The sequence below is a fragment of the Neomonachus schauinslandi genome, chromosome 9 (genome assembly GCF_002201575.2).
Source record: "Neomonachus schauinslandi chromosome 9, ASM220157v2, whole genome shotgun sequence".
NCBI classification, from domain to species: domain Eukaryota; kingdom Metazoa; phylum Chordata; class Mammalia; order Carnivora; family Phocidae; genus Neomonachus; species Neomonachus schauinslandi.
In genome coordinates, this window is record NC_058411.1 from 72,938,334 (window position 1) to 73,005,826 (window position 67,493).

Sequence of the window (67,493 nt, forward strand, 5' to 3'; positions counted from 1 at the left end):
TGCTCTTCCTCCCATTCCTTTCCCCTAAGTGAGAGAGGACCACCAGGCAGTTCTCAAGTGGGTGGGAGACCGGCCCTGCTGGGCCTCCAAGCCCATGCTGGCTCAAGGTGCTGCCCTCCCTCCTGCCCACAGAGCAGGTGAAGCTGATGCCTGAGAGGCAAGATGGGGTTTCCAAACCTCCATACTTTCCCCAGGATAGTAACGCACACTCAGTGGGGAAGAACAGAGTCTTTTATTGCAGCAAAACAAGACACCTTGGTCCGGTACAGGGAACCCAGGCAGATCTTCCTGCCTTTCTTCCTTAGATAATCTTCCCGGCCTGGGTCCCTCTGAACTGTCCAAACACAGCCCTCCCAAGGCCCTGACTTGGTTGGCATTTGCCATTTTATATTGCTTTTCTTTAACAAGGTCTCCAAAATTATACACACCTTAGGCCCCACAAAACCTGGATCCACCTTCGCTGAGATCCTCAGTGCTTGACCCTGGAAGGGCCACACAGTATCAAACTCAGAAAGCAAATAAGCGACAGTGAAGGGCTAAAGAGAATGACTCCTCTGTCCTCATCATTTGGAGCATCCATAAAACCCCCCATGGAATTAAGAGTATGTGAAGTTGGGTGTGTGGGAGGGAAGCGGCATTTGCAAAGAGGGGAAGGATTAGTCGAGAACTCAAGGGTGGCAATTCAGCAGCGATGTGCGGGGTGTGCGGAGGGTGGGGGGGGGAGGGGGGGGGGGGGGGGGGCACCTGGCTTTAGATAGTATTATCCAAGTGCGCAGGGACCGCTGATACCAGCTGGAACCAGGCCATCCTTTTCTGCCATGGAGGGACACAGGCCATGGTGTGAGGAGTGGTCACCTGCTTCTCGTTGTACAGCAGTCTGGACACTCCCTGAGATAAGCTCGCATGTAAAGGACACAGGCCCTTGGCCCAGGTGGCCCAGTTCTCATGGCTGTCCTTACAGGCTACGCTGCGGGTCTGACAGGTGGCATCTCTCATAGGGGAGTAATGACACAGAGGAGGAGTACGACACCACGGGGGGAGCCCTGCTCACCCCTCCAAGAATTTCGTACCCTAAGGCAGTTATTGCAGGGCTTCTATGGCCTCAGACATTTAAGACCACCACTGACATTTTATGGTTCAGTCCCAGCAGAGAATGTGCCTTTTTATGCCCCCCAGTAAATACTTATATTGTTTGTCCCTCATAAGAGTTTTATGAGGCAAGTATGATTACTTTTTTTTTTTAAAGATTTTATTTATTTGAGACAGAGAGAATGAGAGACAGAGAGCATGAGAGGGAGGAGGGTCAGAGGGAGAAGCAGACTCCCCGCCGAGCAGGGAGCCCGATGCGGGACTCGATCCCGGGACTCCAGGATCATGACCTGAGCCGAAGGCAGTCGCTTAACCAACTGAGCCACCCAGGCGCCCTACTTTTTTTAATATATGAGCAAACTGAGGCTCAGACAAGTTAAGGAAATTGCCCATCACCACACAGCTAAAGAGAGTCAGATTCAGGATTTTAATCAACGCTTCTTGGTTTCCAATGCCCCTGTTCTTTTCACACTCCCAGGTTTCTTGTTTGAAACACTGAGAATTCAGGCCACAAGGGTACGAATCTTGGAAGAAAAATGGGCTAAGGGTCCACACTCCACTCTCCCAGGCTAGCTCAGGCGTTCCTGAGTCAGTATTAAGGTTGTGGAGTGAGGCTGATTCCTTTCTGTTCTGTGTCCTAGTTGCTCACTGAAGCTAGAAAAACAGTCGCTCCCAGTAAGAGAGTCACTGCTCCAGCTGGTCAAGCAGCATGGTAGTTTTGGGTTTTTTCGGCGGCAGACATTTTCCCTGTTGGAGAAAGTCTTGGAATGATAGAGTGTCAGAGCTGGAAGAGTTCTTAGACATATCTCAGTCAATTCCTTATTGTACAGATGAAGGAGCCGGAGTTCGTGAAAGAGGCCACCTATGAATGGCAGAGCTGGGGCCAGGAGCTTTCTGACTTCCAACCCAGCCCTTTGGTGTGGTGCCAGGCTGAAAAGGGAGGGAGAAAATGGTTCCCATAGGGGGAGGGCACAGTGAGTGTGTCTCTGTTTGTAGTCTTGGGTGGTGCATGAACATTGCCTTCAATAATTCTCTTCTGATCCTTGTGATAACATTTAGGAGGAAGTTATTAGAGCAAGGAGGTAAATTCTTTCTCCCCCTTTCCAATAGAGGCCACAGATCTCAGGCTGAGTCTTTGCCTGAAAACAATATCTGGATAGAATTTTTAAAAATTGGATGACACTGGGGCACCTGGCTGGCTCAGTCGGTGGACCATGCGACTCTTGAGCTCAGGGTCGTGAGTTTGAGCCCCACGTTGAGCGTAGGGATTACTTAAGAAAATATAATAATTGGGGCGCCTGGGTGGCTCAGTCGTTAAGCGTCTGCCTTCGGCTCAGGTCATGGTCCCAGGGTCCTGGGATCGAGCCCCACGTCGGGCTCTTTGCTCCGCGGGAGGCCTGCTTCTCCCTCTCCCACTCCCCCTGCTTGTGTTCCCTCTCTCACTGTCTCTCTCTGTCAAATAAATAAAAATCTTTTAAAAAAAAAGAAAATATAATAATTAAAAAATAAAAGGGGCACCTGGGTGGCTCAGCTGGTTAAGCGTCTGCCTTTGGCTTGGGTCATGATGTCAGGGTCATGAGATCAAGCCCCACGTTGGGTGTAGAAATTACTTAAAAATAAATACATAAATAAAACTTAAAACAATTTTAAAAAACCAAAGAATTTATATATATAGATATACATATATCTTTTAAAGATTTATTTATATATCTCTATAACTATTTATTTTATATATCTATATAAATATTTATTTATATATCTATATAAAGATTTATATATATAGATCTATATATCTTTATAAATTTATATATAGATATAGATATAAATATCTTTTAAAGATTTATTTATTTATTTGAGAGGTGGGGCGGAGAGAGTCCCAGGCAGACTCCACACCCAGTGCAGAGCCCCACGCAGGGCTCAGTCTCACCACCCTGAGATTACAACCTGAGCCGAAACCAAGAGTCGGACGCCCAACCGACAGTACCACCCAGGTGCCCCTACGTATATATTTAGTAAGTTATAATACCGGCAGTAAGGGGATATTGCAACAGTTGTCAAGGGACGAAGCAAGTGACTGCAGTTGGGGCACTTGCTCTGGGCTACAGCTTCTCGGGTCCGTGTGGCTGTGTTGGACCCCACCCAGCATCTCAACCTCTGGGATTTGCGTGACTTCACTGCCTTGAGATAAAATGCTCCTCAAAGAAGCACAAATCCCTGAGTCTCCTAGGATCTGCGTTGCCAGAGGGGAAACTGCTGAGATGTTTGTCCCTCTGCCACCAGGGTGGAGCCTGGTTCACCAACACAGCTCACCTTTTCCACAGCAGGGATCTCTTCATGCTCTCCTCCCCACAAAGCTCACAAAACATTGATTTTTGAGCCCGGGAGAACATTATCCAGCCAACAGTTGACTTGGGCCCCAGGGAGCAAAAAAAAAAAAAAATATATATATATATATATATATATATTTATCCAGGAAGTCATTTCTCTTTTGCAGGCCCTCAGCTGAACCTCTCCCATGGGGTTGGGAGGATCACCAAGGGATTATTCATTAACAGTTGCAGACCCGGGCGCCTGGGTGGCTCAGTTGGTTAAGCGACTGCCTTCGGCTCGGGTCATGGTCCTGGAGTCCCGGGATCGAGTCCCGCATCGGGCTCCCTGCTCGGCAGGGAGTCTGCTTCTCCCTCTGACCCTCCCCCCTCTCATGTGCTCTCTCTCTCAAATAAATAAATAAAAAATCTTAAAAACAACAACAACAACAACAACAAAAAACAGTTGCAGACCCAAGCCTCCAGGCTTTGGAGTGACGGTGGGGATGGCAGCGGGAGCCAAGGGCTGGCGTGAACATTCGTGCTGACCAAGATGACTGACCACAGACTTTGCAAGCCCTGAATCCAATTAAGTTGCAAACATGCTTTCCCTCAGGTAAGTGCTGAGCCTGCAGCTGGCCAACCCCACTCAGGCAGGCCTGGGAAAGGGGTTCTTTCGATTATGTGTTTGATCCTAGTCATTCGTCATAACTCTTCCCAACTGCCACAGTCTCAGGGCCCTGTTATCCATTAAGCACTAGAAGCTCAATGTCTAGGGTTTGGGAAGTTTTCAAGGGCCTATGCTACCGGAGACTGGGAAGAAAACAATATAGGCTCCGATAAAGGAAAAGTCAACTTCAAAATCAACTGTAAAATATGTACTTACCTGTTACCACAGTAACAAAGTTGACTTCATTTATTTTGAAATTTGGCACTCATAAAAATTTACTACATTGCAAAGCAATCTTAGGTGAGATTTTCTCATTTTATAGGAATTCTCAAGTACTACGGTTGCAGAAGGAGCGGTACCAATTGCAAAGTACTTGTAGTCAATTTCAGAAGTAAATCTTTAAATATCATTTCAGATACATTTCTGCAAGAATGATACTGAATGAGGAATATGTATATTAAATATATTCAATGTGATGAAGTGTTAAGGTGTCTAGCATGGTATGGTGGTACTAAATACGGCCCTACTTATGGGTCCAGTCAGCACAGGCTGTGCCAAAGGATACCACTAACCATCATTCCGTGAAGGTCTGCTTGGCACGGTGATAGGTACTTTGTTAAGAATTCTAGCTATCGGGGTGCCTGGGTGGCTCAGTCGTTAAGCGTCTGCCTTCGGCTCAGGTCGTGATCCCAGGGTCCTGGGATCGAGCCCCCTGTCGGGCTCCCTGCTCAGCGGGAAGGCTGCTTCTCCCTCTCCCACTCCCCCTGCTTGTGTTCCCTCTCTCGCTGTGTCTCTCTCTCTCAAATAAATAAATAAAAGCTTAAAAAAAAAAAAAGAATTCTAGCTATCATATAAAGAAGTATTTACTGGGGCACCTGGGTGGGTTTGTTTTTGTTTTTGTTTTTTATCTGTGTAAATACTTTTTTCTGTTTCTACATAGGATATTGAAATTTACACATTATTTTTAAGACAGCTAATTTAAGACAACTAATATACAGCTAACTGAAATAAAATATACAAGAAGCTTATGAGATATGAGATACAGATGAGAAAACCTGAGAAGTTTTTAATTTAATTTGCCCTACTGGGAACATCAGAACTCCTGGACTTGATATTGGCCTTGTGTATCAAATATTTTTTTCTGTAAGTACTAGCTGGCACCCTCCCAAAGAAGTTGGTTAAGCATCCGACTCTTGATTTCAGCTCAGGTCATGATCTTGGGGTCCCGGGATGAGCCCTGTGTCAGGCTCTGCGCTCAGTGGGAAGTCTGCTTGAGATTCTCTCTCTCTCTCTCCCTCTGCCCCCCCACTCATGAGTGTATGCACACTCTCTGTCTCTCTTAAATAAATAAATCTTTTAAAGAGTGTTTACTGTGTGCCAAGGCATTGTGCTTTATATATAACATTATCTACAAAGCAATTATGTGGTCCATGTTATTACCCCCATTTTACAGAAAAGGAAACTGAGGCTTGGCGAGGTTAAGGTTACAGATTTAGTAAGTGAGATTGAAAATGAGGTAGGTCTGGCTCCAGAGTTATGTTGTTCCTTTCTGCCACACTGCTTTCCCGTTTATTGAAGTTACCTTATTGGCTAAGAGTCACCTGGTCACCAAATTCTATTTTAACAGATTGGTCTCCCTTTTGTCTCCTGGGCGTGTTTTGCTCTTTTCAACTGTACTTCTGTTTTGTTTTGTTTTTCTTCCCTGAAAGCCCTCCCTCAAATGTTAGTCATTATTCAGAGCTCAGCTTGATCACATGTGTGAACACTGCCGGTCAAGTCCACCCTAGGCTAATCCCTCCTGAACCTAACGTCCTTCAGCATTGCTTCCTGGTACCACTCATTTGAGTCCTTAATTGTGTGCTACCTTGTTTTGTTATTTGATTCTCACATGTGTGTCCAGTCTTCCCAGCTGGTTGGAAAACTCGGACAGGAATCGGGTCTTCCCCCTTCGCTAGCCCAGAGGGGACACTCAGTGCCTGTGTTGCCTCTCAGAATCCTCGTCATTTCTAACACAAGGATGAATAAAGTTGCATAACTTCTAAAATGCTCCCTGGCACGAAGACTCTGTGAAACAAGAAGAAACATCCAAGTGCTCGCAGCCAGACTAGGACGTAAGAGGCTCCACGGTTAGACCCTGAAGGTAGCTCAGAAGAGGAAAAGCAGAGTCCGCAATGATCCCCTAAAGACCAGTGTTTTCCGGATACCCGAGGAAGGGTAGGTAGAAAAGTCTGTCTGGGTCACCGGTGGGAAGGACGGCAGCAGCATGAGGAGAGAGGGCAGTCCTTGACTTACAAGTGCCACCCTCAGTATGGGTCATCAGGCTTCCCCCTGCGAATGGACTCCTGGTGGGTAAGAGGCAGACTCTTCAGGAAGAAGGGGGTTCTGGAGGAGCGGGCTGGTGCAGGAGGGGCCGGGGCCACTACCAGTGCTCAGGAGTGGCTAAGGGGGACACGGGGCTGTGCATTTTCTGATCCTTTGCTTGGGTCCTGAGTGAGATCCTCCAGAAGCAGTTCCCGGTCCCTCAGCAGAGGGCAGTGGTAGCATCTGTTCATGGAACTTGTGTATGAGGTCCAGCGGTGACTAGAGAACTGGAAGCGACGTGCTCTGATAAGTTCCTCGTGACGGGGTGTGAGAGGAGCTGCTGCTGCCCGCAGGCGCCAAGGTGGAGACCAGCCGGGGTGCAGAAGGCTTGGAATAGAATCCACCTAGAGGCAAGCCCGATGACGGTAGAACATTAGCTGCTGGAAGCAAGTGGCTGCTGACAGGGCTCCACGTAGCTTTTCAGCTAACTTTCTGCCAAACCGCTTGACACATCCGCGGTGGACCCCCTGGAGCCAGGACAGGTGACAGGAAGGAGCACTTACTCCTGACAGGGATCCCCGCCATCCTGGCCTTTGACCCGCTCCCGCTGTGCAACCTTGCTGCAATGCTGATTCAAAAATGAGACCGACATTGTGACTGTTTAGCTCCCCAGTGATGTCCTGAGTACATATAATGATATCCCTGAGAGAGACAGAGAGCGGAGAAAGGAACAGAATAGTGCAAACCAAGTGAACGTCTAAGAAACTGGGTAGAGGCGGGCTCAGGCTGGAAAAGCCCAAAAGCGAACAAGAAGGGTGAAGAGACTTCAGGGCAGCAGCATCCTGCTCTTGAGCGGCTCTGGAGGAAAACAAGCCTACCGTGCCCCGCTCTTCTGAATATCCTTCTTCATCTCTTTGCTGGGATCCAGGATCTTGGCGATGAAGTTAACCACCAAGGCTGGGGGAGCTGGGTTGGTCTCACATAACAGGGCGCCTGGGTGGCTCAGTTGGTTAAGAAGCTTCCAACAGGGAATCTCTCCAAGAGAGATTGTCGTCCAAGAGGGGGTGCTTGGCTCTGAAGACCCATGGCCATGACATATCTTGGATCCTGGTTTCTGAACTCTGAGCCTTAGAGTTCTATTACAAGGAATTCATTGCCATACTCCTTCTAAAAAGCCTCACTCTGTTCCCAGTGGCTGACCCTGTCTCCTGCCAGGTCCATTTCCTCTTTACTGTGTAGCTCTTCGGGGCCTTCTCAGGGAGCCCAGTCCCACCATGATCTTGCCTCAGCAGGTGGACTGTCTCCCTTGTTCCTGGCTATAGGATCTGTTCTCAGGAAACACAGCATGTAATCTTCAGCCTAACCGGAGCTGAGGCAGGGGGCTCCCCTCACATGCGTTTTATGGTCTTTGACTTACTACAGGCCTGTGTGCAGCATTTGGACCTCCCAGCGGTGACAAAAACAACAGTGATAAAAATGATCATAGCTAATATTTACTGAGGGGTTTCTATGTTCCAGTCACTGTTCTAAATGCTTTATATCTGTTTTCTCTCTCTCTCTTTTTTAAGCACGCGAAGGACCTTCTTACTGCCCTTGCCCCCCCCATAACTATCTTATCTTTCTCACCCAGTTCTTGAAGAGAAATACTGGTCAGAGACTCAGACCCACAGAGAGCAACTTAAGGAAAACCCCACTAAGACCAGTGTACTCCTACCTTTGACTGAATACAAATATGTGAGTGGTGTACAAAGACACAAGATAGATGTCTTCTTTCCCAATTTTCCTGAAATTATTTTGGGGGAAGAGGAAGTAATTTAAAATATTATTTTTACATAAAATAAAATGATATGATGGAGTATATTGAAAAATTCAAATACATTACAGGGTATTTATTTTACAATTTAAAATATTTTTGCTTTGAAATAATTTCAAATTTATATGTAAGTTTCAGAAAGAGTACACAGAGCTCCCCTGTATGCTTTGACCAGATTCCCCAATTATTAACATTTCTGAACTATTTGAGACTAGGTTACAGACATGATGCTCCATTACCCCTTAATACTAAAGTGAGTATCTCCTAATTACAAGTTCCCTTGCCTACATCAGCACGGCACAGCCATCCAAACCAGGAAATTAGCTTTGATCTGTTATTACCCGCAAATGAAATTTTAAGATAACATACAAACCACCTTTGCACATGGCTATTCTAAAAATATTAGTTAAGTGAAAGAAGGAGGCTTCAGAGAGGGCTCATGCTTGCTGGGCATGACTTCAGGTGTTTTAATGAATTCCCCTCTGCCATTACTAACTTTGAGTAGTCTGAGACACATCGCTCTGTGTCTAGTTGACCACGAAAACCCAGCCCTGGATGCATCAACTTTGAAGGTAAAGAATAGTGACCCTTACCAAAGATAAAATGTTTCGGGATGTCTCAGGCCCACATGGAGGTCTGCCAAATGTTTTCAGCCTGGCCCCAAATAGCAGATGGAAAGTGAACACCTTTGTTCTTGCTGCATGCCCTTATTCATGTCTCCAACAGCCAGTGGTACGGCCTAAGGATATGCTTGACTAGTTCATAACCAAGTCCTTGGGTGCTGTTTTGTCCCCATCTTCACCGACACAATATGAACATTCAGGTGAAGGGGATGTGCTCCATGGGTGAGAGGCAGAAATGTAAACATGTCGGGATTACGGACACTAAACCCTATTTTGAATGAACATGATTTTGTCTCAAGTCCGGGAATCTGCCCATTTGCAGATTGATTTGCCAGTCCATGGATAGTGAATTTAACCTTGGAAAATGTCTGAGATCCATCTGAGACAATTAATCAGAATGCCAGTTTGGAAATATCACTGGACTGGTTCAAGAAGCCTGAGTACTTACTTAAACTAGCCATGTGATCTTGGACAAGGTGTTTAAGTACTCTGGGTTTTATTTTATTCATTTGCAAAATGGGGAAGGCTGGATTAGATGATCTCTGAGGTCAGTGGACACAATCTCTTGTAACATTTTAATTTTATGAATATCTGCCGAAAGAGCCTAAAGCTTTACAGACGTGTAGATCTGTTTTGTGCTAAATGCCACGGCCCGAGCAGGAGTTTGTACTAATTTACACCAGGTCGGTTTATGCTTTAAATGTGTAAGCTCAAGTAAATTTCTATGTGAAGACCATTGAAAGTGACAGCTATGGTGCTTTCCCACTGCAAGCAGTCTGTTGGAAAGCAGGGAAGGACCAGGAGCCACGGGCACAGGGGGCACTTTTGAGTGATGGAAGACCAAGTAGGAAAGGGAGCTGAATCCGGGAGTGGGAAGAACATGAGAGTCCATGCTGGAGGCCAGGGCATAGTAAGCTCACCTGAGGACTGATTTCAGTGTCAGGAGGGGCAGTTGGAAATGTCACTAGAGCTCTCTCTCCATTAATTGCTGTGATACCTGAACCCTTTGGAGAGGAGCTGGCGTGGAGGACACCCTCAGAAGTTAGTGGCCCTAAATCCTCTGCCTTCTTTTTATATCTTTTGATTCATGGAAGGTAGAGTTGGGAAAACAAAAAAACAACCTTTAAGTAGTCTTAACAGAAATACTCAATTTAGCACCCCCCTTTTATTCGCTCCAACTGAAGCATTGTCCCCTACCACACCCCACTCCAAATTACTTTACCTAGAGAGATAATGCATATTGTCTTTTTTGTCTGACCTTGAGCCTTACTTTATCCGCTCTTGGCTAGGGACTACTTTTGGCAAAGGGAGGCTAAGGAGGAGTTTGGCCTCTGTTTAAATCCTTTGTTTTTCTGTCACGGAAGTCAGGCCTGTTCCATCCATCACAGGTTTGGTCCCCCAACATTTGACACCACAGCAATAAATATAAATGATAACACCTCTTGAACTTTTCCTACAGGCCAGCCGCTGTACTAAGTGCTTTAAATATATGGTCACATTTAATCTATCTAATACTCCTATGAAGTAGCTTACCTTTATATAGATAAGGATTTTCCATCATAATGTGTATTTCCTTTATGCGTAAACATCTTTCTTTACCTCCCCTCTTGGGAACTATGGGCTTCCTACAAGGCCCCATTAGTGATGTTTTCTCATGCTTCTGTGGCTTCATGGATGCTCCCAGGCTGACTGATTTGGAGTCCTGCACAGGTAAACATCCTGGCAAGAGTTGTACCTGCTCTTCTTTCTACCTTCCATGGTGGGATAAGGGTAGGTGGAGACCTTTAAAAAAGAGAATCTAAAGTCTTCAAAGTACTTTTGGAAGCTCAGTCATGCAGGAGCATAAGAATGGGCCAAGGATCTCTCAAAGGAAAGGCTCCCTGGATGTTATTGCTATCGGTATGTTTTCTGCTCCCATAGCACTGGGGTTATCCCCTAGAGCCATGGATACTATGAAGAAGGCCACTGACACTATGAATCAATGTGTGGAGAAGGGTCCTCATCTCAAGGGCATTTCCTCTTCTCACATTCTCCCCTTGAGATCAGGACACTTCTCCTCACATTGACTCAGTTGGCCTTCTTCATAGTGTCTATGGGTCATTTACTTCAGAGTATGGAGACTTTGGGAAACCAGGGTCATGTAAAAGATTCTCCTACCTAATATACCTCAGTTCTCACTTGTAGGAAAGTGAGTGAGCTCAAGCACCAGTTCTTGGGTTACTTTCTTTACTGGACTCCATTTCTTTTCTTTCTTTTCTTTTTTTTAGGGAGAATGTGCATGGGTGAACGGGTTGGGGGGCAGAGGGAAAGAGAGAATCTTAAGCAGTCTCCACGCTCAGCGTGGACCATGGAGCCCAACATGGGGCTCCATCTCACGACCCTGCGATCATGACCTGAGCAGAAATCGAGAGTCAGATGCTTAACTGACTAAGCCACCCAGGAGCCCCATACTGGACTCCATCTCTGCTCCTTAGGTCCAGGTTGAAACAATTTTCTTTCTTTTTTTTTTTTTAAAGATTTTATTTATTTATCTGAGAGAGACAATGAGATAGAGCATGAGAGGGGGGAGGGTCAGAGGGAGAAGCAGACTCCCTGCTGAGCAGGGAGCCCAATGTGGGACTCGATCCCGGGACTCCAGGATCATGACCTGAGCCGAAGGCAGTCGCTTAACCAACTGAGCCACCCAGGCACCCCTGAAACAATTTTCTTTAAAGACACCTACAGAAGGCTGGGTAATGTTCCCCTGCACACCTCCCTCCCCTTTCCAAACTCCCACCCCCAGAAACAGAAGTGTTTAATAACTAATCAGCCTCCTTTTCCCATCCTTCAAGTTTTAGGTAGGAATGCATCAAGCTTCAGTCAGCCTTGGTAATTGGCCCAAACCTGTTATTCACTTTGGACCTCACATTTGACCTTTGGAAAGCTGAATAACCAAATGCTTATTTCAACATTATTCTTGGCATCTGTCAACTTGGCTGTGATCAAAGTCATGTGAAGGAATGGGTGACTGTCAAGCAGTTGAAGCATCAGTAATAAGAACAATGCAAGTCATTTGGATTCATTGTTAATATCTGAATCACTTTCAAATATTAGTGAGCATTCTAGATGTAACTTGGGAGTGAAATTTTCCTTATGAACTTTTTTAAATGTCGAAATTCTATCAGTCAGTAGAAGTATAAATGCACATTTATTATTTTAAGAGAAATGCTATAGGGCGTCTGGGTGGCTCAGTCGGTTAAGCGTCTGCCTTTGGCTCAGGTCATGATCCGATCAAGCCCCGCGTTGGCCTCCCTGCTCACTGCGGAGTCTGCTTCTCCCTCTACCCCTCACCCTGCTCATGTTCTCTCTCTCTCTCACTCTGTCTCTATCTCAAATAAATAAATAAAATCTTAAAAAAAAAAGGAAAAGAAAAGCTGTAATAATGGTTGTCAAAACTTATACACAAAGCAATGAAGAATTTTCACATAAAATAGGAAAATTAGCTGACAGTTAATATTTAATAAGAGATAGTATATTAGTTGGATAACTTTAAAAAGCTTATATACTTTTTGAGCCAAAAGTATTTATAAAAATTTAATAAATAGTATAAGTACTATTAAATTCAAAACATAGTATAAGGCATAACAACAGAAATTAGATTATATCTTAATTCTACCTATGATTCCATGATATCATAATTGTTATAGAATTGATTCATGTATTAGCATTTATCATGTTAAATAAAATAATTCTTTTTTTTTTAAAGATTTTATTTATTTGACAGAGAGAGACACAGCAAGAGAGGGAACACAAGCAGGGGGAGTGGGAGAGGGAGAAGCAGGCTTCCCGCTGGGCAGGGAGCCCGAAGCGGGGCTCGATCCCAGGACCCCAGGATCATGACCTGAGCCGAAGGCAGATGCTTAATGACTGAGCCACCCAGGTGCCCCTAAATAAAATAATTCTTAAGAACTATACATTCAGGAGGATTTTTTTGTTGAGGTATAACTTATATACAGTCAGGTACATAAATCTTAAGCATACAGCAAAATGGGTTTTCTGACAAAGTAAACATATCCAGACCGAGAAAGAACATTTCCAGCTTACCTCTTCCCAGTTAGCGCTCCCCAAGATACCACTATTCTGAACTCCACCACCACAGATTACTTTTGAATTATGCTGAATTTTTAGTTATTTAATACTATTTAGGTCATGAATCTTTCTTTTTTTTATCTTTTTTTAAGATTTTATTTAGTTATTTGACAGAGAGACACAGTGAGAGCTGGAACACAAGCAGAGAGAGTGGGAGAGGGAGAAGCAGGCTTCCTGTGGAGCAGGGAGCCCGATGTGGGGCTCGATCCCGGACCCTGGGATCATGACCTGAGCCAAACGCAGACGCTTAACGACTGAGCCACCCGGGTGCCCCTAGGTCATGAATCTTTCAAGAAAAAGTTTTATTTGGAAATTCTTCTCATTTTGAGAGGATGCATTAAAAGTATCATTTTAGCCACTTCAAAGTTTTGTGAGGAGGATGTCTTCAAAACCATAATATCCATAAGAAAAAAATCAATATATATAATTTATATTTATATGCGATAAATACCAATTTATACAATTTATGTTTATGCGAATATATAAAGAGTTATGAAAAAAAAGAATAAAGGGAAAAAATCAATACCCCTAAGTATCTTCTTTTCTATGCATCTCAGTCAAAACCATCTGTTGAAGTGATAAATGTAGAGTATAATGACCATAGGATATATAGATTTACACTCAGTCATTTGGCATTTGGCTACAATGTGTATTTAGTGCATCTCTACTTCCAAGACTCATCAATGTATTGGTCCCATACTCTGCTTGAATTGTTCAATGTTCTGCTCTTTCTTTGACCATCCCTTCCCTAGCTTCTCTCCTCCTCTCAAACCACCCAGCCCAGCTAGCAGGACTTTGCTTGCAGACTTGTCCTCCAGCCTACTCAAGAACATCTCTCTAGCAGGAGAAAGGCCTCAGGGAAAACTGAGTGGGGTATTTGCCTTCATCTGCATGCTTGCCAAGGTGAATATGGCTGGACTGCTATTTGCTACTTCCAGTGATCATTATTGAATGCCTACCAGTGCTGAGGGCTGATTAAGGCTACCTAAATACCATTTCTAAATCTTCCTGCAATCCCGTTGGGTAGGTGGGAGTACTCCCATTTCGCTGTATGGAAACACAGCTGCAGAGAGGTGCCTTAGTTTGCTTGAGGTCACATAGCCAGGAAGACCGAGCCAACCAAAATTTACACCCAATTTTATCTGGCTCCAAAGCTGACTCTGACTCTGGTAAGGAGTAAAGGAGCACTGGTGGTGTCGGGGAGGGACAGGAAGAGAAGAGACGCCCCAGCTGGGAAGGGAAGGTCTAACAAGGTAGCTGGGCAGTGAAGTAGGGCAGGCATGGGGCATCGTGCAGTTTGTCTGGGACTGAAATAAAGGAAAGAAAGAACAGGCTGGTGATGGTCAGGGCTGCAGGCAATGGGGGTGGGGTGGGGCGTGTGCACCTCAAAACAGAGCCAAGGTAAAGCCGTAGCTTCTCCAGTTCTGCTCACTAGAGATGGAGCAATGGTGTCTGCAGCCCAGGGGGACAGGGAGATGGCATTTCCACATCTCAAGCCCTCGGGCCTGGGCAGACTGCCAGAGTGCGGAGCCAGGGAAGCACCGAGGCAGGACAGATCATTATCAGAGGAAGGAAGCTCTGGCAGCTCCCACCAGCCTGTTTGTGACCAGCAGGCTCTGGGCCACGGAAGTCCCTCGAGGTCAAGGGAAATGTGATCCTGGAGCAGGGGGATGAAGCTGGGACACTCCCCTGACCCTATGCCTTCAGGCCAAAGGGATCTAGCCAGAGCCAGGCCCTGGGCCCAGGTGGGAAGAGCAGTGGGCTAGAGAAGGGGGAGGCCAGTTAGAGAGGCAGAGAGAGAATGAATTAGATCCCTGGAGCACCTCATAAACAGCTCTTGGCTAGAGAGCTGGTGACCTTGATTGCAGCCGGCACAGGGTAACTGGCTCCTAAAAGCTCTCAGGGTACATATCTTCATGGGTGAACTCTTACCCAGTTCTCTTGTCCCTGCAGAGCTCTCTCCTTTTTTACCCAAGGGACAAGAGCAAAGTGCACTGTATTTAGAATAAGGAGACCTAGGTTCAAGCCCAGGTTGTGCTACTCACCAATTTGACAAGCTCTTTAATTAATTACTCTTTCTGAAAGCTCCATTTCCTCCCCCAAAGAAGGCCCACAATCCTTCTCAAGTCTATCTCCCAAGGGACTCATATGGCAACACCATGAAAAACCTAAAGTGCTATATAAATATGGAGTGGTACCTCGTTTTCTTTCTTTCCAGCCGCCTCTCCTCACACAGCTCATATCACTACCACGTTAGCCAGGGGAGGTTCCTAGCTCGGGAACAGGAACAGCTCTGTCCATAAATCTCATGCCCTTCTTGTCCTTTCATTTCCTCCTCTTGTCAGGCTGCCGTGAAGATGGGGCAGGGGAGAGATGTCCCAGGCACAGACCGGGGAACCCACACCCCTAGCTTGCTCAGCCCCTCCCTTGGGGATAAGCTCCTGGGAAAACAGCCACAGAAAGAGGAAGGACCGACCATCTCTTCTGGAGCTCAGCCCTTTCAGAAGAGGTTGAGCTAGGAGGGGCCCTGAGACACGGGAGGAAGATAACTTGTGGGCCATACGAGGACTGGCCCAGGGGTCCGGACAGGGAAGTCAGGCACAGAACGAGAGGGAGGAAGTCCGAAAACCTACAGGATTTTGTCCAAGTGCACGGGAACCAACTTGAATTTCCTAGAGTCCCCTTTCTCAGGAGGGTCACAGGCCACAATATAAGAAGCGACCTGTCGCTTCTCTTTGTACTTGCAGCCTGGGTATTTCTTTGAGGTGAGCTCACATGTGCTCAGGGAGACAGGCTCTTTGCTCTGGTGGCAGTTTCTTTGGCCCTTCTTGCAGGCTATGCTGCGGGTCTGACAGGTGGCAGCCACACTGGAGAACGATTGATGCAGGAAGGTGTTGAAGGGTTTGCAGTGTCTTGTGTACTTGTTGACCTTGCCCATCGCCGTGTTGCATCGCTGGGGCCTGGGCTGCACGTGCTGAATTTCAAACCACTGAGCCTGGGTCACGTTGCTGGGCTTGGCCCTGACGGGGACCTCAGCCACCCACAGCCCCAGCAGCAGGAACAGCAGTAGGGGGCAGGATCCTGCTCTGGCTGCGACCCTCTCTAGCAGGGGAGCAGTGAGGATGGAGGGCTGGGGTTGCTGGGGACAGACAGCAGGGGGTGAGAAATTAGTCTTTCTGTATGTGTCCTTCTATCTCATCACCGTTACCCTCCCCTAGGTCTCCTTCCTCCCTCCCCCTGTGTCTCATTCCCTCTTCCCGCTCTGTGTGCCCTCCTCACCCACTGTGACCCCCATCCCCTTCACCTCGTATGCCCGTCTTCCCTCATTCTGTCCTTCTTGCCTCCTATTCTTTGTTCTATCTCTTCTCCCTCGAGCCTGATTCCCCCTGTGTCCTTATCCCCTGCTCTGTGTCTCATCCCCTCCATGATACCACCCTTGTCCCCCGTGTCCCCAGTCTGTGCCTGCATCCCCCGGGCATCACTCTCCTCTCTCCCCTATGTGTGTCCTTATCCCCTCCTCCTTTGTCTGTCATATCACTCACCTGCATCAGACCCCGTCCCTTCTCTGGCCTCTCTCCCGACCCAGGTCCCGCCACAGGCTGCACCTCCTCACTGAGTCCGGGGCTCAGGATGCCCTTACTTGTCACTGGCCTCAGATCACTTGCCTTTTAACTCCTTAAGAGCTGGCCTGAGCTATGTTGCTTCTGTTTGGGGCGGGCCAGGGAGCAGTCGGGGATCAGGAAATGAGTCAAGTGTACGTGCCTTTCCACCTACATGTCCCAAATAAGTGGATACCTAGGGAGCTAGTGTATCTGCCTAAACAGGTTCAGCAATGAGGAAACTTCACTCCTCACACTCAAAGACTGGATTTGGCCTCTGGCCACATGATTTGACTACTAAAGCACCTGACCCAGGTGTCAACCGCAAATGAATTTCAGGGAGAACTGCCATTTTTCTCCTATATACATCTCTGGTTCATGATTCTGGGAAGAGCCAATCACTGTGGCCGTAAGAATAGCTTTTTCTCTAACCTGAGATACAGAGGGAATAGCCTAGAATATTGTTTTGTATGATTTCTTGTCATCAGGACTTCCTGCTTATCTTTTGGAGGAGATGGAGGAGCCAGGGAAGCGGATGAATCATCCCAGTCCTGATGCCCAACACCACCCCAGCTCAGCTATTCTGCAGTGATTCACTCCTCTGGGCCCCTCAGTGCCAGGTGCTGAGCAGGACCACCTGGCTTTACCTGGTGAAGGCACCTAACCCCTTTCATCCTTCACTCTTTTCCTCCCTTCTTCATTGAGATCGGCAAAACTTAAACACTGTCCAAATTTGAAAATGCCGTTGGTGGTGGTGGTTGCTTCATTCTGCCTTAGGCCTTGACCTTGCATGGCCTGCTCCTTGCAGTAGTTATAGGTGTATGGAGAGCCCGAGTTGGTACTGCTCTGGGGGCTCTAGTGACCTTGCCCTCAGAAGACCCGAGACACCGAGGAGTAGAAGCATCACTACTTGTGGGTGGGAAGTTTGGAAAACTGAGATGAACACTCCTTTTTTTTTCAGGATTCAAATATTTCTTGAGCGTCCACTATGTGCTGAGGTGCTTGGGATAGATCAGTGAATAAAAGAGACAAAAATCATTACATTCCATCAGGAGAAAGACAGTAAAAAATTAATATACCCCTTTGCTTGAAGTGATAACTGCTAAGGACAAAGGTAGAACAAGAGGGAGGTTGGTAGGCAGTGATTTTTAAATAGGGATATTTAAAGTAGGGACAAAGACCTGAAGATGAGAAAGTGAACTTGTGCTTGTCTGGCGAAGAAGGGTCCAAATAGAACAGTGCTGTGAAAGCCCTAAAGCATACAGATGCCTGCATGTTGGAGGGACAGCCAGGAGTCCAGTGTGGCTGGGGCAGGTGCCGGACGGTGGGATCGGAGAGGGACTAGAGGCCAGATCATGGAAAGCCTCTGAGACCAGTGAAGACCGTGACTTTTACTCCAGCACACTGCGGAGGCCCTGGGGCCTGTGGGGGGTGTGGGGGCGGTGCGGGAAGACGGTTCTAAGCCGAGGAGTGAAAGGCCCTTGTGTAGATTGTAACTGTAGCAAAGCCATGCACATGGTCTGCGCCTGGGCGGCTCAGTCAGTTAAGCACCTGCCTTCAGCTCAGGTCATGATCCCAGGGTGCTGGGATAGAGCCCCATGTCAGGCTCTCTGCTCCGCCGTGTCTCCCTCTGTGCTCTCTCTCGCTTTCGCTCTCTTTCAAATAAATAAATAAAATCTTTAAAAAAAAAAATGATCTTGATTGTAAAGTTTGTGTTCTGGTCCAGAAGTCAGAAGTTTGAGTTGGGAAGAGGACGTGTTTGTTTTTGAGGCTTGGGGGACACCATTTTAGTAGGTGGAGTGCCCAGGATGATTTTTGGAAGAAAAAGTGGTGTTGGAGATGGGAAGCACCGCTAGATGGGGACAGAGAACTGGGAATGAGTTACCCCAGGCCTCTGGCGCCTCTGTTTCTCAGTGAGGCCTTGGCTATGGGAATAGCATTCGCTGCTTTGTTAAGGTGCTGGAATCTCTGCAGTTTGAACTTCTGGATAGAGAATTATGCCCCTGCTGCTGTAGAAATGCAAATGTTTGGGAATAAAATCCATGGTTTAAAGCGGACTGTGGACAGAATGCGGATCAGCACAGGCCTGTCCAGCCCCAGACCAGAGGCTGGGCTCAGGGGATGGGGTGGGAGGCCAGGAGCTCATTTGAATTCTTAGCCAGGACTCCTCACTTCTCATTATTCTGGAGTGAGATGTTTCCAAACCACGACTTGCACTGCTCTGTGCTCTTGTGTTTTCCTGTCATTATAATTATCCTAGTTTGCTCTTCAAGGCCATTATCCTGAGTTCTCCAGAAGCCGGCCTGAGTGCTGTGTGAAAGTCAAATACCACCCTACTGTCTAGGCCAAAGGGGAGAAAGAGTAAAGGTTTAGGTTTGCATACAAAAATTAAAGAGTTGAAACTACCACCTTCACAACTCAAGCTGAAACCCTTACTTTGCCTCAGTTGTTTGGATAAGGCAGGGGATTTTATTTATTGATTGGTTTGCCCCAGCTCTCCAGCTTCCAGGATCTGCTTCCCTTTGCACTTGGTAGGATAATTTTGCCAGTTTTCCTTCGCCCTGTGTAAGGGGCAAGAGGAAAAGATGGAGGAAGGGGGACAAGATTAGGGAGAACAAAAGGGGTCAGGCAACAGGCCAAGGACTGATCAGAGAGTCTGGCAAAGGGGAAAAGAGAAAAATTAGAAAGGGGTGAGCAAGAAGACAAAATGGGCGGAGAAGATGGGAGGGAAGAAAGCCCCTCAGACAAGTAGCCTCTACCCAGGGAGATGAGGTAGCTACCCCCACCTCCTCCTTCTATGGCCATAATCATACCTCTTGGCCCAACCCCTGCCAGGCCACTACCATGCATGTGTGTGTGTGTGTGTGTGTGTGTGTTTAAAGTCACTGGGGCGGGCGTTGTGAAAATCCCAGCAGTGCCAGGTGGACCTCTGCCTGTCTTCCCCACAGGACAACAGCTGTTGCTTCCTCTGGCCTGCACTGAGAGGGGGTGAGCGGAGCTGGCTGAGAGGAGGGCCGGGCCTGGATTGGTGCCCACCCTTCAGAGGCCAGCCTCTCTCTCTTCCGGACTTCCACACAGCCTCTGGATACCGATGGAAAGCCCATGAGAGTTTCCCTCCAAGCAGGAGCAGATCCAAATTCTGTTATCCTAATTTTGTTACTCCTAGGATAAATAAAGGTAATGGGCTCATTTTTATAGACGGGGAAAGTGAAACAAACAGCAAGTTGGGGTCAGACGTGGGACTTGCTCTGGGTCTTTGAATTCTCATGACCTTTCCTGGAACAGCTGTGGGTCTGGAGGAGGCAGCACAGACAGAAGGTTGGAATCCTTGGCTCCCAAACCAATGCCTTTAGACAAGCCAGGATGTAGGAGAGGGGGACCTGCTCCGGGGTTGAGAGGCCTCATTAGGTCATTCTATCTCAGAAGCCATTGTCAGCTCCCCCTTTAGCTACAGAATAAAATTCAGATTCTTTGGCCTGATAGTCAAGGTCTGCCGCAGAAGCGCCTCAATTCTAGCCAAGGTGGTTTTCTATATTTTCTTAAACACACCTTTCATAATCCTCTTTATCCCTACTCAACTCTTAACTGTTCCTTGAGACCCATCCCAAGGTCCCAGGATGACCTGCCCCTCACACAGAAAATTTGCTCCGATGCCCCCCAATTCAGAGGGATCTTCTCCATCTCTAAATTCCTACAGTTCTGTCTTCAGGATGTACAATTTTCTGCCTTGAATCGTTGGTTTTTCTTCGTATGTATTTATCATTTTCCTCCAACTTAGACTATCGATCTTCAAAAGACAAGGACCATCTATATAATACTTTTTTCCTACTTCCCACAGGGATAGCTTAGTGCCTTGCATATAAATGATTCTTAACTGATTCAACTTCTGGGTTCGAAGGCATTCATTTTGCCCCTGAATGATCCTAGTCCCAGGGGGGACCAGCAGCAATCTCAGCACTGGCTAGCAAATGGAGGAACTGACAATACAGCTCCTGGACTTCAACCCTGGGGTTGAGGTGAAGTCATGACAAGAAGGTTGAGCTGCATGAAGCAATCCTTTGGGTTCAAGGACAACCCAGGAACTGCCCATGACATGCTATGCTGGTTGGATCCATTTGGGTTGGATAGGGCAAAAAAGTGACCCCACTGAGTTTGTGGTAAGCTCACTGTCGGCAAAATCTTGGGGTTCCCCTCAATCATAAGGAATCACCCCTGCACCTGCCATGCTAGCCACTTGTTTTGGGAGGAAAGGAAGGAGAGAATGTGTAGAGGACGACAGGCAGAGGGTCACCCTTACAGGAAAAACAACTCAAAGTTTCAGTGGTGAACATTGGTGAACATTCTTGCTGGTAGAAAAACCATCACTACTCAAAGCAAAATCTAACACAAATATTTCTAAGTTCTGGAGATTTGCCAGCCCTTTTCAATATACAAGGCATAAGTAATTCTGCCCTTGTTAGGAAATTTGATGCACTCATTAGACCAGGGTTTCTTTTCTTTCTTTCTTTTTTTTTAAGTGTACTTATTTTTTTTAGTAATCTCTGCACCCAACGTGGATCTTGAACTCAAGACCCTGAGATCAAGAGTTGCATGCTCTTCTGACTGAGCCAGCCAGGCGCCCCAGACCAGAGTTTCTCAACCTCAGCACTTTTTACATTTGGTCTAGATAATTCTTTGTTGTCGGAGCTGTCTTGTGCAATGTCAGATGTTTAATGGCATCCCTGGCCTCTACCCAATAGACGCCAGTAGCCCCTCCCAGTTGTGACAACCAAAATTGTCCCCAGACATGACCAAATTGCCTGCCCCTGCCCCTGTTGAGAACTACTAAATTAGACATATGACCTTGAGCAAACTACTCTCTCTCAAACTTAGTTTCTTCATCTCTAGGGTAATTCTCATGTATGTAAAGCCCAGTGTAATGAGGCAATGAATTCCACAAATCTCAGATCTTGGGAGCAGATGAAACCATGACAAGGATGTCAGCATGGAAGCAGCAATGCTGTGGATCAGCACCTTGAAGATAGGATTTTAAAGACCGGGCCACTAGAATTGCAGTCTGGAACCCGAAGGTCCATTGCACACTCAGCACCTTTCTTGGTCCTGTGCTCAGGCCTTTGTAACATGCTTATACGTGTGTCTTTCTTGCTGAATTATACATGTAATCTGGGCTGGAGCTGTTTTATTTACCTTTATACTGCCCCCAACATTTGTCCTAGTGCTTTTCAGACGGTATTTAACAACTTTAAAAAAATAAATTAAAAAAAAATTTTAAGGTAATCGACACAGGGCATGGCTAATAATAGAAAGCTTCATGAAGATGAATTTTAAGTCAGGTGTCAGAAGGGGCTCTACGTTGGCAGAGCAGGGTTGGGGGAGGTCACTTGGATCATCTGGGGAATAAAAGAGGCTTTGCTGATGTTGAGTTGGGGAAAAAAGCGAGTTGGTGTAGAACCTAGGAGATCAAATCAAGTTATACGTTGTTTATACACCGTGTGATGGTTGAAATTCAAGTTCATACTGACCATCTCACTTTCTTCTTGCAGCCTCACGAGGTAAGGAAGGTATTCATCCCATTTTATAGACGCGGAAGCAGAAATTCAGTAGGTTATCTGATATCAAGTCCTGAACTCTTTCCTCTATCAAGCGCTGTTTCATTTCTGTAACTGTGTGTGCAGAGCGGAGAGGTGGTAGGTGGGCATCGAATGAAGGAAAAGGAAGACCAGGAGCCTTTCATGAAAAGCCCCTACCTCTTCTCAGAGAAGCTGCAGCCTTGAGCAAATAGGGAAGAAGAGGCCTGCTTTGAGGTGGGGACAACAGCCGACTTCCTCAAAACCAACACTTGAGTCAACCAGGCTTAGGCACCTCCCTGCAAGTCTCCCACTCAGTGTTGGCCTATAGCCCCAGCCTGAAGGATACAGATGAGCCACCAGCCTGTGTGGGCTTCACCTTCACTTGCTTGGCTGTGCACACTTCCCTGGGGGTGGTCTTCCAAGCAGAGCCTTCTTAAACAGGATTTCCGGGTTGAGACTTCACATGAGCTAGCTCAGTGGAGGTGATGGGGGTAAGAGTGGAAGGAGGTGAGGAACAACATCCTGGGTAAAGGAGGTGGCATGAGCCAGGTTGAGGAGGTGGAGGGTGGCACAAAGGGGGAAACAGGCATGGATGGAGATGCAGTTGGAGACATGGCGGGGGTCAGGTCATGGAGAGTCTTCTGTCCTGGGAAGTGTAGAGCCTTACTGGAGTTGGAGAGCATGTGGTGTCCCAAAGAGGGGAGAGCCTGAGCAGGGGAAGAGACAGGGACGGAAGGGACAGTTTCAGGGACAGTCTTAGGTGTCAGGGCTGTGTGACTAATGGACTCATGCTCATAATAAGTACTCACCAGGTGCCAAGCACTGGGCTAAAAGCTCTTGATATACATCGTAATGAATTCTCATAGTGCCATGAGGTATAAAAGATTACCCCCCCTATTAGATGAAGAAATTGCAACTTAGTGTGTTTTTAGCAAACTTAGATTGGTGATACACAGCCTGTAAACAGCAGGGCCAGGATTCAGCCAGGATTTCTGGTCTATTTGACTCAAAAGCCTTGCTCTTAACCACCTTGCAGCCACTGCCTCCCCACGGTGGGGTTAGGGAGCGGCGAGGGCCTAGGATCACAGATTTCTTGCATAGGTAACTGAGGAGCCAGGAGACAGGCAACACAGGGGGAGAAGCAAGTTGTTGGGAGGATGGGTTCAGTGTTGGACCCCAGTTCGTACCGGCAGGAAGAGCCACGCCAGTACCCCCAAGCCTCCATACTCTGCACCACCCCCAGACTACACACTGGCCTCGGAACACGCGGGGCTCTGTGTTCTGGCTCCTGGCTCCCATTCCCCAGGACACAGATGGAGTAGGCTGTCCTACGAGGAAGCCCACCAGCCGGACAACACCCTGCAGGGAGGCCAGGCCGTGAGGCCTGTGGAGGTCAAGGGCTGCGTCTGGCAGGCTCTCTAGTTCTCATGAAGCTGCAGGTGTTGACGAAGAGAGTTAGGAGTCCGGCTCTTTCCCCACATGGCAAACTACAGTAAGAATCTGATCCTCTGGGCTCACGGGCCCACACTTCCTCACGTCCAGGCTATGCTGTCTAATCCCACCTGACAAGCTGGAGGTTTCCGGGAGTGCTCGGACTCTGATAGGGCCTGAGGTCGGAGGTGAGGGAGCCGGTTGATAGTGTGATTGGGACCGGTGTGGAGGTGATGATGGGGACTGTGGGGGTCCACGCTGAGGTCTCTGATTCTCGACCCAGCACTCAGTGGGAGGCCCTTGTGTGCGTGCGCGTGTGGCCTCTGGGGCGAGTGGGTGAGCAGCAGACCCTTTGTTCTCTGAGGGTCAGGAATAAGCAGCACTTTGTCCCTCAGAAACATGACAGTACTTTCCTTCTCACCTTTCCACAGGAGCACAGCCTACGGACCAGAGAAAACATCAAAGAAAACCTAAGAACTTCGAGCCTTCTGCCAAGGAGCTGGAACTAAGTGTTCTGATGACAGCAGAAAGGAGGAGACGGGACAGCAATGTCTCTATCCTCCCACCCATCCAACCCCCTCAGCACGGAGGCTCCTCAAACTCAGGGGACACTCCCTCCTCCCAGACTGGTCTTTGTCCAGAGAGCTCTCTAGCCTCTTCTCACCTTTGGGCTGTCTTTGGCCTCAGGCAAGAAGAATTCCTGCCCCTGCTCCGGCCCCGCTTGTCTTCCAGCCCCCATCCTTTCTCCACAGCAGTCAGACAATCGTAGTTCAGCCTGTTCCTTCTGTCCCCTTTGCATTTTTTACCAGAAAGGTTGACCAGAGCCGGGGATAATCGGGAAGAGTCCCTCACCCAAGGACCAGTTGGACCTCTTATTCTGTAAGTGTTACAGTTCACAGACGGGGTGAAGCTGAGACCCCCGGGTGGACCAAAGGAGTGGGGGCAGTGGCTGAAGGTGGCCGGCCAGCTGAGTGACTTTGGGCAAGTGTCTCCTCTTTCTGGGACATGAGGACCTGGGTTAGATTATCTCTGAAGTAGAGTCCAGCTCTTAGGGTATAGGGGAAGGCCCATGGCGAAGGCTGGGGGAATGCTGGAGGCTCTGGGAAGGGGCAGACAGCCACTCTAGACCCACCTCTGCCTCCAACCACTTAACTCTACCAGCAGGAAGAATGGCACCAGCTGTGGCCTGGCTCCTGTTTCTCCAGCTTGTTCTAGGGCCAACTCTGGTTGTGGACATCAAGGTGCAGATTGCCATCAAGAACTTCCGCATATTACACATCGACTATCCCCGGGTTAGCTACCCAAAGGGTTTCCAGGGCTATTGTAATGGTCTCATGGCCTATGTGCGGGGCAGAAAACAGAGCTGGTATTGCCCCCAAATCCATTATGTGGTGCATGCCCCCTGGAGAGAGATCAAGAGGTTCTGCAAGTACAGCGATAGCTTCTGTGAGAATTACAATGAATACTGTACACTCACAGAGGACTCCTTCCCTGTCACGATCTGCTCTCTGGCCCCTAGACAGCCGCCTACGAGCTGCTACTACAATGACACCCTAACCAACCAAAGGCTCTACCTGCTCTGTTCTGGAAAGCATGATGCTGAACCGATAGGTATCATCGGCCTCTACTAGGAAAGGCAGGCTTTCATTCTGAACTGGCCCCTACAGCCACCACACACCAGCCTGTCCCTATTCCCAAACCTCTGATCCCTGGTATAAGGCTTCCTCCCTGACTTCAAAGGCAGGCAGGATCCCCTCCCAAGAGACCAGGGAGGTAGGACAAATGTCTTGAGCTTCAGTCACCATGCAAAGTCATACTGCCTGGTAGCCTCTTTCCAACTTGTTTACCTCCTTTCTTCCCCTACCATCCTCCCTCTCCCACAGACAGTCTTACCCACCCAAGAAGCTGACTGTGTCCAGTTGGGAGTGACTGTCCATCCACTGGGCCAGATCCTGATTCCTGGATGGAGGCCCAGAGCCTCAGCTCACACCATGGCAACCGGCACCCAGCTCCATATCTCAACTCCCCATCCCCAACACCCTTCTCTTCTCAGCCTTCCCCATCTCCCTTAGGACTCTCCACTCACTCACCTTCGCAGTAGGTACCTCTAGCTACAGGGACCTCCCTGAGACCCTTAGACTCATTCTAGCCTCACTTCTCCAGAAACCCTCTCAGTTCCCCATCTGCTCCTCTCTATGAAATCACTGATCTTTTCTCCACATCACCTGTTCTTTCCTTTCTTCTCTACCACAGAGCCCAGGGTAGTCGCTCCCTGACATTCCCAACCTCCTGTAGTCACCCTGTCTTCCTTTCTCTGACCCTTTTTCCTTCCTTCCTTCTCATTGTGGCTCGCTGGAGTTTCAAGTTACCTTCTCTGACCTGTTCCCTCCAAGATTACTGCATCCCTTTCCTTCCCAAAGCTCCTCCTGACACCCCCCAAACTCCAAGATCTCCTGCTGACAGGACAGGGCTGAGGTGAGCCTGGCTGTAGTCACAGAAGGTTTTAAAACCACATCCGAGTGATGTAAGATATAACCACTGGGTGAAACTGGGGTGAAGGGTATGTGGGACCTCTCTGTATTATTTTTGCATCTTCCTGTGACTCTATAGTCATTTCAAAATAAAAATATAAAAACACATCCGAATCAGTTCTCATTTCATTCCTTTTTCCTCAGCGCACCAGAACTCCTACTCTTGGAGTCCTGGAGGCCACCCATCTCTGGCTGTCTTCCTGGGCTACCCTTAGCAGTGAGTGGGATCTTCTGTTCCATGTGTACCACGATGGAGGTGGGGTGGGGCAAAACTCAGTTCTGGGCTGGGTGTTAAAAATGGATTCTCTCGGGCACCTGGGTGGCTCAGTTGGTTAAGCGACTGCCTTCGGCTCAGGTCATGATTCTGGAGTCCCTGGATCGAGTCCCGTATCGGGCTCCCTGCTCGGCAGGGAGTCTGCTTCTCCCTCTGACCCTCCCCCCTCTCATGTGCTTGCTCTCTCTCATTCTCTCTCTCTCAAATAAATAAATAAAATCTTTTAAAAAAATCATTTAAAAAAAATTTTAAAAAAATGGATTCTCTCCCCCACTCCCCCAGCTTGAGCACAAACTCGTAATAGGAGTCAAGCCGAGTAAGTCCTTGGTCCATTCTAGCTGGTTTCTATTTCTCCAACAAAACCTGGACTACAACAGATGAGGAAGGTAGAGGGACAGGGAAGCATCTAGTTGGTGGTGTCTGGGTCATACTATGTCAAATCAGGAATTGCTACTCTCCTCTGGGAGATAAGATTGGTGGATACCAGTAACGTATGAATGCAAAGGAGCAATACTTTTGCCTCCACATCTGGTTTGTCTCTTACCCCCAAATATATTCCTCAGCTCTGTTCTTAGAACCAGTTGTTGAAGGGAATGCTAACTTCCGGCTGGGAGGCATGAGGCTAAGTAGAGAAAGGGTGCGGAACTGGAAACCCTGACTCCTCGGGCTCTCTCTTCTCTCTGCACTGGTGGGCCCATCTATCCCTCATCCTGACGGAAGACAGGGCTCATTGGCTGCTGTACACACAGATGTTTATTGTTCCCTATGCTCCCTGGTGTTTACGATGCCAGGCTGAGGACTAATTGACCCTAGTTGTTGAGGCTACTTCTTATTTGCTGCTCTTCTTGTCATAGGTGCCAGCACCCTTGTAGCCACTCACATAGCCTGAGTTGTCAGTCGTCTCTTCCCGTCCTGCGATGCCTTTGCCCTTGCCACTCTCATCAAAGCGCTCCTTGTGCGTGCCCGTGTACTTGCTGGAGTCCGTCAGCCGGCTCACCCCACCCACTGTCGTTGCTTTCTGCAAGCCAGAGGAGGACGGGTCTGATCCCTCTCTCTTCCCCTTCGCTGTCACACCCCTTCTCTAAAGATGGCCTCTGATTCTGCTAGTACGCTGTGCTCTGTTCTACCATTGGCATGGGCCTGCTTTCTCTAGGGCCCAGATGCAGCCATGGGTGGGAACTGTGGCAAAAGCCATCCACTCCTGAGAGTGGAAGAGTTTGGTGTATGGGAAGGCATGGGGGTGTGTGTGGATTTTTCTATTTCCAAGGGAGTTATTGTGACCAGGCTGCAGCCAGAGGACTTCAACCCCAGACCCAATACGCAAGGTCCCTCCTACTGGGAGGGCCCTATTTGAAACCTAGAGTAGAGGGAACTTAAAATAGAGAGGGGAAAAATAGGGAACAGATGGAAGGTGAGAGGCAGGAGGTCAGAGATTACACCTTACAGAAGATCAGGAAGAGGAGTGGGAATCAGGTACCAAGTCCTCTGCACTCAGCGTTCCCCACCCAAAGCTATCTGGACACTTGGGAATAAGTCTAAATTTTGCTATTAAAATAGATGTGGACCCCTCTCTGGGCCACAAGTTTCTCATCTCTGAAATTACTAGGTGATCTCTAAAGTCTGTTCCAATACCAACAGGGCACCGGAGGCTTTCTGCCTTGTCTCCCTACAGTATTACTAATGGCAGAGGTGAGGGACAGTGGAAGGTGGGAGGGGAGATAGGAGCAGCAGGGATCTGAGGAAGTCCGGTCAAGGGTGAGGGATGAAGCATGTCACTCACGGTAACACCAGTGGTAGCTGGATCCTTGCCTTCCATGAGTTTATAAATGTTCTCCAGAGCTTCATCTGGGTTCTTGTCCTTGAATCGTTTCTGGCCCAGTTCCTTCATTGCCTCCTGGAACTGTTGAAATGTGATGGTTCGGGCATTCTTGGCCCTGGTCAGTCAGACAGAAATCCAAAAACTCTGGAACATGAACTCATCACCTTCCAAGGTCCAACCTTCCCCTCACTCGGATTTGGCCTCTTGACACTGAGTGTCCTGAGGACAGGGAATAGCACAGGGCCAAGGACCCGGTAGGTGCTCAGTAGATCCATTATGCATGTTCTGCTCCATGTACCCTTCCGTGTTCCGAGTAGAGCCTTGTTGGTTCTACTCACCATCCCTACCTCCCATCTCTGGTCCCTTACTTGACTTTGCTGAATACGATGTCCACATCAGTGGAGGTGACTGTCTTGCCATCCATGATGCCACAGTCTTTGCATAGCTTGGAGAAGTTTTTGTTGTTCATTTCAGTGCCACTGCTCGATGATTCTCCAAAGACAGCAAACCTCTGGAAAGTTTTCCCTGCTTCTGATGCCATGATCAACTGGAGGTAGGGGAGGACAGCACGGGGGGAGGCTTGGGGGTGAAGGAGGAGGGGACGGGAGGACTGAGGAGTAATAAGGATGGGGGTTAAGATAAAATCAGGATCAGTAATAGGAACAAAGCCCCTCTTCCCTGTCCCTCTCTTTCCTTTTCCCCCTCACTCCCATCCCACCTACTGTTTCCAGCATTGGGGTACTAGTGTGGATCCTACATACTGAATAATCACACTACCACCCACTTCCCCACCACTTTTGTGCACCTAAGAGTACCCGAATGGTGTCTGACCCTTCCCAGCCTTTGTTTATGTGTGTGCAGGTATGTGGGAGCCAGCTGAGCGGAGAGACTGTGCGGCAATAGGGAAACAGACAGGGGAGGAGAGGGAAGCTTCTATGACCTCAGCAGTGTTTATATGACATCACCTCCAGCCCCAGCTACAACCCTAGTCTTGGGAGTGGAGTCCTTTCACTTCCCCACTTTGCATGCTACATTGAGCAAGTTGCCAACCTTCTGATCTCTCCAGTTGATCAAGCTCTCCCTCATAATTCCAGCCCAGCCTGACCCAGTCTTCTGGGTCCTGGTCAAATTGGTTTATGCTCTGCCCCAAAAAGCTGAGAGGAGCCCAGGGAAGGGGTTAATGAAAACAGTCTGGCATCAGCCCAACAGTGCCCTCCTTTTTAGTCTCAAGCCCAAGATAGTGACCGACATGGAGAACCCCAGTGGCTTTGGCAGACCAACCTCAGTGAGAACTTTAAATGGTTTCCAATGTTGGGCCCAACATGGAAAGAGCACAGGCCTTGGAGTATAACAGATCTGGGTGGGTCAAGGTGAGCGAGGTCAGGGTGAGGGTGAGTCTCAGACTCTGAAAATATTCCATGTAAGTTTCTGTGCAGGTCAGGGATGTTCCTTAGGGGTTTCTCTTTGGCCTGTTCTCTGGTCAGAAGCCATAGAGATGGATGAACTAAACAGGGCAACTAGGCTGGTGACTTCCCTCCCCTTCCCTTCTAATCAGTCACCAATTCCTATGAATGTCACTTCCTTGTCTAACAAACCCTTTCTTTCCATTCCTATTGCTCCCCCACTTACTCACGTCCTTGTCATCTCCTGTCTAGTTGATTTTCCCGGCTTCTAAAGGATCTCTCTCCTAGGCGCACCTGGATAGCTTAGTCAGTTGATTCGAGTGTCTGACTTTTGATACCAGGTCAGGTCCTGATCTCAGGGTTGTGAGATTGAGCCTGCCTGTCGTCGGGCCCCTCACTCTGTGGGGAGTCTGCTGAAGATTCTCTCTCCGTCTGCCCCTCCCCCTAAAATAAATAAATCTTTAAAAGAAAGAACGAACGAAAGAATCTCTCTCCTAAATGGAATGCTCCCCCCCCCCATAATCCACCTTTATCACCCACCCATCAGATTAATTTTCACAAAACGATTTTTTATCCATTAATCCTGCTCAAGGGGTGCCTGGGTGGCTCAGTCGGTTGAGCGTCTGCTTTCGGCTCAGGTCATGATCCCACAGGGTCCTGGGATCGAGCCCCATGTCGGGCTCCCTGCTCAGAGGAGAGCCTGCTTCTTCCTTTCCCTCTGCCTGCCTCTCTGCCCACTTGTGCTCTCTCTCTCTCTGTCAAATAAATAAAATCTTTTAAAAAAATGTTTAAAAAAAAAATCCTGCTCAAGAACGCTGTAAGTATCTTCAGTACCAAGACTCGTTGCCTGTCATTCAAGGACATTCACACTAGGCCCACACTTTTACCAAACAACACCCAGTTCTCATCCGTGTTATTCTTCATCTGGAACCATATGGCTTGATAGGCTACCTCATAGTGGCAAGAGCGTAGCCTTGGAGAGGAATGAATCTGGGTGGGGATTTGAGTCCTGGATTTGTTATTTACAGCACTAGTTGGTTGGCTTTGGGCAAGTGACTAAAGCTTCTATTTAAGAAATCTCTGAGCTTCCTTGAGTCCCTCATCTGTACTGTGAGGACAATAACAGTATTGCGGGATAATACACAGGAAGTACCTTGCACATAGCAGCTAATATTGAATTCTTCAAAGTAACTTGTGTATTTCTGCCCTCAAACTTTCCCTCACGCTCTCTTTCTTCCTGGATAGAATGTTCCTCTCTCCCACTCAAATACACTGTGGTTGTACTCCTCACAGGGTGGTACATTGTAGAAACAAAACCCTTTTCCTCCTCTGAATTATACCAAGATAATGGTTCCTAGTCTGTAGGCTGTAGTCTCCTGGGAGAGGATTTCTGAATTATTACAAGGGCCCCTGGAATCTCTATGTACACAGAACACTGATCATCAACTAAATAAATAATATGCTTTGCACACATAAGTATTACTAAAATACATAGGTGTTATGATTATCAGAATTCTATACAAACTGGGGTGCCTAGCTGGCTTGGTCAATAGAGAATGTGGCTCTTGATCTTGGGGTTTAAGTTCGAGCTGCACATTGGGTGTAGAGATTACTTGAAAATAAAATCTTAAAAAAAAAAGAATTCTCTACAAACTCATTTAAAAGTATTGCTGAATTCATGGTTTGTCTCCATCAGAAGATACTAAAACCATGAAGTGGGAATGGAGATCTCTGATCTCCCACATGAGAAAGGTGGGAAATGATTGCCATAGGATTTATTGCCCAATCTTGTATAAGCATCATTTTTCTTAACTTTTTCTATATTTATTACTTCTCCCACCTACTCCACCATAAGCTTCTAGAGAGGGTAGGACTACCCATCACACTTCTTTGAATTGCATGCATACAGTGGCTCGCACAAAGTAGGTACTTAAAACTGTTGCTTCATTGAAGGTATAGTTTGAAGCTGCCTCTGACCCAAGGGAAGGAATTTAGACAGAGATTACCCTGGTTGGGTCACTTACAGCTGGGCTGCGCTGGGACCTCCCTGAGGGAGAACCCTACCTTAGGGCTTCTGCCTCATTTCTGCCTCTGGGAGGCTGAGACCCCTAAGCCGCGGAAGCAAACAGATCCCAATGGAAATTTCCCACCTCCTGCCCGCCACACGCCCCTGCCTAGGCCCCTTATCAGGTTCCCCCTGAGTCATCCTGACCCAGAGACGAATTTAGATGCTGGAACCTCCAGGTCTCTCCCTCCCCCACTCCAAGTAAGACTACTTTAGACACATCAGAGATTGCGGCAGGCAGGCAAGGCAGAAGCTCTTGCTCTGGGCGTTCTTCCTTCCCCAGCTCCAGGAGGGCTGGTGAGATCTCTCTCCTGTCCTACACAGCTTCATCTATGATCCTCGATGAAAGCATGCCGGCAGGCTTTTCCTCGTCCAGCAGAGTGTTAAACTGGCATCCAGAGGGGAGAGGGGACTAGGCAAGCTGCCAGGGTGCCCAGCTTCTGGGCCAGTTTCTGAGGGAAACATTTATGAAGAGAGTGGGGGAAGGGAACTGAGGAAAACTTCGGTGCTCCAAATTGGGAGAAGGTACCGGGGTCCTTTAGATGTGAGGCTGTTGAAAGCCAGGTTTAATCCTGAACAGTTCTCCTACTCTGGGTCACCTCCTCCCTCTTGGCCCCTCCTTCTTTCCAATAGACCCTGCCAAGTGGGGATGAAAGGGGCATTGATGTTCCTTGGATGGGAGGGGGTTGTGGGTGGTGAGGGTGGTGGTGGTGGGGTGGTTCCCAGGCAGGAGGGGGGAGGGCTATTTGGGGGTCTTGGGGGGGCAGTCTGTGCTGGTGTTGCCGTTGGCAGCTCCAGTTCCATTGGCCATTGTTCCTAACTGGCCTGCCGCCCAGCCCCCGAAACGGTAACCCAGGAACCAGGCTGAAGGAAGATGGAGTGAGGACCCTGGTGGGGAGGCGGCGCTGGAAGGGTGCAGGTGGGGAGAAATTCAATCTGGTTTCCTTGTGCCTAAGACAACTTCGGAACCCCACGGGAACCCCACCCCCCAACTATCCCATTCCAGGCGGGCTTCCTCTAGGGGCACAGGGAGGGTGCATCTACGGGGGGGGGGGTAGGACAGGGTGAGTGAGGGCAAACCCACCCCAGGCCCTGAGAGGGACACGCAGCAGTCCCTGAGAAACCACGGCCTGGGCACTGAGATTCAGCCGGGCAGAGCTGGTCTCACCCTCCTTCTCTGGGCCGCACTAGGAGGGGTTAGCGCCGAAGGCACAGGGTCTCTTGGGTTCCAGCCCGGGACACAGCGTCCTCCCGAAGCCCCCACTCCACCCCCGCAGAGTTAACTCCGCCTCCGCGCCTGTTTACCCTAGAGTCAGAGCCCCTGGGGGTCCCTGGCCCCTCCTCCGCCCCCCCCGGGGCCTTGACCCGGGAGTCCCCGTCGGCCATCCTCTCCCCCCCGCTCTCCTGCGATCTCCCTCTATTTATAGCGGCCCCCCGCATTCCCCGGCCCCCCCGCCTTGTTTTCCAACTTCTCAGGGAGCAGCCGAGAGCAGGCGTCGGGACGCAGCAGAGAGAGGAGGTACCAGGACCCTGGGCACCCCGAAGTTGAAACTCCTGCGCCCCCGACGGTCCCCCACCCCTGCCCCGCTCCTTTGGTGCTGGCACACCTGCCCCTCCCAGCCGGCGAGACCCTCGCCTCCTCAGCGGCGATCCCCGCCCACCTCCTCCTTCCTCAACCTAGCTGTGTTTACCCGCGAGCCCAGTCGAAATCATGGTGTGTCAGCACCCTGGGTTCGTCTCCCCATTACCCGTCCCCACTACTGAGTCTGGGGGCGAAGGAAGGAACCACAGTGCGATAGGCAGATCCAGGTCACGGGTGGGGGCGGTGTTGAGGGCGGGCGTGGGGATCCCCCGCAGGACTAAGGAATCCCAGCACCCCCCACTACAGCCCGGTTGCGGGGGGGATGTTGTGGGGAGCGCGAGCGGAGCGAGGAGGCACCCCGCAGTTTGCTTCCCTTAGAGTACCCCTCGGGCCCCCAGCACAGCCCCTCCCTGAGCGGCAGACGGCCTGGGGCGGGGTAGAGGGGAGGCGTGTTTACGGGGGGTCTGGGGCGGATCTGCAGGGAGCTGTCGGCCGGTGGGCGGGCTGGGGCGGGCCGGGGGCGGGTCTGTGGGGAGCCCAAGCCGGGCGGGCCGGAGAGTCAAAGGCAAGTGAAGGTGGAAGCGGCCGCGGCGGCAACAGGTAGGGGGAGGGGCGGGCGAGGGGCCGCAGGGCCTGGATGGCGCCAGCCGCGCCGGTGGGCGGTTGGATCCCAATCCCTCCGAGCTGACCGCTCGCGGGAAGAGGCCCGCAAGGAGGGGGCGCTGGGCTGCGGCGCACAAAGGCGGAGGATCCGCGAGCGGCAGGGCGTGTTTGGGGCGTGCGCGAGGTTGTGTCCAGGGTCCAGGGCGCTCGTCGCCGGCCGCGCGAGGGTGTCGGTCCCCACGCGGACGGACAGCGTTGGGACTTGTAGGGACAGGTCCCGGGTGCCGGGCCCGGTCGGTCCCAGCCGTCCTACCCATCCCTTCCCAGCTGGCGCTCGGCCCTTGCGGGTCGTCGGGGAGGCTGGGAGGAGACTGTGGGGGCCGCCCTCCCTCCCCTTCTCCGCTCGCGGGACCCACACCGAGACTGGGTGGAGGAGAGACGCGAGGGCACGAGGCTTTTTAAAAACGTTTAACTGGGACACAGTCATGCTCAGCTATCCTCATCTCACTCGAGAGCTGTCAAAAATCTTGAGGATCTCCTAGTCCCCACTTCTAGTTTGCAAATAGGAAATCGAAGCCAAGGGAAGTAACTGAGTGGGCCAAGGTCACACCCTTAGCAGCAGAGCCGGGACTAGAATCCAGAGGTTCCGACACAAGCCACGCTCTTTCCTCCACATCAGCACTTCCTTCTCTCCTCCCCCAGCCTGGACTGATGATACCTGCTCTCCATGTTGCCCCGCAGGCCCCTCCAGCCTGTATTGATTCTAGCTGAAGCCTAGAGAAGACGTGTTCATTGGACTCAGGGGTACAGATTAGGGAGGGTTAGTGACCTGGGGAGGGTTGGTGACCCAGGTAGTCTAGATCTTGGCTGAGGCTTTCTGCCCCTAAAAGACCCAGCGTCTGTCTCCCATGTCATTCACCTCATTGCCTTGTTTTCTCAGACCCCAGAGCCAGGAGAAGAGAGAACCCTGACCCCTAACCACACTGCATCCAGCCAATAGGAGCCCAGTAAGTGACCCCACCCCCAGGCTGCAGGCTCTTAACTGCCGATCTGCACAGGTGTTCTGCTCCTCACCAGCCCCACTAAAGTTGAATGTATGCTAATTTATTCACAGTCGGGAGGGAGAGTCTTGGGAGGAAGGAAAGGAAGCACTGGGTCAGTTGGACACGGGTGCCCCTTGTTCTTTTTGTTTCCCTCTCCCCCTCTTGGTCATGGTACTCGGGTCATTTTTAGCCCCTTTCCATCTGAGCTGCTGACCTTGAGGCTTAGTTGAAGGTCACAGTTAATTGTGAACTCTGACTACTCAGTCCCTCAGTATCTTTGGAGTACCCAGTCACTGGGCCACAAGCTTCATCCCTAGCTAACTCTGGGAGTGTGGGGTGGCCCCTAAATATAGCCTGGGAAACCAGAGCTGCACTCCTGCCCCACCCTGGTATTTCCATCCAGGATAGGAGAGGGGGGTCCGGCGCTGTGGGTGCTGAGGGGCAGCCGTGGGGATGGCCAGTCGGAAGAGAAGTGGTATCCTGAGTCCTCTGCCACCAGCTCTCCTTCCCAGCGGCCTGGACATGGAGCTGGGGGCAGGAGAGGCTCTGTGTGGGTCCGGATGTGGTCTTCAGCTCTGGGGCCCTCTGCACCCTGCACTGTCCCGGGTTGAGGGAGGAAGCCAGGTGTATGAGATGGGCGGGCGTGGAGGCCACCTCCCCAGTCGAGGTGTTTCCTCATCCTGCCAGGCCACCATGGCGGAGCTGCAGGAGGTGCAGATCACCGAGGAGAAGCCGCTGTTGCCGGGGCAGACGCCCGAGGTGGCCAAGGTTATTAGTACCCCTGACTCCCAGGCCCGAATTCCAGACCTGCAGGCATCCCCCTCGCCTCCTGCCTTCCCAAACCCATAATCTCATTCTAATCCACAGCCCTGTTTTCTCCACCTATACCCATGTCTCTCCCCCATAGACCACAACGGGAGTTCAGGCCTTTGTCCTGTCACTGCACTAACCGTCATCCTCTCCATGTCTCTTTTTGTCATCTCTTTCTGTCGTTCGTCTCGGTTGGTCTCTTTGCCTACCTTTCTTTATCTGTGTCTGTCTCTCCATCTGTGACTCTCCATGGCTGTGTGTCTCTGTGTGTTCGTGTGTGTGTATGTGTGTGTGTGTATGTGTGTGTGTGTGTGTGTCTCCAGGAGGCTGAGTTAGCTGCCCGAATCCTCCTGGACCAGGGACAGGTAACAACTTGGGGGCACAGTCCCAGGGCGGGAGGAGGGCTTCTCCTCTCTCCCAGTAAGGAGAGGGCTGCTACCGGGCTCTTTCTCCCCTCTCTGCTCCCTTTCCTTCCATTCCAGTCCTTTCCCTTCCCCATCTCTCCTTTTCTAATTCTTTGTTCCCGTCTCCTCTCTTTGCCCCTCCCCACCCCAACTCCCCGGCTTTTGTGGGACTTTTGTGGGCGTCCTTCTCCTGCCTCTTTTTCCTCTCACCTCATGGTGACCTGTTTTTCTGCAGACTCACTCTGTGGAGACACCTTATGGCTCTGTCACTTTTACTGTCTATGGCACCCCCAAACCCAAACGTCCAGCGATACTCACCTACCACGATGTGGGACTCAACTGTAAGGACCTGAGCTTCCCCTCCCACTCCTTTCTGGGAAGAGGCTGGTGGGAAGGGTAAAACCCCAAGGGAAGGGAAGGGTCAGCACGGGCGGGAAGGAAGGGTCAGCACGGGCAGGAAGGGAGCCATGTGGCATTTCAAGGGGGAGTTCTGTCCTGGTCTGACTATGGCATAATAAAAAGAGGGTGGGTTCTGACTTGGGGATGCTTTTCCCTGGCTGATTCTACTGTCGGGATGGTGGGGATTCTCTTTAGATAAATCTTGCTTCCAGCCACTGTTTCAATTCGGGGATATGCAGGAAATCATTCAGAACTTCGTGCGGGTTCATGTGGATGCCCCTGGAATGGAAGAGGGGGCTCCTGTGTTCCCTTTGGGGTGAGAATTAGCTCCCTCCCTCCTCACGAGGCTTCGCGGCACAGGGCAGGGGCAGGGAAGAGTGGACCAGGGGAGGAGGAGAGGGGGGACAGTGGAGACTCTGGTAGAGAGTGGGTAGGGCACCCTGAAGTGCAGGGCACCGGGGGCAGCTTGGTGTTTTCCTTAACATTCTTCTCTTTCCTAGATACCAGTACCCATCTCTGGACCAGCTTGCGGACATGATCCCTTGCATCCTGCAGTACTTAAAGTGAGAGGCCTGGGAACCCCTCCAAACCAGAGTCCTCTGCCCGGCACAAGGGGGCCCTTAGAACTCCTGTGTCCACCAGGGTTCCTGGGCAAGTTGTGGTCTCTGGCCTAGATAGATCCTTCCTCCTCCATGCCTCCACCTGACTGTTGAGAAGAAGAGGGGTAGGTTTGGAAATGGACTTGAGTCAGCAGAGTAGTCCTGATGGAAAGAGGCAGGAAAAGGAAGCGGGCTCTGGGTGGCCCTGCTTCTTGGATCTGGAAGGTAGAGAGGAAGAGGAGAGGTGACAGAATCCCAAGGAGCCAGATAGACTTGTTTCTTTTCCTCCCACTTCCCCTCCTCCAGACACACACCTGGTGCCCGGGAGCCCTGGGTGTGAGGGAGAGCGGGAGAAGGAAGGGAAAGCCTGGTGAGCCTCCGTGGTATGCACGCTGCGAGCTGATGACTCCCGGGCTCTGGCCCTGGCTCGGCTTTTCCTGGGCACCCGGACCCTGGGCAGCTCGGGTTCACCTTGTTGGCTCTGTTTCCCCCGTTCTCCCTATTGTTCACTGAAGTTGTGTCTTTTTTTTTCCCCATCTTGCTTCAAGTTCCCTTCTTCCCGGTTCCTCACAAGGAACCAGGAACTAAAACAGAACAAGTTGAACTAGCTCCTGAGAATTGAAAATGGACACAGAGCTATGTAGGAAAACAGTGTCTGTTTGGTTGGTGGATGGGTGTTTCCTTTCAAGACACTTGCTTCCCAAGAGAGAGCTGAAGTAGATTTCGGGGACCTACACTGGCTACCAGTGTCAACGGTTAGCTCCTCGGCACCTTCCATTTTCGCACTCCTCCAGGGAGGGTTGCGTTCTGTCCTTTGTGCATGTGGCCGTGGGAGGGAGGATGAGGATTCTGAAGGGCCCAAGTTTTGGACAGCAGGACCCATTAGATACACACGTCTCTTTCACAGTTTCTCCACGGTAATTGGAGTCGGTGCTGGAGCTGGGGCCTATATCCTGTCACGATATGCTGTAAGAGATTAAAAGAAAAACCCAGACAAGGGAAAGGCAGGTTTAAGGCCCATGGCAGACTGAGTAGGAGAATATTGTTTGCTAGTGTGTGTTTGTGGGGAGGACTTGGGTATAAGGGTGGGGGGCAGGCCCCACTGGCTGGAGCTCAGCGGGAAGGGAATAAGACCCTGCCCAGCCTCTGATTTCCCTTCCTTCTGTTACTCCTCAGCTTACCCACCCAGATACGGTCGAGGGTCTTGTCCTCATCAACATTGATCCCAATGCCAAGGGTTGGATGGATTGGGCAGCCCACAAGGTTCGGAGGGGCCTGTGTGTTGAAGCCTAGGTTGGGGGGCCCCCTTGGGAGGGGGAGCGGGACAGGAAAGATGGGTCACTTTTTAGCCTGGGTCTCTTCTCCTCATAGTATCCTGAGCTTGCTCATCTGTCCTTTTCTCATAGCTAACAGGTCTTACCTCTTCCATTCCGGAGATGATCCTTGGACATCTTTTCAGCCAGGTAAGTGGTTGTGGAAGGTGGAAGAAGTGGAGGGGACCGGCAGGAGCCGGGAGGGGCTTGAATGCTTGGGGTGACTTCCTTAGATGGGACGGGATCTGGGGAGGGAAGAAGGCTTGCTTCTTCTCATCCAGTAATTGGTGACTTCTTTTCTCAACCCTGTCTCTCCCTTGGCTTTCCTTCAGGAGGAGCTGTCTGGAAATTCGGAGTTGATACAAAAGTACAGAAATATCATTACACACGCACCCAACCTGGAGAACATTGAACTGTACTGGAACAGCTACAACAAGTGAGTGCGTGGCATGTGTGCGTGCACATGGGAGAGAAAGGTGTGGGTCACGGGGAGGCGAGGAGGGGAGGGAAGTCTGGGAATCACACGGAGCAAGGACGGCAGGGTTTGGTGTGCCACTGGGGCAGCTGTGGGCCAGATCCCCAATGGGATGAATTGTAAGGAGCTGTTCCCCTTTTTCTTATTTACTTCCCTTGGGTTTTTGGATTCCTTTCCTCCGCCTTCACTGCCCTCCGGCCAGGGACCTGGGGTCCAAGTGACCACAGGGATTTGAGGCCTGCCTGCCACCTTCCCCTTTGGTTCCCACTTTTAATTATTAATAATTGACTATAATTTTTGGGAGGAAGACCGCTTCCCCAGGGAGGAGATGGCTTCCATCCGGTTGGATAGCATGGCCTGCCTAAAATCCCTGCTCTTCTTTGAACCCCTTTCTAGCCGCCGAGACCTGAACCTTGAGCGTGGAGGTGCTGTGACCCTCAAGTAAGACTTTAAGAGCTAAAGCTTTGCCTCTCTCCCTGGATCTTGCCTAGGTGCTTACATTCTTTAGAAGAAGGAAAGTCTTTTAATAGGGAATTTTCTCGTCACCTCCCACCCTATCCCATGAAGCAAATCCCACCTTCTAGTCTTCCCCCTTTGGGTTGTCTTGGAAGGGTCAAGGGGTTCAGAAGCCTGTTTCCTCTTTGGAGGCGAACATTTTCCAGCTGCTGTTCTGGGAGGCCGGTGGGGGAATAGCAGGGGCTCACCATCTTCTCCCTGACACTGTGCCTGTAGGTGCCCTGTGATGCTGGTGGTAGGAGATCAAGCACCCCATGAAGATGCAGTGGTCAGTAGAGAATTTTGGAGTGGGCGAGGGAGGGTTGGAGTCCTCGGGTGGTGGTCAGAGGGGTATCTTGCCAAGAGGCAAGCTCTGTTTGGAACTGGGAGAGCGACCGCGGGGCCTAAGAGGTTGATTCCTGGTAAGAACAAAATGGGTATAGGGCTGATGGGAAAGGAACTGGGATCTGGGTCCCTGGGTCCCTTGGAGGGGAGAGGTCGCAGGGAGTATAACGTCATTCATTCAGCCTCCTGCTTACACCAGGTGGAGTGTAACTCAAAGCTGGACCCCACCCAGACCTCTTTTCTCAAGGTCAGTAACCCTGCTCCAGGCGCTGCCTGACTCCTGGCCCCCTGTCCGGAGCCATAGATCCTCTTTAGATTCAGCTTCTAGGCCTTCAAGGTCCTGCATAGGAAGAAGTGGGGTGGATAAAGAAAACAAACCCTTAGGGCCTGGAGTGGGGAAGCTAGGGAAGAGAGACCCTTTCCTATCCCTTGGCATGGCTGCTTGTATTTATATCTGTATCACTTCTTCTGGATGGCTGTCTCCATCTCCTGGACAGATGGCCGACTCTGGAGGTCAGCCCCAGCTGACTCAGGTGAGTACCACTGTCCTCTATGAGATGGGATATTAATGGCATTGAAGTATACACTTTTCCCCTCACCCCACCCCCAACCCGCCATGGCCTTGGGCTCCAGCTCAGCTTCGAACCTCATCTCACTGTCCCCTCTGCTCATCTTACTTCCACAGCCAGGCAAGCTGACCGAGGCCTTCAAGTACTTCCTGCAAGGCATGGGCTACAGTGAGTATGGGGGTCAGAGGCTATCATGAGAGCAAGCAAGAGATTGCTGCACAGTCGGAGGGATGGGCACTGAGGGGGAGGAACCATTTCAGGCTAGTTCTGGGACTTACCACCGTCTGCCAAATCACTGACCCCCTCCCCGCCGCCAGCCCCATTTGTCACTCTCGTCTCCCCACTCGGAGTTGCCAGCCTCTCTTTCCCACCTCTTCTCTGCCTGCCTGCTTATGCTTCTGTCTCCACAGTGGCCTCATCCTGCATGACTCGCCTGTCCCGATCGCGCACAGCCTCCCTGACCAGTGCAGCGTCCACTGATGGCAACCGGTCCCGCTCTCGCACCCTGTCCCAGAGCAGCGAGTCTGGGACTCTCCCTTCAGGGCCCCCGGGGCATACCATGGAGGTCTCCTGTTGAATGACCTTTGTTGCCCTGGTGTAGGACCCAGCCCTCACCTCCCCCAGCACTAACCTGGGAGGTGCATAGGGCACTGGGCCAGAGGAAGGGAAGATGGGCAGATCATGTGGGGAGATGACCTTGATCTTTGATTGCAACCCTAACCTTGACCTCTAACCTGTGATTCCCCTCAGATCCTGGGAGAGATGTTCTAATATCTCTTAGGGACCCAGACCCCTAAATTATCCCTCTCCCTCATTTTGGTGTTAAGGTGGAGAGGGCCTGTGTCCCCTCTCCCTAATCTAGGTGTCCATAGATAAGGGATAAGAGGTTGTTGTAGTTGCCCCATGGTGCCTCCATCAGACTCTCCCTACTTATCCCATTGCAAGGGTAGGGGACTTGGGGCTGGGACTCCATTCACCAAAGCTGATAAGGCTTTTCATTAACCCTTCAGATCTCTGAAGAATATGGGCCTAAATGAATGTGTGTCAGAGGAGGCTTGCTGATGGGTTAGTGGTCCTCAGGATGGGATAGAAACATCTGGTGTGTGAAATGGAAGTTGGAATGGGAAGTGGTGGGCAATGAACAAGTACGAGGGAAGGATTGGAGCTGGGGCAATAGGAAGGGGCCTGGGGCCATTGGCTGCACTAACTTTGGTAGCTATCTAGACAGTGTGTGTCTAGAGTGGGAGGGGGAGGGAGCTAAGCTGGGGCAGGGCTGCTTGGGGCTTGGCATAGGGGTGGGAAGGGCTATCTTGGGGCTCTGCCCACACTGTGTTTTGTGTGGAGGGTGCCTTCCTGTGTCCCACAGCTTCTGCTGTAACAATAAACTGTAGAGGAACTGAGCACCAGTCTTCTTTGTCTGAATATGCCTGCATCGTGCCCCTTTTCCCAACCTCCCCCATCCAGCTCACATTCTCTTCTCAGATATGGCCTGGATACTTCACAGAATGTGACCACATAGTCAAGGGCCCCTATTCCAATAGGATGGTATTGTCCTTGATATTGATAGTATTTCCAAGTTTGGGGAAGAGAGGAGCTACTTAGGTCTTAAAGACTTCCTTACTAGTTATGGATCCTTGAGAAATGCCGTAGGATTTCAGAGATGGCACCAACATCATGATCTTAAGAAGGAAGTATAGAATGCTGACTTAAGTGTCCAAGGACATCTTGTGATCACCTTCCTGCAGAATCCTCCCTAGGGAGCACCTAGATTCCATTTTAGATGGTTCATTGCAATGAGTAGACCAGGCCTCACACAGTGACTAGACAGGTTGCATTGCTCATAGTTGGTCCCAATCTGAAGACTCCTTCAGGAGAGTAACAGCACAAAGGAGGATTTCCTCTAAGGGGTCTTCCTCCCCCATGAATCCAAGAATTCGGGGTGTTCATTAGACTATGTTTGCGGTTCTCTGAGAAGCTTTTCAACAAGTATGCACAATACTCATCAAGAGGACTTCAGGTACTCTGTGGCTGTTGCAGGCTGATTCTTGGGCTCTTGGGGCACAAGAAGTAAAAAACGAGAAGGCACTTTAGATTGTTATTGATAAGAGTACCATGGATGGAGTATTACAAGGTCAATTACTGGATTACTTTATAGAATCTCCCCAGACAATGACATGCTTTCCTCAATGAAACTGAGCTGAGGACTAACGTGGCTTGATGTCTGGTGCTGACACACTGACATGGAAGTGAGGCATGGAATATGTTATTGACTCTTGAGCATTTCATCACTCTCATAGGACTGAGTCTATTTTAAATGCAGTAAGCCAGGATCAGAAGGGGGCAGGGGTATTAGGTGACTCGCAGAGTTCTAGAGCTAGTTATTGATGGCAAGGGTGTTGGGCGACCACATGCAGGGCAGGCAGCAAAGAGTGCTTAAATGCCACCCTAAAGAAAAGAAATAGCATAATTGGAATCACTGGACCAACTAGCTCCTAGTTAAACAAAACATGAGGAAAAGGCAAAGAACTCCAACGAGCATCAGCCTTGACCAGCAAGAGGTGCTATTGTGAGGGGCAGTTGGCTGGTTCAGTCCACAGAGCTTGAGACTTTTGATCTCGGGGTTGCGAGTTCAAGCCGCATGCTGGGTGTGGAGCCTACTTAAAAAAAAACAACAAACAGAGGTGTTGTTGTGCATTATGGAAGGGAAGGCAGGTCTTCTCAGCACATTTGCCTGCACGGAGAACACTGTTGGCAAGGTAATCTTCAGAAGAGGAAGGGAATGATATTTATGCGTACACGTGCGAGTGTGTGTGTGTATCTGTCGGGAGCTGGTGTGTGAAGTGGGTGGTGACTGTGTGTCTGTCTCTTATAGATGTGTCAGTACAAGAACCCCAAGAGTCAGGAAGAGGGAGAGATGCTCTCTGCTGGGAGCAAGGCAGAGGGGGTTTGCTGTCCTTGACTGACCTCTTTACAGTGTTGGCCCCAGACATTCCAGGCTGGCCCATGGGGATGCAGTGCCCTCCTGTGGTTGGCGTGGTTCTTCCTAACGTCCCCCAGGTCCCGCTTCCCTTCCTGTATCTCTCAGTGTTCTTTGTGAGTCTCTGTGGTAGCTACATAAGGAGGGAGTGGTCTGTGGCTCCTGCCTGTTCTCAAGATCAGAGCTCAGGGAGAGGTGAGCGGACTTCATAGAAGCAGAACCACAAACTCCCTACTTTTTGTCTCTGCTTCAGGCTTAGGACTCCTGTTTCTCTCTTACTCTCATTCTCAAGAGATGTATCGTTTTCCTGACTTCAGGGACAGAAGCCCAAGATAGCTAAGACAGGGTTCACTGGGAAGGAGAATAAAACTAGAAGAATACGGTGATGAGAGCCTGGTGGGGTCAGTTTGAAAATTCCGGAACTCATGAAGAGATTTTAAAGAGTGGTTCTTTGAAGGTACACACAAAACAGTGAAACTGCAGCAGGAGGGACAGATGTCAGTCTTTAAGGGCGCTCCTTTACATACTCAAGGGAAATGTCACAGTGGGAGACTCCACCTTTCTAGAGAGATCTGGGGACTACCAAGAAAGTGAGAATCAGTTCTGACTAGAGGCCAGGGGTGTGGTCAGCGTAAATGGTACCCAGAGCAATTAGGTTGTTTGCACCCTCTCTCCTCGCCCACGTTAGAATTTTCCCCAAATGGGATAAATATATAGTAAAAGTAGAATGCATTCTGTATTTGACATTCAGTACATCTAAAGGTAGTAATTCTGAACAAAATTGAAATAAGAAGGAACTCATCAACAACTGGCCTCTTTCAGCATCCCTGCAGACTGGGGCCTGAGGGTGTCACCCCTGTCTACACCCTTTTTGCTTCACCTTTGCTGGTGGCCACCGGCTCCTCCCTGAGATGCAGGGGCGGGGAATATGAGGCTATCTGGCCAGTTGGCACACTCACATTCACACATACCAACCCACTCCAATTCTGGCAACTGTTCTTTGTACTCCATCACCCAAAGCCAGGAGCCAGGGCACTGTTTCCTATGAGGGAGGCAAGATACTGGAAAACGGTCCTTCCGGGGAGTGGTAAAGTGGGCGAACTGTCTCACAAGAGTTAGCCTGAAGCTCTGTGGTTTTGTTCCCGGGTGCCTCTTGTTCGTAGGTGCTGGTCTTTGGCTGGCCTCTCACCCTGCCCCGGGATACTCACTAACCTCTATTCTCTTTGCTGCTGTGCCCCATCTCCTCTCAACTACAAAAACCCAAGCCTGCGCTTGTATACAAAGGAAGGTGGGGGAATTCCAAAGGTTTACTTCAGGGAACCATTTATTGGTGCAAGAATGGAAAGCTGGTTCTAGGTGAGAGGGCAGTTGGAGGTCTCATTCTTCTGGGGGTTTTTTCTATTTAAATATATAAAAAATACATGTGTGGGGATGGGGAAAGGGCACAGGGCTTCAGGAGACTTGAAAACTGCTCCACATAAATTCTCTTGTGACTATTCCAAATAGCTTCTTCTCTTATCCTTTTTCTTAACCTGCGTCTTTCCTCATATTTTTTTCAATTCTCATGATTCTAAATGTTTTCATTTACAACCTATCTCTCAAGGCTGAGTGAGTAAAGGTTCGCTCCTGACTCTGGCTTCCAGTTGCCATGGCCCAGCTACCTTAGCTCTCCCTCCTGTCCATGGCTCTCATGCCCGTCCTCATTCCATCCTTCCTCGCTGCAGGCTCACTTGAAATCACATCCGTCTGCTCCCTTACAGCCCTCTCCGACTCCTGGCTGGGGATTCAGAGCTTTGGAAAATGCTCCGATGGTTCCTTTTTCTGACTCTGATGTGTTTTTTATTGTATTGTATTGTATTTATTTGAGAGAGAGACAGAGAGCATGAGCAGGTGGGAGGGGCAGTGGGAGAGGGAGAAGCAGGCTCCCCGCTGAGCAGGGAGCCTGACCCCAGGACGCTGGAGGACGCTGGGATCATGACCCGAGCCAAAGGCAGACGCTTAACCGACTGAGCCACCCGGGCGCCCTGATCCTGATGTCCTAAGGAGCCATTCTCTAGCTTTATTGCATCTCTTGCTACGAAATGGTTTGAACTACAGATGGTTCCTGCTGGGGTTGGTCAGGTGCTGGGAGAAGGAAAGGAAGTGCTTGCTCATGGGAAGGAGAGAAAGCACTGATGGCTGAAAGCAGGGGTGGCTGAAGGCCAAGGTAAGGGCTCCCGGGATGGGAGGAGGCAAAAAGTGCATGACTCACCCATGTTTGCAGTCTCCTGACCTCTGCTCACTCCCCTCAGGTGCTGATAGCATCAGTGACCCAGAAACGTATGAGGAGCCCCAGAGTCTGATGTCCTTCTCCTCAAGTCTCCTTTCTGTAGTCCTACCAATCCTCTGTACCGGAAATAGCCAATGTCTGTATGATTGCGTCCCTTCCAATTCACCCTTCCAAAGTCCTGACGGAAAGCCACAGAGAGGGGATGGCAGGCTGGATTTGCCCCTCTGGATTTCTTGATGTGCCTCACGAGGCTGACCTATCTGCCGTGCACCGTCAGACGTTTTTGTCCTTTGGCTTCAGTTAGCATGACCAACAGGAGACGCCGGCGGTAGGGGCCAGAGCAGAAGGAGAAGGAGCGTAATCCTCTGGCTTCCTCCTGGTCGAGTCCCTGCGGGCTGGTCGTATCCCTCCGCCTGAGGCCACAGCTCTTACTGGGCGGCCCTCTCCAGTTTCTGCTCCCTGCTCCCTCCTCTTCAGCCGGGGTAGCAGCATTGTTCCTGCTCACTGTTCGCGGAGCCGGCTGGCGCGGTGCTGCACCTCCGACCCAGCATTGTTGTTGCTCAGCCCCCGGGGATTGCGCCACCGGCTGTAGCTCTGCCAAAACCCTGCCCACACCTCCCCATAGACTCCCTTTATTCAACTTGCCTCAGTTCTTCAATGTGCTGCCCGCTTCTTCTGAGCCCCTGACTCCTAAGATGGGGAGGTAGAGGTAAGGTAAGGGAGGAGAGAATCCGTGTATTTGAGCTTTTCTTAAAATCAGAGAAACATGGGTTTGAGGGCCAGCTAGCTATGTGATCTAGTAACTTACGCCCCCCGCATGTGCTTCCCCGACTCCCGACGGGGACGGCATCTCCGTGGCAGGCCCGGGGAGGCGAGTAGTGTCTGCGACGGCGGCAGCGCCTGCCTGGCGCCGAGCGGGTGCCCCGCGGGGAGCCTCGGCTAGGATTATGACACACGAGCCACTGTTTGGAGAACGTGTCCCCTTACTTCATGCCGAAGGGAGAACAGAAGAGGATGGTGCTTCAGGGAACTTGTTTCCTGTATCAGATATTTTGATTTAGCTTTGCCTAAAGCTTGCCTTCTCACTCGTGCCCGGGTGCGTTGGCTGGGCTTGTGAGGAGGTCTGCGTATCTTAGTTTGTGGGGAGGGGAAAGGGATGGAAAGGGGACAACTGCGACAAGAGGGACACTCAGGAGACCTTGTCCGTGTGAAGGTGACTTGGGCTTCTGCACTGAGATCAGAAGGGGCAAAGTGGGGAGAGCGATGGAGCTCATGGGGCGCACCTTCTCTCTCCCTCCTTCTCCACTAAGTCTGGGATACTCCTCCATTTCATGGGTCAGGGGGCTGGGCAACAGCCAGAAAATCAGCTTTGTATTTGTCCTTAGTAGTGTTTAAGAGAAGCAACCATTGTGGGGGTTACTCACACTGAAAGACAGAGGGCCTAGTGGGGAGGGGCTGGAGGCAGAGGGGCAGCTAAGCAGGCAGAACGAAGGCCACTGAGCTGTGCCAGAGCCCAGGAACCACCCTAGGCATTTCTCTGGCACCTTTCTCCCTCTCCAAACACTCCGATTCTTAATCCCTCAGCACAAGGCAGCTGGATGGAGACAGAGGCTCAAAGAAGAGCCACAGCATCCTCGAGCCTACACAGGGCTCAGTGTGAAAAATAGGAACCAGATGGAAGGAGGCTCTATTTAGCCTGATCTCAAGAGTCTGCTGGACACACCGTGGTTGGCTGATAATAGGCACTGGGAGCGGGGTGGGTGTGGTTACTGTAGGAAAAAATCTAGATCGCATGGTTTCTGTTTTTACACCTCTTCTCTCTAAATGCTGGGAACTCTGGCTCAGTTTCTCAACACCTGTGGGCAAGGCAGGAGTAGTCTGTTGGAATTTCAGCAATGCTCCCTTTTGTGGAGGGCATGGCCTGCAACTGACAGAATGGCTAGGGGCCTGGATTCCAGAAGAAAATACAATATCCAGTATTCAGCCTTTCCACTCCCCACTCCACCACTTGCTGTACCAGGCAGCTCCTAGGCAACCTGGAGAAATGAAGTATAGCATGGCTGAAGGCGAAGGGTAAAAGGGACATTTTATTATACACAGTAGCACAAATGGGACAAGAGTCAAATCTAGAGTGATGGTCTTCATATCAGTTCTCCAATTTATAGGCACTCAACCTAAACGCCCTTTTCTCAGTCCTGGAGGAGAAATGGATTCTCATGTAGGAGAAAGCTGTGGTCCAGTTCATGAGGATGATGCCTAGTGAATGTCGCTTAGTCTCAGTGGAGGGCCAAAGCCATTTGGGAAAGTGTCTCCCGAGGGTAGGAAGGCCATCCTAGATAGGTCCATCAGAAAAACCAGCAATCTCTTAGGCCCACAAGGCAATAAAGGCCATGAAGGCAAAACCAGCGGCTACGCAGCCCCACTTGGCCAGAGGGGCCTCAGGGCCAGCTAGCTCCCGGGGCAGAATTTCCAGGAAGGTGACATACAGAAAGGTGCCGGCTGCCACACCTTCTAACACAACCTGGGCTAAGTCCTGCCCCCCTTTAGAGTCCCCTTGGGTCACAGCCAGCCCCAGGATCAGGCCCATGGGGGACATGAGAGCTAATGACAGTATGGACAACATGGCCCATCGTGAGCCAGTGCCTATCTGCACCAGCCGCAGTCCTACCCCAAACACTACGAGCCCCTTGTGAGCCAGGACAGCAAGACAGAGCTGCACGGTAGTTGCTACTGTTGGCTGCAGCCCCACGGCTAGCCCTTCAAACACTGAGTGAAAGGAGAGTGAGAGCAAGAGGACGAGGGCCCGGAGGGGACCCTTTGAGGGTGAGGGTGGAGGTCCATGGCTGTGGAGTTCTAGGACATGAGTCCCGCCCCATTCCTCCTGCACTGTGGTTCCTCCAGCGGCCCGAGGACAGCACTGCAATGCCAGCGACTCCAAAAAGAAGATTAAGAAGAAGCCCAGGGAGATGATGAGCTCTCCGTAGGGATACTCCATCTAGGAACAGAAAGAGGGGCTGTGAGGTGGGAAGGGAAGAGAAGCGAGTACACGGGGTGGCCATGGGAGTGGGAGACTGAAGAGAATGGGAAACATGGGACTCTGCCCAATTCCTAAGACTTGGCGGCCTGTTTGCCCTGCTGGCACTCACTCTGGTCTGTGACCTTATTCCCATCTGCTTCAGATGCTTCCAGATTGATGCAGCATATTGGGCATAAAGAAGGGCAAGGGAATGAAGCCAAGAGCAGGCATGGACAGTAACAAGAAGAATCCCTGAGGGACTAAGGGACACCAGAGTGACAGGTTTAGAAATATGGGAAAAGAATGTTAGGCCTGTCAAAGGGCCAGAGAAAGAGTGAAAGAGTAAAGCAGAGATTTTTCTGGGGTCCCACAGACCCAAGAGGATGGGGTGGGCTCCTCCTTTCCTCGGTGCTGTCTGAGCTGAGGAGCAGAGGGGATTCCTGGTTTCCTCCCTCACATACTCCCCTCAAAAGGGCCTGGCAGTGAAAGGAGTCTCTGGTTCTCCTCCCCCTCCAGGGAGGGACTGGCGGGAAATACTTACCTGAGCTGAATCAGCATCATCAGAAGCATTTCCCTCCCTTTCTGTCCTGTTCTAGGGAGAGAAAAACAGAAATCAGGTAGGGGATGGATCAGCTCAGCTTCCTGTCCTGCCCCTTCAGCTCCATCGCTTTCCTTAAAGTCCAACGTGACCGGTTTTCACCATGCCATGAAAGAGCTGTCCTCTTCCCTGTCCTTCCACCCTTGTCCTCGGCTCTGTCATTTTCCCCCCTCATCATTCTGGCCTCACAGCCCTGCTGCTCACCTGCATCTTAAACTTCTGGATCTCTGAGTCAATTCCCTCCAGGGCTTCAGCGGCCATGTGCATGAGCCCCGCTCCCAGGAAAACACCAGCAGAGGTGCAGCCCAGGAGGCTGAGGACCCGGCGGTGACGACCTGAAAAAAGGAGTTAGAATCCAGTTGGCAATGAGATAGAAAAGGCGACAAAAGAGCAAACAGGTAGCACCCGATGTCCCCAGCTTGGGGATGGTGAGAGCCTCGGAGCAAGGCATCGGGATAGGTGATAGGGCCATAGTCAGGCTGAGGTTATGGGGCCGGAGGCGGCAGGGCTGTACCTGTGGCAGCATCAATCTGGAACCACTTGAAGCAGATGGGAATAAGGCCACAGACCAGGGTGAGAACCAGCAGGGCAAACAGGCAGCCAATTTTCACTCCTAGGAGTGTTTCCATCCTTGGGGCACAGGATAAGCAGATGCCTCAGAACAGTAAATGGGAGTTATGACCTCTGGAGCAGGAGTGTGGAAGTAGGTGGTCAAAGCTGGAGTAGCCACTCTCCTGAGTTCCAGGAGGCCGTTGGGATCCTCCTTCTGTTCTGTGTTGCCTCTGCTTGCACAGCCTTGCATAGCTGACTGGGCCCTGCCCCAGATTCCCACCCTCCCCCTCCGAGGAGGCCCCTCCCCGGGCTCACGCCTTCCAGAACTGGGAAACCGGAAACTCCAGACTCCCTGCCAGGCACAGCCTGTGCTGTGTGTCTTCTCCTCTTCACTGCCATGACTAATCCAAATGCTGTGGACAGTCTTCACTCATGCCTGGCGCTGGTCTAATCCAAAATGGGGGAGTCTATGGTAGGTCTTCCCCAGCTGTTTTGTACGGGGGACACTTGGTCCTGCCGTATTCAAGACATTTGATCTAAGGTTCCCATACCCTCTCCACCCCACCCCATGTCTCATAGGTTGTTATGCTGATACCTGAACCCTACCTTTTCAGAAGGGATTTGGGGCCTCCTTCGGGTAGGAGGTAGGGCTGAGAGGTGGTGCTGCCACCTGGCACTCTGGGGAAACCGGTAGATGAGGGGCCTCCCTTCTCCTGTAACCCCAGAGAAATAGCTCCAGGCATGGCAATTTCTAGTGGGGAGTTGAGGTTTCTAGTATTACAATATTGATGCTGTTCCAATTTTTGACTGTGCCTGTTTCTGGATATATACAGATCTTCCTCAACTTATGATGGGGTGATGTCCCAATGGACCCATCCTAAACTGAAAACCTCCTAGGTTGAAATGCCATTTAATACACCTAATCTACCAATCCTAGCTTTGACTAGCTTTAATTGTGCTCAGAACACTTACATTAGCCCATGGTTGCGCAAAATCATCTAACCAAAGTCTATTTTATAATAAAGTGTTGAAGTCTCATGTAATTTACCACATACTGTCCTGGAAGTGAAAACCAGAATGGTTTTAAGTGTACCAGCCGTTTACCCTCGTGATGGTGTGATTGGGAGCTGCGGCTGCCCAGCATCACGAGAGACTATCATACCACATACTGCTGACCTGAGAAAAGATCCAAATTCAAAATTCAAAGTCCGGCTTCTACTCAGTGTGCCTCACTTTCACATCATCTTAAAGTTGAAAATTTGAAAATCGAGCCACGGTAAGTCAGGACCGTGTGTACTGGGGGAGAGGGCCTAAGAATTTTAAGACAAAGAAAGGTTCTTTAGCTCTGAAACAGCGAGGCCTAGGGAAAAACTGAGAAACGAACCAAGCAAACTGAAGGATGCTGCCTGGATCTACAGGGGTGGAGATGGAAAAATTCAGTCTTGATGGGGATCGGCTCTTGAGGAAAATGTATCAGGCAAATTCCGGGGGAGCTGATGAACCCTGAGAAAGACAGAAGAAAAGGAGGGAGAAAAACACAGAGGCTATGCAGCCTGGATCCCCCATTTAGGTGGCCCACCTAACAACCGTGACACCTGCTGAGCCAGTGCTCAGAGACTGGGGGCGGCTTTCCCTACTGGCCCAGATTACTTCCCTGGTCGTGGTCTCTGGTAGAAGAAGCAGTACTCTTACAGGAGGTGAGCTTGAGATCTCTGTGGGAAAACAGGCACTGAATATCTGAGGATTCTCTCTGCTACAGGATTGAACATGACAACTGACCTCTGTACCTTTTAAGAATCACAAGATCCACTTATTCTTTGAAAACTTTTTATTATTATTAAAGCCTCAAACAAACATATACATAGGGCTACCAGCACTCCCACCCTGGATACCAGGGAGCTTCAGCCTTGGCAGGCCTAAAATAAGAAAATACTTAATTTCTTATTAACGCCTCCTTGTCAACTCCTAGGGGGTTCTTCAGCAGGGGACAGAGGAAGCTCGGACTCTGAAGGCGTGATCACAGGTAAAAGATCTCCCCAGGAGCTGACACGAGCACAGCGATACAAATCCCTATGGAAAACAGAGGTCAACATGGGCTGCAGGTTCTTGCCACCTCTCCCTAATTTTGGTCACACCCTTTATACCTGCCATGCTGGCGGGCTGTGATCACAGCATGCTGCATATGCCCATCTGGACAGCACAGGTGACAATGCACATGGCGTGGCCGTTTAAGGACAGGCTGAGTGATACGGGGCCAGCGATCAGCCTCCTCTGGAGACCCCCGGGCAAGAATTACCATCGAGAACTTTTCCTCTTTTTGCTTCTTCTTGTTCTAAGATAAGGATATAGAGACTATTTGGAGAAAAAAGAGATGGGAAAAAAACTTGTGACCCCCATCCCTGCAGCCCTTTTCATATTCTATAAGCCATGGACACTCAGGCCCCGCAAACCTCCAGACTCTTCTCTGACTTCTCCAACTCTTCCCACCTCTGACTCTTTATCATCCCGTTCCCCTAGGCTATTTTCTCCCTGCCATAACTTTCTCAGGATACATACCCAGCTGAAGGGGATGCAGTGGTAAGCCTGAGAAAAGCTACAGGCCAGGGGCTTAGAGGCTGTCAACTGGGGACAAGGAAGTTCATGTGGACACTGTGAACACACAAGACAAAAGAACCACAGAATCAGACAACTGAAAAACAAAGAGTGATAGAATTAAGGGCTAGGGCAATGGCAGCATAGGAGCGGGAGGTAGGGAGAGCCAGGGGAACAACTGGGAAAGAAATTGGATAGGGACACAAAATAGTAGAGGGTGGTTTAGCTTTGCCCTCTCACTTTTCCTGGCCACAGCTGAGTTTATATCTTTGCACGCTGGGAAAGCTAGAGGTGATACTCACTGGGGCAAAGACAAAGCCAGGTCGAGGGTCCAAAGGTGACTTCTCTTTTCCCTGAAATCAAAAAAATTAAGCTGGGTCTGAGGGGTCTATTCTCATAACTCAATCTCTGCACTCAGTAAATTGAGGACTCCTTTAACATTCAATTCTGATAATTATTAACTAGGCTCCTTGGGTTAAGCTGGCTGCTTCTCTAATACTCCAAACAAAGAACTTTCTCTCTGCAGTAGAAAAGCAGGAACTTGGCACATAGTACGGTGCTCTCCCTTGTCAGCAACCTCTACTCTCAAAAAGATCCCACTCCAGGACAATTAAATTTATGATTATACACTGGCTCATACTGTCCCCAAAAGGTAAGGTTCTTGGCTTAGCAATGCCCTGGATCAGGGGTTGGTGCACTTTTTCTTTTTTAAAGGCCCAGAGAGTAGGCAAAATCTATTTCTGTCCCAACTATTCAACTCTGATGTTTATAGTATGAAAGCAGCCACAGACAGGATGCTTGGGTGGCTCAGTCGGTTGAGCATCTGCCTTTGGCTCAGGTCATGATCCCAGGGTCCTGGGATCGAGTCCCGCATCACATTCCTTGCTCAGCAGGGAGCCTGCTTCTCCGTCTGCCTGCAGCTCCCCCCTGCTTATGCTCACTCTCTCTCTGACAAATAAATAAAATCTTAAAAAATAAAAAAAAGCAGCCATAGACAAGACGCACACCAATAAGCATGGCACATATAAAAACAGGTGGCAGGCCAAATTTAATCCACAGGTCCTAGTTTGCTAATCACTACCCTATATCATAACGACTTTATATGCCTAATATCCTGAGTGTCACCCCTACCATTGTATGACAGAGTCCCTTCAGTTCTTAAGGGAGTAGAAGTGACTGGTGACAGATGGTGGGGCAGGGGTGAAAGAAAGAGAAAGAATCTTACCTTAAGGACCAGATCCCTGGCATCCATGAGAAGGCAGTGTCCAGCTTTTGTTCCACTCTCTACCAATATCTGTTCACAAAAAAAGGAAAATAAGCATAAGCCCTGAATTACACGAAAACATAAATGCTAGCAGCTCTGTAAGAACATTCACAGATGGAGTAGAGGGCCCTAAAGGAAAGGGCCATCCCCATATAAGATGGGAATGAAGAGCCTAAAAGAGGGACAAAGGGATCTACACATGAGAAAAATAGTCAAGAATGAACACAAGTTCCAATGGAGAGAAGGAAATGCATGAAACCCATGACACTGCTTTAAAACTGGAAGGGAAAAAGGGATTTCAACTCACCAGGAAATGACTCGTCTTGCGCCACAGGGTCTGAACTAGCTCAGTGCGGTCAGCCTTGCTGGGAAGTTCACTTAGGGAGAAGGCTGATACCACCACATCGAACTGTACCTGAGAACCAGGACAAGGAATGTGACAGACCTGACATTACCCCCCGGCCCCCCTTCCAAGAGTATAACAAAGTTCTATCCCCTTGGATTTCTTCTGTTCTGTTTTATCTTCTAGCACTCAAGGCTGGGTTGCAAAGCTGAAGCCACGGTTTTCCATCTGCCAAATTCCACATTTAACACACTCTGAACATTGTCACTTGCCTTGGGTGATACAGGTAGAAACTGTCTGAAGAAGACACCTGGAACATAAGGCTCCCCAGATTCTGAACCACCTGTGGAGTAAAGCAGAGGTGCGGCAACTATGAGTGTACAGGTATAAACTGAAGTGATATCTCCATAAGAACTATGGTCCCAAGGCTAAAGCAAACCACCAGGTGTGGCACCTGGGTGGCCCAGATGAGTAAGCACCCATCTTCGACTCAGGTCATGATCCCGGGGGTCCTGGGATCGAGCCCTGTGCCGTGCGTCAGGCTCCCTGGTTGGGCTCCCTGCTCAGTGGGAAGTCAGCTTCTCCCTCTGCCCCTCCCCCCACTCATGTTCTCTCTCTCTCTCTCAAATAAGTAAAATCTTAAACAAAAACAAAAACAAAGGGCAGGGAAACACTGGGTTGCCTCTCCTGTTTCTCTTACCCAACCCACCCACAGTCCAGCAAAGGCCTCTACCACCCTCCACTTGACCATAACACTGGAAAGAAATCAGACTCATCTTTAACTTTTAGCCCTCCTCTACTCCCCAATAAAACACCCTTTCTAGTTCTCTGCTTAACTCCTTCAACTTTGAAGCAGCCCCTCCTTACCCCTTGTCCTCACCTTTCAGTAGCTTTTCTGCCAAAACCAACATAGCAGCTGAGCTGTCCACACACACATATTCACGTAGGCTCTGGCCCCAAGCACTATGAGCAGCCCTAAGATGGGAAAATATAAATCACCATTTCTCATGACAAAGAGTCATCCCTACAAGGATCTCATCCTACAGAGATCCCTCTGCCCCCAACCCCACCCCTGGGAAACAGAGTATTATCTTAAAATAGTTGGAAAAACTAACAGTGTTATTTTCTGATTTCATTTACTACTCCTTAAAAAAAGGGCAGACTCAAAAAAACTATTTGTAGGTAAAAAAAAAATCTTGGTGATATGCCCTAGACTAAATTCCTTTCCTTTTTTATCTTTCTAAACATGGGTCTTTTTTCACTTGAAGTTTCTTTAAGTTCTGGCCCTAATCCATATACTTTCTTTACCTAATCTGAGAGAAAAAACATTCTAGTTCCCAACTTTCCTATTCTCCCTCTGGTTCCCTAGTCTCTTGGAGTGTTATACACATGGCTCTCTAGAGCTAGAATTGACAGAGACAGAAAGATACTTACCAAGTGACAGAACCAGTACCCGAGCCAAAGTCCATTAAGGTTTGGGGCTGGAACTCTGGAACTCGAGCCCGGATCTGAGGAAATACGTAATACCCCACAGTAGGGTAAGTAGACCCTTATTTAGGGCCCCTATGAATTAGGCAACCATGAGAAAGCAGATGAGATGTGAATGTTTTTTTGAGATTCAGTGTAAATACCTTACAGAATGGGAACCTCCTAAAACAGTGATTTTAAACCTTTCTTGGGTCATGAACCCTTTCAGAGAATAAAGAGAGCCTCTCAAAAAAAAAAAAAAAAAAAAAAAAGGAAAAAAAAAAAAAAAAAGGAGAAAAAAAAAAGCCTCTCAAAAAAAAAAAAAAAAAAAGCGCACATACAATGTCCCAAGAACTGTACCCTAGAAGCCTACTTTATGAATAAGGGAACTGATGGTAAAAGGTTGGAAGCTGAGGGGCTTTCACCTCATGGAATGCCCTGGAGACTGCTGCAAAGCCACCATCCAGTCTTGCTGCCATATACACCAGGCTTAGGCTCTCATTGTAGCTGCCAGAAAAACCAAAGAGTCACACCCACCAGGAAATAACCTCCATCCCATAGTTAAACTTCTAGATTTTTAGGAATGAAATCTCTGGAAAGGGCTCTTCCAGCTCAGTGTTTTTACTCCTTAAAAGAGAAGAGTCCTGAGTACAAACCAGGTAAGCTTTTCAAATAGGAATTGTGTAACAGTACTTCCCCAGTCTCCTCCTAGAGACAAGATTTTTTTTTCTTTTGCAGCCCTTCTAGCCCCCCTTACCTCAGTTCTTGCCAATGGTATGTAGTTTTGCGCAGGGTTCGCAGCACTGCTTCACGAAGTTTCTCCTCCACCTGAAATAAGTCTGTGGTGAGAACAAGAACTGAGAGTGAGGACCTGGGAAGAACAGGGCTCAGATCCAATATTTGAATATGCTGCTTGCTCATTCCCATGCAACTCTCATCCTAGGCAAAATCTCAGAGCTTAAGAGAGAAGCCAAATCTAGAGAAAAATTTCGGGTAAAAATAACAGCAACCACCACCATCACCACCAGAATGTATCAGATAGTATTTTGCCTCTAACGGCAGTTTATTCAACAAGACCAAACCTATCCCACAGGTTTTGCTCTCTATTAAAGGGAAGTGTCTCAAAGATTTAAACGGATAGGATAAGGACAATATTTTGTGGATTTTCTTCAGTACCCCAAAACTGCAGACTGTGACATTTCCATGGGGCTTGAAAATCTCCTCTCAGACCTGTGTTCAGTTCAGTACTATTTTATCTACACAGCACCTACTATGAACTAGGTCCTTTGAGAAGTGCAGGGAATACAAGATGAATAAAAGGCAGGTCTGTAATATTAAGGAGCTCACACCCATGAAAATAACTTGATGAGTTATACTCATTCTCCTATCCCTGAAGAGCGTTTCAGTACTGGACAGAGAGCCATACAAGGATTTTATTTCACTTGAATAAAAACTTAGACCGTCCTAATCCAGTGGATTTGCAGGAAAAAACCCAAAGACCTAGATTTTGACAGGATACTGAGCACCCTTAGAAACCATCTTCTTTTAGCAAGGCATCACTGTAACAAGCAGCTCTGGCCAGAAAATCAAACAAGAAACCGCAGTATCTATTTGAGATAGATACTCAAATAGATCTGTAAAATTATTTCTTGCTTTTAATTTCCCACCGATATTTCAATTTGGCCTACTCTTCATTCTTAGGCCCCACCTGGGTTTTCCAGGAATTTTTCCTCAAGATGTACAGCCCGTCTTTGCAACTCCTCCGGCTCTACAGGTAAACGCCGGCTCCACAGGTAATTGGCCAGTGCTTGCGCCTGCTTCTCCACATTGGGCATCGAGCTCTCTACGGGCCAAAGATGAAACGCGACATCACTTAATGCAGACCCAGTCTCGCTTCTTCTCGGGCTTCCGCTTCCCACCGTTACTCACCGAGCAGCAGGAACTGCGCAGCGGCAGCCAGGGCAGGCGGCACCTCTACGCATGGCAGCTGCAAGACGCCGGGGTGCCGGCGATGGGGCCTCTTCCCCAGAAAATCGGAATTGTTATCGACCTGGGATACGCCCGGCACGACGGCGGCGAGCGCCTGCAGGCCGAGAAAGAAAAGCTGATTGCGGGGCAGAAGGGAAGGCTCTGGCGTTTCGCTAAGGAAGGGGCTGCCGAGGGCGCTCTTCCTCGGAGCGGAGCTATTCCTGAGATCCAGAGTCTTTCCGAGAGCAGGGAAAGCAGACACTCACGCGAGACTGGGGAGCTTCTCCACGGCCGCGGCGCCATCTGCTACATGTCAGCAGATGCCTCAGTCCTCTCGCGGTCGCCATGGCACCGGAGGCGAGCAGGAAACGGAAATGATGAGGCCTGTGACCCTCACGGAGCAGTGTCAGCCAATGAGAAGAGCGAGTGCTTCTAGTAGCCAATAAACAATCGATATGTAAATCACCTCGGAGGGGAAAGGTACGTGGGTGGGATCAGGACCTCTGGTCCTCCGTAACCAGCAGAAGACGAGGTGCCCTCAAGGCTGTGCGGCGACTGGTCTCCGCGTCCCGAAGCCGAGGGGAGGGCCGGGGTGGGGCGGGGGCGGGCCGGGGTGGGGCGGGGGCGGGCCGGGGGCGGGCCGGGCCGGGGCGGGCCCTTTCCTGGACGCTCTAGAGAAGCGCCATAGACAGCAAAAGACTATTTCTGGATGTATTACCTACCTGTGTTCCTTGCTTTTCTCTGTGGAGAACTCTGAAGTCTTGGGATTTTTTCCCCCCTGTGTGAAAACGGGAGAATGCAGTAAGGGAAAGATAAGAAAAACCCAAATTTAGGCAACCCAAGATAACAGAAATTAATAGTTAATAGATTCAATGGTTTTTGTTCTGTTTTTACATATTATTCTCTTATTAAATTGTCCTCTTAGATAAATAGCTAACACTTGGAATGTGCCCGATACTGTAGCAAGCACATTTACGTAATATTACCGCATTTAGTCCCTGCTCTCTGTGAGATACATTCTGTTAACCCCATTTTGCAGCTGAAGAAAGTGAGTATTCAGATGTTTAAATATCACGCCCAAGATCACAAACCTTGTTAGATGATAATTAGATTTAAACCTAGGCAGTTTAGGGGCCCCTGGGTGGCTCAGTTGGTTGAGGGAGGGACTCTTGATTTCAGCTCAGGTCATGATCTCAGGGTTGTGAAACTGGGCTCCCCGCTCAGCGGGGAGTCGCTTGAGATTCTCTCTCTCCTCTCCCTCTGCCTCTCCCTCCACTCACGGACTCTCAATAAATAAAGAAATAAAATCTTCTAAAAATAAAAAAATAAACGTGGCAGTCTAAGTCTGAGCTTCACCTTTAAACATATGCTCTACCGGATATTGTTGGCACTTGGAATGCAAATTAGCAAGTTAACTGGGAACACTATGCTAAATGTCCTGAAGTGTTAAACTGACATGTAGCATTAAAATGAACTCACTGCGCTGTGTGCCCTCTTGATTCTGTTAGCAAAGGTATTAGTCAACTATGCAATATCTTAACGTTTTGATATCTGCTGACTGGATGGGTGAAAGTATGGCATTTGCTACAACTGCAAGAGTCCAAATATGATAATTATGGGGTAAAATATGGGGAACTACATCCGTCAGAGTTAAATGTCTGGTTTGCATTTAGGTTAGTAAACTTTGATTCCATTAAAGGAGACTTTGACTTTGTAAACTGAATGCTCTGGAAGGAGTCTTGAAGGTTGCTTAAGACGGGTGTTGTAAATTCTATAGTCACTGCTCTCCTTCTTTTTGTGTTCACCTTCTTTTTTACCCCTCACTTTAATTCACACTGACACACTTAGCATCATCTCTTGTGACACTTCACTTTTATTTTATGATTTTGTTTATTTGTGAGAGAGAGAGAGCAAGAGAGCACGCACAAGGTGGGGGTGGCAGGCAGAGGGAGAAGAGGCTCCCCGCTGAATAGGGAGCCCAATGCGGGACTTGATCCCAGGACGCTGGGATCATGACCTGAGCCCAAGGCAGACAATGACTGAGCCACCCAGGCATCTCAACTTCGCTTTTACTTTAAATTGTTGGCTCAAGTATTAGCAAAATAAAATATCCTTGTCACTGTAGGTTAGCTCTAACATAAATTAGCTATATTATTTTTTGTCATAGGAAGGTAACAGAACATAGGAATAAAATGCTTGCCATCTGGAATCTGGCAGTCTGAATTTGAATTCTAGAAAAGCAACATAGTAAGAGTTGCTATCTCACAGGGTTACTAGAGTGAGAGGTTTAATGAGATAATGTCTGGCCCAAGTAAACTCTCAATATGTTGATATTATTATCATATGTGTTACCATATGTATTTTGGGAACTTGAAGAGACATAATCACATTTTAATTTTTATTATAATTTCATGTCTTATTTCCAAGACAGACTTGAAAGTGGAGATATTTGGGGCTGAGTAAGACTGAGCACTGGAGACTTAGAAGTAAGGAGCAGGGGAACTTGGTGGTACCTCTAGATGTCCCTCCTGTTTTTCCTGTTGAACTACCAACATAGATGTGTCTTCCTTTATTCTGACATTGACGTAATTGGGATTGTTTCCTTCCTTCAGTAACGCAATTTCTCAAAATCTGACTTAGACCTAAATTTTATGTGTCTTTGTTCTTAATCCAAAGTATTGTTCATAAAAACAAAACAAAACAAAAACCTCCACACCACCCTCCTCATGGATTGAGGATGTCTTTAAGACATCTAAAACAGTGAACACAGTTCTTTATTCATTGAAAATGCTTAATCGATATTTGTTGATGACATTGATAAAGTCACCACTCTTTGTTTCCATGCTTGGAAAAGCTTAACAGGGTAGACTAGGTTGACGATCTGAGTCTAATCATCTGACCAAGTCACAATCCCCCAAAGCATAGATGAGCCCATTTCATAACTAATCCGTGAATTCTGCTATATTAATGCTGGTTTCATACCTTGACTGGAGTAGTATTTCCAATTAGTAACTTTGAATTACATTAAAAAAAAAAAGACATAAATGTGGAGAAACTAGGAAACATTAAAAAGAAATACCCCCCACTTCCTACCCCCAAAGTAAGTAAACGGACAAAAAAATTATCTGAGGGTGCCTGGGTGGCTCAGTTGGTTAAGTGACTGCATTCAGCTTGGGTCATGATCCTGCAGTCCCAGGATCGAGTCCCCCCTCGGGCTCCCTACTCGGTGGGGAGTCTGCTTCTCCCTCTCACCCTCCCCCCCTCATGCTCTCTTTCTCTTCATTCTCTCTCTCTCAAATAAATAAATAAAAATCTTTAAAAAAAAGTTCTCTGAGGAAGGTTTGGATAATTTGGTTAGAGATGGATGATGACTATCTGGTTTTCTCCACAAGTTTATGAAAAAGGGAAATGGCTAATAATTAGGTTTAGAGAAACTCTCAACAATGAAGGTTTGAAGCAACTGAAATAAGTTTCTTGGGAAATTAAAGAAATTCTGTCATCAAAGTTCCCAAGTAGTGCCATTTTTTATCTCTCTCATGTCTTTGTATAAAGTTTTCCTTTTTAAAAAAATCTTCTAGTCTCTTAAAGCATTATTTGTTGTGTTTATTTGCATTTGTTGTCTTCTAGATTAGTCTTTATCTTTTAAATGGCTTTTACTTTTTTAAAAAGATTTCATTTATTTGAGAGAGAGAAAGCACAGCAGGGGGAGGGGCAAAGGGGGAGGGGCAAAGGGGAAGGGGCAAGGGAAGGGGGCAAGGGGAGGGGCAGAGGGAGAGGGAGAAGCACAGGCTCCCCACCAAGCAGGGAGTCTGACTCAGGGCTTGATCCCCTGAGCCAAAGGCAGACTCTTAACTGACTGAGCCACCCAGGAGCCCCAATTTTTACTTTTATTTGTAACTCTTCCTGAATATGTCACCTTTTTTCCTGAAATTTTTTCTAATTTTGATGCATGTTGTTCTTTCATGTCTTGGATTATTTTCTTTTGAAACCATGGGTTGCATTTTTTAAAAAAAGATTTTATTTATTTATTTGAGAGAGAACAAGTTGGGGTAGGGGCAGAGGGAGAAGTAGACTCTGTGTGAAGCAGGGTGCCCGATGCAGAACTTGATCCCTGAAACCTGGGATCATGACCTGAGCCAAGGGCAGACACTTAACCGACTGAGCCATACAGGCGCCCTCATGGGTTGCAGTTTTAATCTGTTTTGTGAACATGTCTTTGTTATTTTAGTTCTCAGTGGAGTGGACATTAAGATGGGATTAGGTTTATAAGAGATTTATTGGGAGCAATTCCTGTGAAGGGGAAAGGGAGAGGAAGCCAGAAGAGGCAGGAAGAACTGTCAGAGTGGGAATCAAGTCTGACCTCTGTGGAAAAGGAAGGGAAGAAAAACAGGCTGGATATGCACAGTTCTAAAAGAGTTTCAGCCAGGCTGGTGGAGAATCTTTGAGCCCAAGGTCATGGTTAGAGGCATCCTGCATCTGGCAGAAATGGGGCTGACTTAGTATCCTTGCCGCACTGATTGGTTGAGGGCAGCCCATGGGGAGTGTAGCAGATTCAGTGTGGCAGTTGGGGCAACAGGTCAATTATGATCCACATAACAGGAGATCTGAGGAGTTACATTTTCATAGCTGCCTAGAGCCACACAGATCTACTTCTCCAGATGGGTTCAAGGGACAATTCCTTCAACCTTCACATGGGCTTCACAAGAGAAACTTAGAAGGAGGTTAGTGGGGCAAATTATAGCCACTGTCACTGCTGTTGATCTCAGGGGTGCAAATGGCCCCCATCCACTCCCTCCGTTACTATCCATTCTAATTTCCCCTCACCCTCCACTATCATGTCCTCAGGTCTTAGTGGCTTACCTGGTATTATGACCCAAACCTTCATTCCTGAGGGGTCCAAATCCTTGATAGTCATATCTTTCTCTGGCTGAGATTGCTGAACATGCATATTCACAGTTACAATGGAGCATGGGACTTCTAGGAAGCACCCAAATAGATCACTTGGGTTCTACACGAATTCCAGTCTGTCTCCATTGTGTAAAAGCAGCCCTATACCCTTCCTCCTGCTAATCAGGGCTATTTAACCCTGACAGTCTGGTAACTCCATCTTTTTTTTTTTTTTTTTTTTAGATTTTATTTGTTTATTTGACAGAGAGAGAGAGAGCACAAGCACGGGGAGAGTCAGGGAAAGGGAGAGGGAGAAGCAGGCCCCCCGCTGAGCAGGGACACCCCCCCCCCCAGTGTGGGGCTGGATCCCAGGACCCTGGGATCATGACCTGAGCCGAAGGCAGACACATAACCAACTGAGCCACCCAGGGGCTTCTCCACATTTTTTTTTTTAAGATTTTATTTTTAAGTAATCTCTATATCCAACGTGGCACTCGAACTCACAACTCCGAGATCTCATGTTCTATGGACTGAGCCATCCAGGCACTCCTGGTAACTCCTCTTCTTATCTGCTGGTCCCTGGACCCAAGAAGTGTCCCGGCAGCAGCTGTAGTTTGCAGTTCAATAGGAACTGTGATGTGTCACTTGGCAGGAGTGCATCCACTTTGGGGACCTGGACCTTTGGCCCTGCAGAGCCCAGAGTTACAGAGATGAAAGTACAAAATTTCCCAGTGTGTCAGTGGGCATGATGGTAAGTGGAGTCAGTTCTGCTCCTGCTCTTTGGTTGCTGGAACCGTGTATTCTTCCTATTTGGGACACAGTATCATTTAGAGGTCTCTGGTTTGGTAAGTACACTGGGTCCTGAAGAACAGTACCCATCCTTTCAGAATGTTGCCTTTGAGCTGTTGCTTTAGCTGTGCCATTAGAAAGCCAGTCTTCCCCTTCTTCCCTCCCTCCTTTGTCTTCCTCTCTCTCTCTCTTGCTCTCTCTCCCTTCTCTCCCCCTCCACCTCTCTCCCTTGGAGCTGGAGTGTGCTGTGTCTTTTCTTTTGTTTTGAAGTAAACACTAATCAACTCTTCTCATTAGTCCTCTACTTTCTTTCAGAGGTAAGTGATATTACTGAAGTATCTTCAGCAGAAATTAGGGGAGCTGTTCTGAACTGTGATAAAATAGAATGTCATAGTTTAGCTAATTCTTGGTTATAGCTCTCTGCGACTTTGATTTTACTTATCAAGCTAGCAGAGCCATCTGGTGATGACCTGCACTACCTTTTCATCTTTGATGTTTGTCTTTTATCTTTCTCAGATTTGATAAATGATTTGTCCTCACTTGATCCACTGATGCAGGATACAAAAGAGGTCCCAAGTCATAGTCTTGACGCCAAATGTGCCATGTGCCTGGTTATGATGGGCTCTTACTGAGGGTAATTAACCAATGCATTAGAAAGATTTTCTCTTCTTAGTTCAAATACACCCCTCCGAGCTAGTCTGAGAAATATCTGTTCCTCATTTGTAAGGCACATGGGTACTGACGTTACTGGTTATCACTTGGATAAATAGGCAACATCCTCTTTCAAGCCTTTCTTCACAGATATACAGCTCAATATTTGACATGTACTTTATAATTATTATCACAAGCAAGGTATGTGGGGAGAGGATTTTTAAAATGCAGGTGCATGTCTATTTTCTTCACCACTCTACATGCACAGCACTTAGCATCGTGCTTGCCACATCAAGGGCACTCAGGAATATCACTTAAGGGACGCCTGGGTGGCTCAGTCGGTTAAGTGTCTGCCTTCGGCTCAGGTCATGATCCCAGGGTCCTGGGATGGAGCTCCCCATTGGGCTCCCTGCTCAGCGGGAAGCCTGCTTCTCCTTCTCCCACTCCCCCTGCTTGTGTTCCCTCTCTTGCTGTCTCTCTGTCAAATAAATAAATAAAATCTAAAAAAAAAGAAATGTCACATAAGTAAATATTAATGATCTAAAAATGTCTCTCTGCTGTCTTCACATAAGAATACAATATATGTAAAAAGGATCAAATATCCTTTGTTTCTTGGTGTCCGTAGGGTAGTTTTTATTTATTTATTTATTTTATTATTTTTTTAAAAGATTTTATTTATTTATTTGAGAGAGAGAGAGAATGAGAGAGAGCACATGAGCGGGGGGAGGGTCAGAGGGAGAAGCAGACTCCCTGCCAAGCAGGGAGCCCGATGCGGGACTCGATCCCGGGACTCCAGGATCATGACCTGAGCCGAAGGCAGTCGCTTAACCAACTGAGCCACCCAGGCGCCCAGTTTTTATTTTTTCAGTGGAATTCCACGGACTACTATAATCTGTATTCCTCTCTTGTGGTCCTCTTTTCCTATTTAGGAACTTCCAGAATGCCTTCACTTTTGTTATGTTTTAGACATTTTTCAGAAGGCAATGTTTTTGTATTACTTCCGCTTAGGATGGGACTCTATGATCTCTGTCTATTTCTATAATTAGCTCCCCACCTTCTGCCAAAGAATGTTTCTTCTATTTTTGATTATTGATTCTGTGTCTTGTGTTTTATGTTCATTTTTGGGATCTCAGTATATTTTAGGTTGATTGAGAATCAAGTGAGATGCATTCTCCTCCCCACCCCCCTGTAATTAAGGGGAAAATGTCATTATCAACTGAATTACCAAACTCATTCTAATGTCAGATGTTTAGGTTCCTGTCATTTGACTGAGCTTTGTAAACTATACTTGGTACAGTGTAGAAATGGGGAGGTTATAAAGATACTAATATATTCCAAAATAGGAATTCAGGTTAGTAGGTCCTGTTAATAATTTTGGGGACCAAGTTACATATTCAGCAAGTAGACATTGTGCATTGCTACCGGCTGGACTTCTTTGTTGCTGGAATGCAATTCAACATGATTCTGGCAGGGCGCCTGGGTGGCTCAGTCGGTTAAGCATCTGCCTTCGGCTGAAGTCATGATCCCAGAGTCCTGGGCTCCCTACTCAGCGAGGAGCTTGCTTCTCTCTCTCCCTCTGCTGCTCTGTCCCCCCCCCCCCCCCCCCCCCCCCTTTTGTCCCCCCCCCCCCTCGCCCTCTCTCAAATAAATAAATAAAACCTTAAAAAAAAAAAAAAATGACCCTGGTCTCAGGGTGATGGTTGTCCAAGAGAGGAGGATGAAGCTAGGAAAATTCTCTTAGAGTGACAGAGACTCATTAGATTGGCCAAGTTGAATGAAAGGGGTTGCTATATATCTCTCTTACGCCTTCCAAGGATTCAGCAGGCTAAGAACTACAAGAAGAAAGGATATGTGTTTTATTTTGTGTAATAACTCAAGGTACATGTAAAACTCTTAGGTTCAGGATTTCAAAATGTAGGCAATACTGAGAGAAAATATTTATGACATATACCCACACATTTGACTAATACAACATTTACATTTATATCTGTCAATGAGCTAAGCAGGGAGCAAGGGAATGTGTGGGGTAGGACAATAGGGAGGCATGCCAACTTAACAGGAACAATCAGTGTCTCAGTGCCAGGCTGCAAGATTTTCTTCCTCATTTTTGCCGAAGGAGGCCGGAGTAGCCTTAGAGACTGGGGGTCATGGTCTGCAAAAAACCTGATGCATGGGGTGCCTGGGTGGCTCAGTCATTAAGCTTCTGCCTTCGGCTTGGGTCATGATGATCCCAGGGTCCTGGGATCGAGCCCCGCATCGGGCTCCCTGCTCAGCAGGGAGTCTGTTTCTCCCTCTTCCTCTGCCTCTCCCCACTGCTCCTGCTCTCTCTCTCTTTCTCTCTCTCTCTCGCTCTGTATCTCTCTGTGTCAAATGAATAAATAATAATAAAAAAATTCTTTTAAAAAAAAACCCCCAAAACCCCGACGCAACTTTCCCCATTAGAAGTGCAAAAAAGTGTTAAAAAAAAACAAACTTAAAAAAAAAAAGGAGAGAAGGGCAAGATATTGGTGCCTGATGCTCAGTGTTCAATGATAGTATATAGCTGCACGGGCTTTTACGCTAGAACTCTTACCAGGGACTGGGGCTTACTGCAGCCAGGGCTCTGGCCCTAGACTCTCATCCATTCTTCCATAATCTTTCTCTCAAAAGCAGACAACATGTACACATTACTCATTTTCAGATATAAACACGTTTTCTTTAAAAAATCTCTCAAGGGGCACCTGGCTGGCTTAGTCGGAAGAGCATGGGACTTTTAATCTTGGGGTTGTGGGTTTGAGCCCCCTGTTGGGTGTAGAGATTACTAAAAAGTAAAATAAAATAAAATAAAATAATTTCTCTCAAAAACGACAAGTTTAAAAACAAGATTACATAAACGTGGTGGTCAAACTCACGACCCCAAGATCGAGAGTCACATGCTCCACTGAATGAGCCAGCCAGGTGCCCCTGTGATGTGAGAAATAAAGGCAGAAGAAAAAATATTAAATTTCCTTACTACCTACAGCCCACTGACAAGTCCTTGAAACAGGCAGAGTGACATTCCTCTAGGGACTCAACTGTCTTGTTGTTGATACTTTGCTAAGGGCAAAAGCAATCTTAGCCCAACCCCCAGGATCCTCTAAGCCTACTTTAACCTATAAAAATTCCTTTGGAAATTTCCTTTATCTCCACCCCTCAAGATACATGTTGGCAGTCATCCCCCAAGCATATGATCCACTGATACACATCTGAAAGGTCTCATGACTAAGGTTTTATTAGACAGTAATAAATGACCTCATCCCAACAATAGCTAGCCCCCCTCAAGGTCCTGGAAACCTTGCTTCCAAAATTCCTTAGAGACTTACGCTATCCCTAACCCCCTCCCAACTTGAACGTATATAATGGGGCACTCCTCATGACCCTGTGCGACTCTTTCTGCCCACGGGTCCTGTCCCCATGCTTTAATAAAACGACCTTTTTGCACCAAAGACGTCTCAAGAATTCTTTCTTGGTTGTTGGCTTTGAACCCTAATGTCTTTCCTACATCACCCTGTTTATGAGATTTCTTAAGAACAATAGAATTGTATAATTTGACAAGATGAGGTGAAAACCCTCTGTCAAAACAAGCTCACTTCAGTGGAGGATGAGGCATCTTTTAAAAATACTTAAACAAATCACACAACTGTCCAGTATTAGTTGACCGACAGCCTTCTGATTCATTTCATTTCTATGTATCTTAGAGCTATACTGCAGTCTCTTCTTGTTACTCACTTTCCATTGTTGGAGAAAACAATTCAACCGAGTAAATTAGAAGATCTAATTAAGACAGGGAAACTGAAGGGACCCCATAAAAAAAAAGCTGGGTGTTTTTTTTTCCCTCCTTTT

The 67,493-nt window shown here is 48.8% G+C and overlaps 6 protein-coding genes across 15 annotated transcripts; 2 read left to right on the forward strand and 4 right to left on the reverse strand.

Moving 5' to 3' along the window:
- Nucleotides 1-13,170: 13,170 nt before the first annotated feature.
- Nucleotides 13,171-16,564, reverse strand: RNASE7 (ribonuclease A family member 7). The gene is made up of 2 exons (XM_021695396.2): nt 16,473-16,564; nt 13,171-16,069 (listed from the first exon to the last, which is right to left on the reverse strand). Exons 1-2 carry the CDS (start codon nt 16,476-16,478, stop codon nt 15,560-15,562), a joined length of 516 nt encoding a protein of 171 aa, XP_021551071.1. The 5' UTR covers nt 16,479-16,564; the 3' UTR covers nt 13,171-15,559.
- An 8,135-nt stretch (nt 16,565-24,699) lies between these two features.
- On the forward strand, nt 24,700-25,161 carry RNASE13 (ribonuclease A family member 13 (inactive)). The gene has a single exon (XM_021695602.1). It carries the CDS (start codon nt 24,700-24,702, stop codon nt 25,159-25,161), a length of 462 nt encoding a protein of 153 aa, XP_021551277.1.
- A 1,904-nt stretch (nt 25,162-27,065) lies between these two features.
- On the reverse strand, nt 27,066-28,695 carry TPPP2 (tubulin polymerization promoting protein family member 2). Its single transcript, XM_021695561.2, has 3 exons — nt 28,523-28,695; nt 28,116-28,269; nt 27,066-27,353 (listed from the first exon to the last, which is right to left on the reverse strand). Exons 1-3 carry the CDS (start codon nt 28,693-28,695, stop codon nt 27,165-27,167), a joined length of 516 nt encoding a protein of 171 aa, XP_021551236.1. The 3' UTR covers nt 27,066-27,164.
- A 4,419-nt stretch (nt 28,696-33,114) lies between these two features.
- Nucleotides 33,115-41,683, forward strand: NDRG2 (NDRG family member 2). Of its 7 annotated transcripts, XM_021695464.1 has the most exons (17): nt 33,715-33,804; nt 34,748-34,814; nt 35,538-35,618; nt 35,984-36,025; nt 36,300-36,405; nt 36,659-36,779; nt 36,964-37,026; nt 37,970-38,030; nt 38,239-38,325; nt 38,469-38,525; nt 38,708-38,811; nt 39,247-39,291; nt 39,583-39,634; nt 39,890-39,937; nt 40,188-40,223; nt 40,376-40,427; nt 40,670-41,669. In XM_021695464.1, the coding sequence occupies exons 3-17, from the start codon at nt 35,544-35,546 to the stop codon at nt 40,834-40,836; spliced, it is 1,116 nt and encodes a 371-aa protein (XP_021551139.1). In that variant the 5' UTR covers nt 33,715-33,804; nt 34,748-34,814; nt 35,538-35,543; the 3' UTR covers nt 40,837-41,669. The 7 variants fall into 7 exon arrangements, with proteins under 7 accessions (XP_021551137.1, XP_021551139.1, XP_021551136.1 ...); XM_021695462.1 differs by lacking the exon at nt 33,715-33,804 and adding an exon at nt 33,115-33,141 and having other exon boundaries at nt 39,583-39,937; nt 40,670-41,683; XM_021695461.1 differs by having other exon boundaries at nt 39,583-39,937; nt 40,670-41,683.
- A 5,889-nt stretch (nt 41,684-47,572) lies between these two features.
- SLC39A2 (solute carrier family 39 member 2) lies at nt 47,573-49,928 on the reverse strand. Of its 2 annotated transcripts, none has more exons than XM_021695543.1 (4): nt 49,634-49,928; nt 49,324-49,454; nt 49,063-49,113; nt 47,573-48,500 (listed from the first exon to the last, which is right to left on the reverse strand). In XM_021695543.1, exons 1-4 carry the CDS (start codon nt 49,746-49,748, stop codon nt 47,871-47,873), a joined length of 927 nt encoding a protein of 308 aa, XP_021551218.1. In that variant the 5' UTR covers nt 49,749-49,928; the 3' UTR covers nt 47,573-47,870. The 2 variants fall into 2 exon arrangements, with proteins under 2 accessions (XP_021551218.1, XP_021551219.1); XM_021695544.1 differs by having other exon boundaries at nt 48,417-48,500; nt 49,063-49,108.
- Nucleotides 49,929-51,487: 1,559 nt separating this feature from the next.
- On the reverse strand, nt 51,488-57,657 carry METTL17 (methyltransferase like 17). Of its 3 annotated transcripts, none has more exons than XM_021695426.2 (14): nt 57,572-57,657; nt 57,267-57,420; nt 57,046-57,180; nt 56,095-56,176; nt 55,763-55,844; nt 55,305-55,378; nt 54,751-54,845; nt 54,143-54,213; nt 53,835-53,942; nt 53,489-53,557; nt 52,566-52,616; nt 52,228-52,320; nt 51,816-52,003; nt 51,488-51,741 (listed from the first exon to the last, which is right to left on the reverse strand). In XM_021695426.2, the coding sequence occupies exons 1-14, from the start codon at nt 57,650-57,652 to the stop codon at nt 51,630-51,632; spliced, it is 1,395 nt and encodes a 464-aa protein (XP_021551101.1). In that variant the 5' UTR covers nt 57,653-57,657; the 3' UTR covers nt 51,488-51,629. The 3 variants fall into 3 exon arrangements, with proteins under 3 accessions (XP_021551101.1, XP_044773926.1, XP_021551102.1); XM_044917991.1 differs by having other exon boundaries at nt 57,046-57,176; nt 57,263-57,420; XM_021695427.2 differs by lacking the exons at nt 52,228-52,320; nt 52,566-52,616.
- Nucleotides 57,658-67,493: the final 9,836 nt, after the last annotated feature.

What these genes read in the sequence shown, in the direction of transcription:
- RNASE13 (XM_021695602.1), top strand. Translation starts at nt 24,700, where the DNA reads ATGGCACCAGCTGTGGCCTGGCTCCTGTTTCTCCAGCTTGTTCTAGGG.
- TPPP2 (XM_021695561.2), bottom strand. Translation starts at nt 28,695, where the DNA reads ATGGCATCAGAAGCAGGGAAAACTTTCCAGAGGTTTGCTGTCTTTGGA. An exon ending in ATCGTATTCAGCAAAGTCAA is followed by an intron (nt 28,270 to 28,522) that starts GTAAGGGACCAG and finishes CTGACTGACCAG; the next exon opens with GGCCAAGAATGCCCGAACCA. An exon ending in CAGCTACCACTGGTGTTACC is followed by an intron (nt 27,354 to 28,115) that starts GTGAGTGACATG and finishes TCTGGCTTGCAG; the next exon opens with AAAGCAACGACAGTGGGTGG.
- NDRG2 (XM_021695462.1), top strand. Translation starts at nt 35,544, where the DNA reads ATGGCGGAGCTGCAGGAGGTGCAGATCACCGAGGAGAAGCCGCTGTTG. An exon ending in TCCTCCTGGACCAGGGACAG is followed by an intron (nt 36,026 to 36,299) that starts GTAACAACTTGG and finishes GTTTTTCTGCAG; the next exon opens with ACTCACTCTGTGGAGACACC. An exon ending in TGGATTGGGCAGCCCACAAG is followed by an intron (nt 38,326 to 38,468) that starts GTTCGGAGGGGC and finishes CTTTTCTCATAG; the next exon opens with CTAACAGGTCTTACCTCTTC.
- SLC39A2 (XM_021695543.1), bottom strand. Translation starts at nt 49,748, where the DNA reads ATGGAAACACTCCTAGGAGTGAAAATTGGCTGCCTGTTTGCCCTGCTG. An exon ending in CCAGATTGATGCTGCCACAG is followed by an intron (nt 49,455 to 49,633) that starts GTACAGCCCTGC and finishes TCCTTTTTTCAG; the next exon opens with GTCGTCACCGCCGGGTCCTC. An exon ending in ATGATGCTGATTCAGCTCAG is followed by an intron (nt 48,501 to 49,062) that starts GTAAGTATTTCC and finishes TTCTGTTCCTAG; the next exon opens with ATGGAGTATCCCTACGGAGA.
- METTL17 (XM_021695426.2), bottom strand. Translation starts at nt 57,652, where the DNA reads ATGGCGACCGCGAGAGGACTGAGGCATCTGCTGACATGTAGCAGATGG. An exon ending in CCAGGGATCTGGTCCTTAAG is followed by an intron (nt 52,617 to 53,488) that starts GTAAGATTCTTT and finishes TTTTGATTTCAG; the next exon opens with GGAAAAGAGAAGTCACCTTT. An exon ending in ACTGCATCCCCTTCAGCTGG is followed by an intron (nt 52,004 to 52,227) that starts GTATGTATCCTG and finishes TCCTTATCTTAG; the next exon opens with AACAAGAAGAAGCAAAAAGA.